The sequence below is a fragment of the Lycium barbarum genome, chromosome 2, assembly GCF_019175385.1.
Source record: "Lycium barbarum isolate Lr01 chromosome 2, ASM1917538v2, whole genome shotgun sequence".
Lineage (NCBI taxonomy): Eukaryota > Viridiplantae > Streptophyta > Magnoliopsida > Solanales > Solanaceae > Lycium > Lycium barbarum.
The window spans coordinates 34,548,250-34,609,197 of record NC_083338.1 but is presented as its reverse complement, the minus strand read 5'-3'; the positions used below and the strand labels follow the sequence as shown (position 1 = coordinate 34,609,197).

General features: G+C 35.2%; 1 protein-coding gene and 1 long non-coding RNA gene across 2 annotated transcripts in view; one reads left to right on the top strand and one right to left on the bottom strand.

The window, feature by feature from the left end:
• Nucleotides 1-21,156: 21,156 nt before the first annotated feature.
• On the bottom strand, nt 21,157-29,573 carry LOC132626413 (uncharacterized). Its single transcript, XR_009577280.1, has 2 exons — nt 28,921-29,573; nt 21,157-21,497 (listed from the first exon to the last, which is right to left on the bottom strand). It is a non-coding gene; the product is annotated as an uncharacterized LOC132626413 (long non-coding RNA).
• A 28,375-nt stretch (nt 29,574-57,948) lies between these two features.
• LOC132626412 (calmodulin-7) overlaps nt 57,949-60,948 on the top strand; it is a 3,313-nt gene continuing 313 nt past the window's right edge. The window contains exons 1-2 of the mRNA XM_060341275.1: nt 57,949-58,166; nt 60,590-60,948. The exon at nt 60,590-60,948 is cut by the window's right edge and continues 313 nt beyond it. Of these exons, the coding sequence (XP_060197258.1) occupies nt 58,091-58,166; nt 60,590-60,948 (435 nt within the window). The 5' untranslated portion in view covers nt 57,949-58,090. The remainder of the gene's footprint in view (nt 58,167-60,589) is intronic.

The window sequence follows — 60,948 nt, the reverse complement described above, 5'->3', positions numbered from 1 at the left end:
GCCCATGATATGCAACTGAATACAATAACCCACTGACATTGTCTATGAAGACTCTACGAATGTCTATAAATGGTACAAGTGTCGGGACAGGGCTCGACCTATCCGTAATCTCTAATTTCAATAAGAGTACTAGACCTGACTCAACTCTAGAGAGAAGTGGAGTATACATCTCTTGCTGAACATCTGTATCATCTAGAAAGAATGCCTTGCATCTTGAGAATCTGAACCTGCAATGTGAAAAATAACAAATGCAGCGTCCCTGACCAAGGGACGTCAGTACAAAAAGATTGTACCGAGTACAAAAGACAGATATAAAACATATACAATAAATTGAAGCTCGTAGATGAGATACAACCAATCAAGAGGAACTAAAGGCTCTAAAACATCCTATAGAACACACACTGAGTCTTACTGTACTTCTGTCTTTTCTGAACTTTCTTTAGAATCTTTCTGATGATATCTTTGGGTCACTATGTGAAGTGATGTTTTGGAATCGTTCACTGTAATACTTGGGATCACTGTGCATTAGATTCTTTCTTTACTCTCTGTAGCACATGTATGCCACACTAGACCAAACAGAATGCAACATACAATATTAATGCAATGATGTACACATGAAATGCTCTAAGGTAGTGCCTATACATTTCATAGACTGTCCATAGGACCCACTGTATTTAGGCTGGACTATGTGTTTTATCTTTAGACCGTCCATGACCATAATTGTGCATCTATGTGTTTCATAGTCCGTCCATAGTGCATATTATCTCTGAACAACGGTGCGCCTATACGTTTCATAGTCAGTCCATAGGGCATATAATCTCGGAACATGTAATGAACATGATGCAATACAGATAACTTCTCATAAGACATGTATAAACATATATATGATAAACATTCTGGGGATCTCTGCTTAATAGCTTTTGGAAGCACCTAACTTGCTTCTTATAAAACGGATTATCTGTGGAACTGGTTCATTGATGCACTTAGAACATATAGACTACTTACGTAATGAAGATTGTCATTCTCATTAGACCCAAGGGCTCTGTACAACCACATGGAACTGAATATGACATATATGTGATTACATAAGGGACATAAGAACATACTGACAAAAAACTTGATATAATATACATGAGATCATCTGAAGAAACCAACTGTATACGAGTTGAAGGCTACCTTTTTGAAATCTATGGAACTTATATTAAGGAATAACATACGACTCGACTACCTGTCGAGAAATGCGGTAAGGACGTATACACTTACATTTCTGTGATTCTCATTTGACACTCGTCAAACTCATATTCTAGCTTTCTGGCTCATCCTAACCCCGGAGAGGATTATGCTAAACTATATCATCTTGGTTTATTGTTACTTATGTTCTGATCTCGTGGACTGTTAGACTCTTATAGAGGCTCGTATATCTCTGTATTAGCATGACTCGTCCTAAAGGATGTTTTATAACTTTACAGGGGCAACCTGGATTCCGTTAATATGTTCACCTAATTTTACGCTCTATATGTGTAACTCGAACATTGATCATATGATATCGTTTACCTTAAATGACGTTCTATAGTCCCATACTTATAGCCCGTAACTTATTAACGTACTTCCTATGCTTTAAAAGTTTGTACCTTCTTAACTATTATCTAAGAACCATCACGGGATTCATCATAAGCTTTATTCATCTCTGACAACGCTATATAACCTCTTTTATTACATTTTGTATGCTATCAACGTCATCATACTTAAGGGAAACTTTAATCCTATCATAGCAACTTGAAACTCGACTCTTATGAGTAGAACACTTGAATAACAATTGATTGCGGACACATAACCAACCTTTCTTAAGAGTTTCATGAGACTCGAAACATGGAATTACTACACTCGAAAGCTCTAAGCTTCACAATTTACATAAGAATCAAATATCACATATCATGCCATAGTGGCAACTCAAGAATAGCCTCAAGTACCTTTAATTTCGATCCTCGGATGCCGATGAAGAAACCATCCTCCCTTCACAATCAAGCTACAACAAGAAAACAATACTGCTATTAACAAGGAGGGGCATAACAACTAGTCGACAAACAACAACTGCTTTATACATGATGCTACGGCGTGTATCTCCGGTTAACTCCCTTCTATTCCTCATATCATCATCAACAACACATGAATACTAACATATCAACATCTCCAACAACTTTGCACAACAAGAACAACCCAAATGTGCCATACAACATGTCCAACAACTCAACTATATCATTCAAACCCCAACTTATCTTTGTAGTAACTAAGTATCTTTAAAAATATCAAACTAGCTTATATGCAATATGCTAATACCTCCAGCTTCTAAATCATAACATGAACAACCCTTAACACACCACATAGCACCCAATAATTCAACACAACAACAATCCCAACAATCCAATTTAACAACATTCAACACTAGCTTACAACTTCTAGTTACTATTACATATAGTTTCATGAGTACACCACATCTCAGACTTGCACCAACTCATATATATCAAGAGAAAAGCATTTCTTACCTCAAAACAGTAGTAGCAACGCCTAATCAAAGCTTACATCACCTTGAAGAACCCCTCGAATGTACTACTTAAGAGAACTCAAGTTCTACAAGCGTTTGTACAACGATTATCCAAGCCTATATCCTTTCTAATCCTTGTAACATCATCAATAACACATGAACACAAGCACAACAACGTACCAACATTTTTATACAACAAAGACATGCCCAACAAGTTGTACAACATCATCAACAACTTAACTACATCATTCAACCAACAACTTCCAACTTGTAGTAACTACGTACATCCAAACACCAAACTAACTGATATACATAGATGAGAGAAGATCTTACCTTAGATGACAAAAATCAGCCTTTTTCTACCTTACTTCACCTTGAAGCAAACCCCAAATCAGCCACTAACAAAGAACACGAGCTATATAAGTATTATGGGATCATTGAAAGGAAAACCATACAAAACATTGTTGATCTTAGCTTGGATGATAGACGAACACTTTGAGAGCATTTGAGAGTGTTTTAGGTTAGGTTGGGTGAGAAATGAAGTCTAAAAACGAAGCCATCGTTTATATAGAAAAATAGAATTTTCCACTGCCTATCTGGGTCCCAAAGGGGCTGCCTGTGCAGTCCGACTAAAACGTGCATATCTCCCTACCGCGATGTCGTATCGACAAATGGTTTAATGCATTCGAAACTAGACTCGTAGACCTTCAATTTGGTGGGTGGATCACTCCGTAACTGCAAGTATATTGGGGGGAAAGCTCAGTGACATCAAACCCAAATTTCAGTAAACTTGTGAACGTAACTTGCGATAACTTTTGCCGGCTTTTGTTTTTACAACTTGCTTGACTTCAACACTAAACATACGACTATTATACTATTCAAATACCTCATAACACGACCTTCTTAGCATCTTAAGCACTCCTAGTATTACCTCCAAAGTACAGATTATAACATCGGCCCGTACCTCTAATGTACAAGTCTGTAAGTCACTCCATGGGTTGGAATTTCGCGGAATTCACTCGTTTGATTCGTTGGACCTCTAACATTTATGATACTTACTTAACATTGGTTTTAAACCATCTTTACCCTTTCTAATGTCATCAACCTTTCAAGTTCACCTTAACTTACTCGCATTGAATTCTAACACGAAAGTTCGGGACGTTTCAATAATTATAATTCTAACCCAATTCCAAAGAACCCGATTCATTCAAGACCCAACCAACACAAAACTCGTCTTAAACTATTGCTCTTAAGCAATAGAATTATTTTTCACCTCTCGTTTCCAATTAATTTACGTACCAAGAACTTTAAGAACTTATCTTAATCTTTGTTCATGTTCCTGCCCAAGCTACTAATTGAAAATAATAAATGAGGCCTAAGAGCCTTTTGTTGTTCTGACTGAATGGTTTCTATATTGTACTAGATGGCCGCAGCACGGGCCCAACACTTCGGATTATAGTGTATATATATTATATTGATAATAAACATACATAAGTTTGTACTGCTTTTATGGATATATATATATATATATATATATATATATATATATATATACTATGTTCAAAATACGATTAATATAACATTGTAGTTTGTGCTCCGTATCTAAAACTTTATTATATTCATGTGTGCTACGAAAATTTATTAATACTTTTTAAAAGAGAAGACTTGTTTAAAAGAAAACTATTTTCCTGTATTTGAGATAAAATAATAGCAATATTTAAGCATCAGTTGATACTTTCAATTTTAATTCGATTAATCTAAAGGTGTAAAATACTTATTATTTTTTTATCAAATTTTGATTTGGATAATTCTAATTCAAATTATTAAAGTAATTTTACATGTTTAAAACGAAACAAAGAAGAAATTGATTTTCTATTTAACCGAAGAAATGCTAGTCCCTCTGTTTCAATTTGTTTGAACCTATTTCCTTTTTAGTCTGTGCCAAAATGAATGACCTCTTTCTTAATTTGGAAACAAATTCACTTTATGAATGATTTCCAGCCACACAAATTTTCAAGGCTTATTTTGAACCACAAGTTTCAAAAGTCTTCCATCTTTCTTAAATGTCGTGCCCAGTCAAATGGGTTCATATAAATTGAAACGGAGGGAATATTTTTTAATTTTTGGTAAATATTCTCGGTTTAGCTCATTTTACTTGTCATGTTGTCTTTTGCATGGTTTTTTAAGGAAACATGAATTAGAATTATAATTTGACTAATTTACCTTATTCATTATTTGATCTTCATTTGATATTAATCTCTTTTCACATTTATTAGAGTAAGAATAAAAATAAAAAAGTAATTAAATTGTATCTTATTTTTTAAATATATATATTTTAAGTATATTTATTTTAGTAAACATAACAAATAAATGACATGGCGGAATAGCAAATACAACAATTAAACATTTTGAAGAAAAGTAATAATATGGGGTCCATGTTTTTTGCTGTACAATAATTTCATTTGCTCCCACTAATGAGTAATATGCATGTGGCAATGAATCCACTATAATTGACTTGATGGAGATACTTTGGGAATTACTTGAATTTTGTTTGATTTTTTAATATATGGGGTGCACGTTTTTTTTTTTTTGACGTTGCCTTTTTTTTTTTAATATGGGGTCCATTTTTTTTCATGAGTTTGGAGAGGGTGGGGTCCATTTTTTTTCCATGAGTTTGGAGAGGGTGGGGTCCATCTTTTTTTTTAATATTGCTTGGCGTTTTTAGTGTGGGGTCCAGTTTTTTTTTTTTTTAAGAGTGACTGACGACGAAGCATGGGTAAACCAATGCTTCTATATAGTAGAAATATAATAAAGTATTTGTATCTACTTTTTAAAAGAGTTGGTAATATAAAGTATAAAACGTTATTTTTTTGCCCTTAAATAAAAAAGTGGGTGGGACCACAAAAGATTTTTTTGCCCTTAAATAAAAAAGTATTTTAAGTATGTTGCTGTACAATAATTTCATTTGCTCCCACTAATGGGTTGATACGCATGTGGTAATGAATCCATCATTATTGATTTAATTGTTTGATTTTTGTACTGTATAGAAGAGCTGGTTGGCTTAGCTTTTTTTTTTTTTTACCATTGTTTGGTTTTTTAATATAGGATGCACTTTTTTTTTTTTTTAACATTGTTTGGTTTTTTAATATGAGATTCACTTTTTTTTTAATATTGCTTGATTTTGTTAATATGGGGTTAATTTTTTTTTCTCGTGAGTTTGGAGGTGGTGGGTTCCACTTTTTTATTTATTTTTTTAATACTGGTTGGTGTTTAATATGGAGTCCATATTTTTTTTAATATTAGTTGTTATTTAATATATATGGGGCCCATAATTTGTTTTTTTTTTAATTGGAACGGACGACGAAATGTTGAAATTGGAACGGACGACGAAATGTTGAGCCAACCGGCTCTTCTATATAGTACAATTTTTTTTTTATTTATGGAGGAGGCCCACGACGGACGACGAAGAGCGAGCAAAACTCACTCTTCTAAATAGTAGAAACAAAAATTTTTCGTCAGCTTGTCGTCACAGTCCAGAAAATTCTTATTTAAATCATTGTAAAGAAGGTAATTCTTTTTTAAAAAAAAACAGGAAATAGATTAATATGTAGAATATTAAAAAAAAGAAGAAGTTAGCAGCTCACATTTACCACATATGAACAAACATTATCATCACCTGTATATAGTATGTCTTGCACCTAACAACAAGAGTGCAGACTAGCTACAAATTGATCTTCGATCGGGCATTAAATTAATATCGACAACCTGCAGAACCATATTTAGAAACTCATAATATTAAAATTAAGCTTATTGTGGGACCTAACTGATCAAATCAAGTGAATCAGCTTCATCATCTGTAAACAAAATATTGACGGTACATAAATTAATTGAACATGAGAGTGAAGAAATGATTTGCATTAATTTAAAATGAATTTTGTGTTGGGTTGGATTATAGATCCTTTTGAGTTGGGTCAGAATTTCACGTGGATCAATAAATAAAGATTATTGTTTTAATTAAAATATAATTAAATTTCATATAATTGTTTCGTCAAAGGATAATTTTAAGCCTGAAAACAACGTTATCGACAATTTTGATCCAATAGATGAAAGGACGGCATTTTTGAGCGATTTCTAACATGTTAAGAGTATTTATGATCTAATAGGTAGAAGAAGTGACAAATTTGACTCAATAGGTGGAAGGACATTTTAAAACTATTTTTAATACATTTTGTTTTTTACCTTGGCTTTAACATTATATAAATGATACAAAATATGGCTTTTTGGCATTTAAACTATATGCGCAAAATACTTGTTTTCCTATGTAGATCCCACTATAACGACAAAATGAGAACATAAAGATTAAATTGCTCGAAACCGATTATTGTGCTTGGTGCAGGAGATTTTTTTTTATTTTTTCTTGTCTTATTCTCATGTTTGGTTATCTTAAATTGAGAAAACATATTCATTATGTCGTTTCTCTAACAAAAATAATTCAACCAAAAGGAAATCAGTAGCTTCTCTCGATATGGATGAGTCTAAAATGTCATTTAACTTATTTTAAATTAAATGATTTTCAATTTGTACTTTATATCGTTTATTTCAATTAATGCATGATTTTAATAATGAAATATATCATCAAAATTCTATTTTCATACCTTATCTTATATACCTTGTACAAATTATAACTTGAAACCAAAAACTATATGCTATGGTTCCCTTTTACGCGAGACATAAAAGTTACTTCATAATTGTGGACTCTTTTTAAATTTACTATTTTTTAGAATCGTCACCTAATTTATTTATGGAAATTAGGAAAACCAATTTTAAGGTGATTATTTGTGAAAAAATCTAATTTAGTACCAGAGTTTGGGTAAGGGTTCAGGTGATTCCCCGAGGAAGGTATTAGACACCCCGGTATTAAGAATCGGCAAAATGCAGTTGGCTTTCGCGTTTTAAGAGTGACTTTTGTAAATACTTGCTTAAAAGTTGTGTTTAGAAAGATGTATATAAAAGTCATGACATATAAAAAAGGCTTAATGCATATGCGGCTCCCCAAGACTTGCTCCTTCTTTTCATTTTGATACCTCAACTAAGCGTTGTTCCTATTAAACCCCTGAATTTGGCCTCAAGTGTGTTTATCAAACAAAATCTGACTTACATAGCATCTCACGTGATGTATCTTTGAAAGTTAAGCTAATATATGTATGGAATCTGACTCTAAAGGGTAAAAGTTGATATTATGATGGTCATTATGCTCAGCCGAGGCAATAGGTAAAACTTCCAGGTAACTTACAAGGTACATACTTGTTTTGGGTTTACTGTAGTAAATCAAAACTCTTAGTGACATTTGAGTTAACTAATCCAGCTGATAAAGTTACCTTCCTATGGCCCCTGAATCTAGAGTTCATAATTCCGTTGTAGCTTTTCAGCATCTTCAGAAACTTTAATTGGCATTGTGGATTATACATATATTAGCTTGACTTTGAAGGATACATCAATGTGAGCTTCTATGTAAGTCGGATTGTGTTTGATAGACACAGTTGAGGCTAACTTTAGAGATTCAATAGGAACAACACCTAATTGAGGTGCCAAAATAAAAAAAAAAAAACAAGTTTAGGGGACCGCATATGCATTAAACCAATAAAAAAATGATTTTATGAAAGTAAAGTTCTTTTCATTCTCTTCAAAAGGGGTTTGAGTCTTTTTGGAAATGCAATAAGGATTTGAATAGTTTATATCACTTTTTTCGGACCAAACACACTTAACCTTTCCCCCAAGTAGAGTTCTACTTGATTTAGTCCAAAGTATTATAATTTTATTTATCTCTATAAGTATAAAAATGTTCAAGTGTATGTGCTTTTAACATGCCACCAATTCATACCAAATTGGATAAAAACTTATTCTTTTCGCAAATGACATCCTTTTAAATAAAGTTATATGTTTTTCCCTTTTTAATATAGGTCAACCACATTTTTTATCCGAACTCAATTTAAAGTGAAGTCCCTTTTATTTATTTTATACCTTGTGTGGGCCAAAAGCCCAAAAAAAAAAAAAACTGCTCTTGAAAAACATCTTAAGCCATTTTTGTGTTTTTCTTTCAAATGACATCTCGTTTTGAAATCAACCATTTTCTTTAAATCCCCTCTTCTTTGTACGAAAACTCCCAAGTTAGCAAAAGAAGTTGATTTTTTCAAAGCGTGCTACTGTTTCCGTTTTTCTGTAAAGGAGAAAAAAATATTTCTTTTGTTATCACTTTTCTTTATTTTTCGTGGAGTGAATCCCACTTTACCCCCTAACATTTAAGGGTTCGGAAGCGATACCCCCTCACATATTGAATGAGAACAATAACCCTCCTATTTAATATTTTCCGGTGAAAATCTTTTGTTTTTAATAAGGGTGAAAATCATTTACTCCCCCCAACTATGCTTTAAAAATAAAACTCCCCCCTCAACTTTGAACAGTAGGCATTCTTCCCCCTTTATCCTTAAATGCCTATTTCATCCTTTACATTATCAACTTTTGTCTTTTTTTTTTTTTACTTCTTTAAAATCATGATATTTTTAATTTTTTTAATTTATGTATTATAACAAATAAATATTATCTTGCCGTTGAAATACTAATTGAGTATATAAGTTAATGATGTTTTATAATAGAATAAATTAGCAGAATAAACAAAAAATAATTTTATTAAGAATAATAAAAACTTTAATATTTATTTATACAAGTGAAAAATGATTCATCATAGCTTTATAAATATATTTATATGCAGGTAATGCAAAAACAATTAAAAAAGAGACAAATTTTTAAAAATGATTTATTTATACTGTAAATGAATTTTATTATACAAACAATACATAATAAGAGAGAAGTGAAACTTAAATATACACACATGCATGTACATACATATATATACTTACTGCATACAATATTGAACAATCATAAAAAATAGCATTAGATTTTGTTATAAATTCATAAAAGTATTATTCTACTTATAATGTTAATGAACTTAAATAAGAATCTATAAATACCTACATTAAAAAATAATTATTATATATTATATAAAAATGTATTACATAAATGAAGGATTGAAAAAAAACAAAGATGAAATAGTCATTGCATAGAATAAATGAGAGGAGAATGTCTATTATTCAAAGTTGAGGGGGAGGGGGGGGGGGGGGGGGGGGAGTTTGATTTTTAAAGCAAAGTTGGGGGTGAAAATCATTTTCACCCTTTTAATAAAGATATTTTTTAATAGATTTTTTCAAGTAGCTGTTATACATTATTTTCAGCGGAATAGGTGAATGGGACAATAATAAGAGATATATATTTTTGTATTTAATTCTAGAAAGAAAAAAAAATCTTTATTAAAAAACAAAAGACTCACCGGAAAATATTTGATAGGGGGGTTATCGTTTCCATTCAATATGTGAGGGGAGTATCGTTTCCCAACCCTTAAATGTTAGGGAGGTAAAGTGAGATTCACTCTTTTTTGTGAGAAAAAATATCCTTTTATTTTTTCGTTGGGTCCGAGTCAAAATGTAATGGGGTTCCTATTCCTTCTAAAGATATAGAGCCCGTTTGGATTGGCTTATAAGTTGGCTTATAAGCTGTTTTCAGCTTTTTTAAGTGTTTGGCTGGCCAGCTTAAAGTCATTTTATGCTTAAAATAAGCTCAAAAAAATAATTGGACCCATTTGACTTGGTTTATCTAAAGCAGCTTATAAGCTGAAAACAGCTTATAAGCCAAAAAAAATAAGTTGGACTACCCCAACTTATTTTTTTCAGCTTATAAGCTGCAAACAGCTTTAAGCTGTAAGCCAATCCAAACGGGCTCTATAAACATTGTTTGCCTATTTAATCTAAGTTCTAATCACGGGTTTCAATATTATCTAAGTATCTATACATACATAAGTAATTAATATAAGACAAAATAACGGGCTGGTGGGTTTACTAAGCCCACAACTAATATGTAAATCATTTTCACCCATGGTTGGACCTTCATTTCTATGTTTGGACTTCATCTATGAGGTTCCGCCCAACATAAGCGGCGTCGATGCAGGTGATAAGCCAATGGGCCCACGCGATGAGTGTTCATGCAAAGGGAAAGGGGAAAAGGAGAAATATGGTTAGAATGCATCTATATTTAATGAACTATTTAGCAAAGAGTTTTAATTAATAAAAATACATCACTTAAATTTGGTTATGCACTTAACATACATGCTGAAATTTATGAATGATACTTAAAGCAGGTATGGGCCATGACAGACCCAACAGTGATGAACACGTAGAAAAAAGGCCCAAACAGATTCACAGTTCATAGCAAATAACACCAAAACAACCCAAGATATCCAGATCATAAGCGAAGCAACATTGTAGGCTTCAAAAAAAAAAAAAAAAAAAAAAAAAATTGTAGGCTTCAGGCCCAACATATTCATATATAAGAAAGAAATGCAAGGGAAAGAGTAAACAGTCTATGCCCACACAAGTCAAATATAATGATCCATTAAACGTGATACATCTTGAATATATATGTAATACACACCTTTCATATACTATAGCACACACATAGATGTATATATGTATACCCTAGTGTATACCATGCACGCAAGACTGAAAATATACATAAGGAGGGGAGCACTCTTATTGTTACATCCCGTACTTTTGTACGTTGGATTTGTCATAAGTTAATCGGCATAAGTTCAAGGACAAGATTATTTTTGAGGTTATAGGTATTTATGCTATGTTGAAAAAGTGATGAGTAAGTGTCGTGAAGGTTAGAGGTTAAACAAATCGAAGAGTATAAGTTTCATTAACGTAATACCTCGGGCTTTCAGGCTATGGTTTGAACCGATCGACGTATGTAAGTAGACCCGAGCCCCGAAGAATTTTGGTCATATTCAAATATGCAAATAAGGAGCTCGTTGTATAAGAAAATGAGGTCCCGAAATGATTTCAGACTTAAAAGTGTGACGACGATGTTTGGAAATAATATTTGGGTGTTTCGCAAAAGAAGCTATGGACTAGTGCTATGTCAATGATTATGATACTGAGTATAGAAAGTGTGTTAAAAGTGGTTCATATTTAAGTATTGATACCAAGAAATTAATTATGTGTGTAATTGATTAAAAGTTGAAATAAAGTGAAAAAATAAGGATCTAATTATGGTATTGATTAAATAATATGGATAAGGTCATTTGCATGCATCCACGTGGAATAATGAGGCTAAGGAGGCTTATGACTTAGCACCTTTATAAGGTTAGGTGGCAGCCATATGATGGATAAGTATTAAGTAGTAAATGTTAGGTAGGGGAATTATATAGTTCTTTTTTTTTTGGGGGGGGGGGGGGGGGGGGGGGGGGGGACAGCATAAACAAAGTTTCTATACAAAGTTGCTGTAACGTTGTTTGCTAAGTGAATAGCAATGTGATCTATCTTTGACAAGATGAATAACATTTATTAAGAGCAGCCGCGTTTTTGCTATTTAAGGTAAGTAAAGATTGAGCTTTCTCTAATTGATTCTTCCATTGATTTCACGATTCTAATATCGATTCCCTCCGGTTTTAGCGGATCGAAAGTTACTTTGTAATGAAGTAAAGTGGCAGGAAGTTCGAAAGAGGGAAATCAAAGTACGCCTCATAGTCAACGACCTGCTACGAGCTCGTATGAGCATCTAAGGTATGTATTTGACAAGAACTTACGAATCGACGATCGGTAGTCGAATATGAATTGTTGTAGTTTAATAGGCTATATGGAAGTGGCGTGTATGTTTCATGGTTAAAAATTGGTGGAGTTGACGTGGTTGCTGCTGTTCTTGCTGTTTTGAACATGGGGAAAGTGGAAAAAATAGGGGAGATGTTGTCCGATTCATTATAGAACGAGCTTGCCGCTCGATATGCGTGATATACTAGTGTTTCCTTAGTATAACGGGAACGTTAACGTTCTTATAGGTTGAGGGGCTAGATGAGTTGCGTGGATTGTGTTGTTAGGCGACTCGACACAAGTATGTAAAGACTATTGCCTATCTTTGTTTTGGCATGAATCCTCAACCAAGCGAGTCCTGAATAGGAACACGAAGAAGTGCCTCCACAAAGATCTCATCTCTATATTGTTCTTGACAGATTCATAGTAGTTTCCCTTGTCGGGAGTTTAGCTTCAGACTAGCATGGTTGCTTATATAGTTAGTAGATAGAAAAGATGATTCTAGAGTTCATAGAAGTATGCCCTTGCCTTTGGGGCTATAAGTATACAGATTGCCTTCGGGGCTATAGATATACAGATTGCCTTCGGGGCTACAAATACAGATTGTCTTCGGGGCTATACAAATACAGATTGTCTTCGGGGCTATACATATATAGAGTGCCTTTGGGGCTATATAGAGTGCCTACCGGGCTATATAAAGTGCCTTCGGGGCTATACACTTGCCTTCGGGGCTATGCACTTGCCTTCGGTTCTATTTACACATGTCTAGATGCCATACATAAGGCTAAGTAGTTTGATATTATGTTGTTTAGCTGTTAGACGGCAGAGGCAGGTAGCCAAATTCTTTATTGACTCTTCAGTTTATATTGTACTTCAGTTCAGGATCAGTTTCAGTTGCCTTACATACTTGGTGCATTATTTCGTACTGACATCCTTTTGCCGGGGACGCTGTGTTGATGCCCGCAGGTTCAGATAGGCAGTCGGGATGACCGCATCAGTAATTTTTCCGAGTACTAGCTAGTGTAGTAAGCTCCATGTCATCCGGAGTTACCAGGTCCAGAGTTTTGTGTATACACCGATGATGGATAGGCCAGATGTTACACCTCGGGAAATTTTTCGTTCATGCACAGTGAATAGGCTAACGAAGGGCACGAAGTATACGATGTTTCGATAAGTAAGAATGTTACATCCGACGTTTTTGCTTATTCGAAAATTCAAGATAAATTGACTTGTAATGAATAAGGCCACAATTGGACATTTCTTGGTGTGAATGTATCGGTTATAAATACGTTGGTGTGGAATTACGGAAGGAGGCCAAGGGCAAAATTGAAATTTTGGAAACTTGCTTCATGAATTACAAAATAAAGCCAATTGGACTCAAAAAAAAAAAAAAAAGTGAGGCCCAAATTTAAGGGCCCAACCGGCCACACCATTGATCCAAGCCCATGGATTAATTAAATTCCATGTGACATTATATAATTATCCTAATCTATAGAACATTCAAGAATAAACAAGAAAAACCAAGAACAAGAAAAGAAAGAAGCCAATTCGGCTAGAGAGAAAAAGAAAGAAAGAAAAAAGAAAAAAATCCTTGGAGCTTCAATCTTGATTCAAGAATTCTAATTTTGTTGCAATCTTGCCAAGTGCAAGATTCTCTACAACTTGGTATAATTATCTTGCCAAGAGGACAACTTTAGTGGCAAGTGAAGAACTTGAAGGAAAGGTAAGAATTTTGTGCTTTTGTTATGTTGTGAGAGGTGTATGTATGATGTAGTGAGTGGAAATGAATGAAAAGTATGAAAATTTTGTGTGTTGGAATTGGATGTGTGTTGGCCGAATATATGCATATTTATTGCATAGTTATGGTGACTTGAATTCATGTTGAAATCTAGTTGTGATTATGGTAGGACTTGTATTAGAAATGAAAGTTGAATGAATTAGTGAAAGTTGGAAAAAAATAGTATGTGGCCGTGAGATGCAAGGAGTGAAATGGAAGTGAATTAAATTTTGTTAGTATGTTAATTGTGTTAATTGAGAAATGAATGAAGGAGTAATGGTTTTTTTGTTGTTATGGAAGAATGGTTATTAAGTTGTTGAAGGAAATTATTTAACTTTGTTATGGTTTATGTAAAAATGGAAATGAAAGTATCAAGAGGTAAATTATGATTATTGTTGATGAATTTGGAAGATGGAAATGTATAATTAACTTGTATGTTGAAAGTTAGGAAAAATTGGACAAGTAGTGGCTTAATGGAAAGTTGGTATGTTTTGCATATCTTGTGTATATTGTGTGGAAATGGTATGATATGCCTCCGACGTGTGTTGTAATGATTTTGATGGATGATGAATATGAGAATAATAAGTTTGGGTTGGAAATGTAAGGTTGAAACGCAAAATGTTTCGTTATGTCGAAAGGATGGCTAGTGATGCCATATCGTATGTTTAATGCATATTGTTGTTATTGATGCTATTTCTGGGTTGTTGTGATGATGAATTGAGCCGAGCTAAGTCTCGGGGATGTCTTATATACAGAGGAAATGCTGCCGAAATTTCGGTAGGCAAGTCTGTGTTAAGTTGAATTATTGAAAAGTTTGAAACTAACAAATGGTAAACTTGACCATTTCTAGATTTTGGACGAAATTGAAGTCGACGCCAAGCGAGCGTAAGGCGCTATCGAGGTATGTGAAGCATTTCCCTTTGTTCCTAGGCATGTTCTAGATGTGATAGGCTCGGCCGCGAGCCTTAAGTACGACTCCGTTCCCCGGAATTCGAGACGGAAAACCGCTCTAATTCCTTCAATTCAATTGAAGTTATTTTCTTACAAATTGCCTTTAAAGTGAGTTTTTGTACAAAACTTCCCTAAACGGAGTCGGAACACTTCCAAACGATTATGGATGACCTCATAAGGTCTATTAGCGATAAATTACATATGTTGCCTCGAGTTGGTCCGAGGCGGGCCCGTAAGGCCCGATATCTTCTGTAATACTTTAAATACTTCCGTTTTGTCCGATTTTCTCAGAAACCATCTGAACTATTATTTTGATTATGATACAACTATTTTTATGAAATTCTTACAAAATGATTTCTGAACATCTGAGAATCTGATTCTGATAATAATCTGTCGTGCCTTCCCAAGTAGGATATAGGCGCGTACTATGCATACTATCCGGATACTCTGATTTTGACTCGCCGTTTGGCACCCTTCAGTTTGATTGAGTCTGTATGTTGAGTCTGTATGTAAGGAGTTTCTCATTTATCGGTTCGTGTCTGTCTCAATGCATTCCTTCACTGCGTCCCGAGCCAGGTTCTGTTATCGTGCATATTTCTCTGCATTGTTCACCGCGTCCCTCGGCGTGCGGGCCGGGATCTGTTGTATGTATGATATTATGATCTGTGTATGGGGATGGCGGCCAGGATGGCATATGATCTGATCCGATTCTGTCTGTCCACCGCGTCCCGTACTAAGAGGGCCGGGTTCTGTTACCGCGCCCCCAGACAGGGCCGGGATCTGTATGAATGTATGCGTGTGCCATCTGTATTTATTTAAGCACATGCCTCTGTATGATTCTGTATGACTCTGTACTACTCTGCATGCATAATTCTGTCCGACATACTTCTGTCTGTCCGTCTGAATTACGACTATGTTTGTATGTCCGTATGGATTTTTATTCGGTACGCCCGTATGGACTCCGATTCTGTACGTCTGTATGGATACTGATTCTGCTCGTCTGTCCGTATTATGATTCCGTCTGTCTGTCCGAACCATGATTCTGTTTATCTGTATGAACCACGACTCTGTATGTCTGTCTGGATCATGACTCTGTCCGTCCGTCTGATTTATGGTTCTGTCCGTTATATTTCTGTGACTCCGGTTCGGACTATGTTTATATCTGCTATGTTTCTGCTTTACATACTCGGTACATTTTTCGTACTGACCCCCGTTCTTCGGGGGTTGCGCTACATGCCCGCAGGTACAGACGCACCAGGTGATACGCCGCCAGCGTAGGTTTCTGACTCTGCTATTTGAAGAGCTCCTTCGATCCGGAGCATATACTTTTGGTATATATCTTCTGTTCTTCCGTATGTTCTGTATGTATGGAAATTCTAAGTACGGCGGGGCAATGTCCCGTCATATGATTCTGTATGTCTGTAGAGGCCTGTAGATAGATGTGTGGGTTACGGGTTTCGTCGGTATGTTAGCCTTATCGGCTTATATGTAAATGTTTGTATGTTCAGGTATGTATGTATATATATGTATGTTTGCGCGCGTGCCGTATTTGTATCGACCTACTTCTGTAACTTCTGTTAAAAAAAAAATCCGTATGATTCGAAAGTCGGTCGGGTAGGTATGTACGGGTACCCAGTTAGGGTACCAGTCGCGGCCCACGGGGTTGGGTCGTGACAAAGAAATGGCATTTGATGATCCTAATTGAGATTTCAAAGACATTCGAGGCAAGAGAAGAAAGTTTGCCAAGAAAGGCAAGGTATACGTTATGTATCAGAAAGGATTTACGAGTGACAAGTTAATGGTGAATTAATGATGCCTTGGAGAAGAGTTATAATGTTCCTTAGATTGTTAATGAAGTGTTAAATAGGTGTTGAGGAGGTTCCATAAGGATTGGAGATCAAGCGAGTCGACGAGGAAGAGTTCGAAAAAGTTGGGCATTAAACGGCCCAACATACCGGTCGTATAAAACATACTGGCCGTATGTCCTGCCCAGAATGGGACTTCCACTGGACCAAATCTACGGCCAGTATAAAAGATACGGACCGTATGTTGGTCCGTAGAATTGTGTCGGGACAGATTTTAAAATTTGATATAAGGACCCAATCTCATTTAATTCATTTCATTCTTTCTCTCCACACTTCAAGAACACTCTAGAAAGCTCTCCACACTTCTTCCACAAGAACTCAAGATAAATTTATGCTCAACTTCATTAAACCAAGGAAATCAAGTGCAAGAAACTCATTAGAGTTCATCTAAGTCAAGAAATTCCATTGGAAGGGAACTAGGGTTTTGGCTCAAGTGAAGTATTTCCACTCAAGGCCCATTCCCACACTATCTAAGGTAAGTTTTATGATCATTCCATGTTGTTTAAGGTATTGAGAGGTTGAGAGACTTAGATAATGAAAGGAGATAGAAAATGGGTCACAAAGATGAGAATAATGAGATTTTGAGTAGTAGCTTGGGATGAGTCATGATTCTTGATATATTGCGATTATGATTATGTTATAAATGATATTAAGGACATGGGATAAGCATTATATATGTGAGAAAACGTACTTGGGTACTACGACCATGATTATGGATGAATTGGAGTGAAATTGTGAAATGTAGATGAATGAAGATTGTTGGTTATAATGTTGTGAATGTTATAATAGACGTTTGGGAGTTGATATATGATATAAGGAAAGTTGTATAAACAAAGGAAATGCTGCCCAATTTTCTCTAGCTTTAGTAAGCACGTTCATATAATCGATTAGCTAATGTTAATACGAACTCTCTTGAAGGTAGAAACGTGAGCATTGAAGGAGAACGATCAAGCGATAGATAGCTAAACGAAAAGGTATGTAAGGCTAGTCCCTTCTTTCTAAGGCATGACTCCCATGGCATGATTTTCCCTTACTTTCCATGACCCTCTTACATTCCGAAAGTTATGAGCCTATATTCATGAAGAGCCATATGAGATAAAGATAAGAGACACGTTATGATAATGATGATTATGATAATGATGATGTTTATTGTATACACTCACCTTATATGCTAATTCCTTCAAGGTGAGGCAGAATGCTTATGAATGTTCCATAATGGAATCGGGGGTTCACGACCTTATGCCACCCCGATAAAGTATAGTTGTCTTTGAGTTCCTATGCATGCATTATGATAAAAGTATGACAAGATTATGATAAGCCTATGAGATGTACATGATGATGATATTACACCGCGCCTATATGGCCGGGCAGACACTGCTAAAAGCGGGCAGCGTATACACCATATCTAGATGGCATGGGCAGACACCACTAATGGGCGGCATGAGATGGTACTCCGGACGCGGGCTAATGATTATCACACCGAACCTATATGGTCGGGCAACTTATATATATGCATACATGATATGATGATGATTATGAAGTAAGTCAGCATGCATTATTTCAATCATAATTGACAGTCAGTTACAGATTACTCCTTACTTGATGTCTCATTATTTCATTGATATATTATTATTGTCTATGCCTTACATACTCAGTACAATATTCGTACTGACGTTCTCTTTTTTTGGACACTGTGTTCATGCCTACAGGTAGACAGGGAGGTAATCTAGATTCATAGGAGCGATCAACAGACTTGAGAGCACTCCATCGTTCCGAAGGTGCCATTGCTTATGATTTTGTGTGTATATATATATATAGATATATATATATATATATATATTTTGGGCACGACGGAGTCCTATCCCGTCCATATGTCTAGTACTCTAGTAGAGACTCGTAGATACGCATGTATGGGTAGTATGGTCTCACGATTTCCTCATTGTATATAGATTATTTTGATAGCCGAAGGGCTTATGTATATAAAGGTAAATATGTTTCAAAATGGAAATGACTTTCCTATGATTTTGAGTATGAGAATAATGAATGACCGCAGGATGAGTACGATGGGTAATAGTATGAGTAGTGCTCGGTGGTTAGCCCCGGGTACCCGTCATGGCCCCTAGTTGGGTCATGATACCAGAGCCCTGTTCCGACCATAATACAATTGGCACTCTTTAGAGGCTTGTAGACGTATCCTATATGTCCAGTAGTGTCAGCATGGCGGTCTTGTCGGCCCGCATAGCAATACTTATGTTATGGATAACGGGATGATCCCACTTTATTTAAGTTGATTGTTGTTTACAGACAGTTTAGTGTATGGCCTTGTCGGCCCAAGTTACGATTCCACGCTTATAGATCAGCTTCAACCTAAACTATTCATTGAGACACAGGTTATACGAGCTACAGATTGGTACGCTTGGGCCTAGTAAGGCACTGGTACTGGCCACGCCTCCCCAGGTTTGGGACGTGATACTTATTCTAATCATTCAATCAAGCTCATATATCTTGAGTAGACCCAAATATACAGCAGGCACACACCTTATATATTGGGAAGTATATGAGATATACACCCCTGTATACATGGAGGTATACTTGGATCAATTGAGGTCAAGCACCAAACAAATAGAAGGGAAAAAGAAACACCTATGCATCATAGTATCACATGATTGCAAATCTAGATGAATGATCAAGGAAAGAAGAAGAAAGCAGGTGAAATGGATTATACCCCATAGAAAACATAGGCAGAGGGAACACAATGATCATAATCCAAACTAAACTAAATCAACATCACAATTCAAGGGAAACATCTAAAATAAATATCATGCTATCCTCATGCTTTTTACAGTGCCTAGACTTAAGCCAAGACATTTCAAAACTAGGCTAACCACACAGTATGGGTCATATTGAGCCTCTAAACTTAGTTGTTCAACAACTTAACACATAAACACAATCAGAGAGGGCCCCACGACCTTGAGGTTTGACAAGGAACCCCAACAGTCAAAGGTATGCTAGAATAGTAGCGGTACTCAAAGCTTTCTCCTTGATCCTTAACCCTAGGACATCACTTATTGCATCCTTAAGGGAGTGACACTTCTCTAATTGCAGAACAAGTAAAAAGGACAACTTTGGCATGCATTTTTCAAGTTATCATTTTCATATATGACTATCCTAATTCATTGTTGGACTTAGTAAAGAGAGGATGTAAAACATATAAGTTCATGCTTTGAGGTTCATGGTCTATTAAGCAGCATTCGCACAAAATTGCACACTAGACACCTAATCAACTAGATGATAACCTCAGATATGGACAACAAGTAAAACAGGACTAGACAGACATCAAGGTATTGAAAGCAGGACACTCAAATGAACCAACAACATGAACTGTTCCTTTAAAATAAAGAAACATTTGCATACATACATGCTATTTGAATAAATTTAGTTTTTTCTTTCTTATGCTCCGACAAAGGGTTGAAGATCATGCTTTAAACAATCATAAAATTCAGCTAGGTCATATGTTCATGCAGACTTAGGGTTGGCAAAGCCAACACCTCATACAATTGAAATGAAACTTCAGATAAACAAACTTAACATATATTCATTTTAATAAAGAACAATTCATTTCAAAGCATTCCAAGTTTTGAACTCAATTTCAGACATGTAAGCTGTTTCTTAACATATTCTGAAATCAACTTAAGGCAATAGGGCAAAGGATACCCCATAGAAATTAGCTAAAGCTGGCACATCATATTTTAAACTTAACAAAGCTACTGAAAAAAATTAAGAAAATTCAAAACAAACCATAGAAGCATCAACTGGCTACAAACTTCCCCACCAATTCACAATAACAGTCAGTCACAACACTTATGAACAAACAAACATCATTTGGGGCTTCAACTGAGTTGCCAACAGTTCCATGTGACTTAGAAAACTTATATGAATGCCACATGAAAAATGGCTGAAACTAACATGCACATATTTTTTCTTCACATTGATAATGCACATGACTAACATGCCAGTCAACCCATAGTAGGAAAACAGACAAATCGCATAACTTCCTACAAATGGTCACACAGACCTTCACATTCAAATCAACATAATAGTTGAAACTTAAAGATAACATGTTTATTATATCAACCTATTCCTATCATTAGCACAGAACAGTTCACCATTTATATGACCACATGAGACTCTCATATGAATAATAAACTCCTACAGATTCTATTTTTTGTTCTACGTAAAACAAAGTCGAGCGAACCCTTAGACATTCGCTCTATCAAAGCTTGTCATTTCAAAAACTTTAAAAACAAACATAAAACTTTTCCAGATAGAAATCATCATCTTTATAACGATTATGAAAACCTTCAATCAAATAGGTACTTTAAGTAAACCAATTGAAATCATCTAAAATACATACTCTTTTAAAATCCACAAATGACTCAAGTGACATCACTTTGTCGACATCTCGACAAACATACCACAAGACACTGTCTGCAGAAGTCTCTAAGAAGTAAACTGAACATTATGAGTCAGGACAGGGCCCTGACATACCCATAATCATACATATCGATACATGACTCAGCACAGCTCCAGAATGAGGTGGAACTTGCCAATCCCAGCTGACGTCCAAGGATCCTAGCTATACACACCTGCCAAACAATCTGGGGCTGCGGGCATGAACGCAGTGTCCCCAGGCAAAAGGACGTCAGTACGGACAGTGTACTGAGTATGTAAGGTGGTAACAAGTCATAATCATAATTTGACTTAGGAAAGAAGAAATCACAATCTAACTCAATACCTGCGGCCTTTGCTAGAAGAAAGATAAATGTGCACACGAAGTCTCAAAACAATCTTTAAGTAAATAATGCAATCCAAAACATATGCCGCTTCCGACATGTTAACAGAATAGTCCCTTCGGACAACCGCTTTCGGCTAGTATCACAAAATTCCCTTCGGACGGCCGTTTCCGGCATAATAATGATGGCCCCTTCGGGCAGCCGCTTCCGGCTTAATATCACCATCAGATCAACACAAACTCAATTCATAAATAACAATTTCAATTCAAAGCATAAGTCACTAATTAATTCATCACAATCCAGTTATTAGCCTTAGACTTTCATAAGAAGTTATCAAATTTGTATCTCACTAGACTTAGGAGGACATATTTCCAGGTTTGATGGTAGAATTGTTATGAAATTCTTACTACTTATATTCTACTCAATTCCGTCTTGTTGCTCTACCCAAAGAATAAATGGTCATATCAATACAAAGGGATGATACTATGGAATGTAAACATAAATCGTAAATGAAATAGTAAAATCTCGCACCCCCTTCGGAATGGTTTTGAAAATCAAACTTTATGTTTCCTTTAGTATAAAACTCATTTCCTCGAAATCATTAGTAAAACCATATACATAACTCAACTTGGCACCTTATGGGTGTTTCCTTTGGAACAGAATAGGAGTACAATATCAATAAGCCATCACAAGAAACATTTATACCTTACTCGTCTAAGAATGGAATCATATGGAGTACATATAGAATGAATAACAACAAGAATCATGCCAAAGGAAAAAGGTTTGCCTTACATACCTTGTCGCTTACGTGATTAGCTTAACTTATGCATCCAAACACTGGCCAATCCACAATCAAGGTAAAGGAAACCCCGTAGACAACTTGAAAAAGGTTCATATACTTCTCTAAGCTCGTAATTAACTTCCGTAAATTCAGGCAACATTTTCCCTGTAATCTTCGCTTCCCTCTAATTCCAATTCAATTTAACAACACAACCAGCAACCAACAACAACAACAACAACCATCTCATATAAGTCTCTTTAAACTCAAAGCATCAACTCGCAAAGATATACACCAAAACAACCCAGTATACGCTTTGTAAACGATATCTTCATACACTTTATTTTCCCACATTCAAGAACAACAACTTATAAACAACATATCAACAATCATTTTATATCAATATCCAGCTAATTCTATCCATTTAATCATACCAAAACATCCCCCAAGTCATTTGATATCCAAAAATTATAACCGAACTTTCAACGTCATTTTCTCTATTCTAACCCGTCAAATCTATCAATGGTCATGGTAAGAACATCTTAAACATACCTTATATGAGCAGCCACCACGAAACCAATATCTCCCAAGTTCAACTTTTAGCTTAAAACGACGGCAACAACTTGTACTACACTTTATCCTTCACGGGCCTCGGGATTCAGGGCCTCGAACTGGATCGATTCTCCACTTTCTCTCTCTAACTCTCCTCTCTCTCCATCTAAAATATTCTGGACCTTTTGTATGAAAATGAGGCAGATAAGGCTGAAAAGTTCCCTTAAATGGATAGAATTAGCTGGATATTGATATAAAATGATTGTTGATAAGTTGTTGTTCTTGAATTTGGAAGAATAAAGTGTATGAAGATATCGTATACAAAGCGTATACTGGGTTGTTTTGGTGTATATCTTTGCGAGTTGATGCTTTGAGTTTAAAGAGACTTATATGAGAAGGTTGTTGTTGTTGGTTGCTGATTGTGTTGTTAAATTGAATTGGAATTAGAGGGAAGCGAAGATTACAGGGAAAATGCTGCCCGAATTTACGGAAGTTAATTACGAGCTTAGAGAAGTACATGAACCTTTTTCAAGTTGTCTACGGGGTTTCTTTTACCTTGATTGTCGATTGGCCAGTGTTTGGAAGCATAAGTTAAGCTAATCACGTAAGCGACAAGGTATGTAAGGCAAAACTTTCTTTCTTTGGCATGATTCTTGCTGTTATTCATTCTATATATACTCCATATGATTTTATTCTTAGACGAGTAAGGTCCAAATGTTTCTTGTGATGGCTTATTGATATTGTACTCCTCTTCTGTTCCAAAGGGAACACCCATAAGGTGCCAAGTTGAGTTGTGTATATGGTTTTACTAATGATTTCGAGGAAATGAGTTTTATACTAAAGGAAACATAAAGTTTGATTTTGAAAACCATTCCGAAGGGGGTGCGAGATTTTACTACTTCATTTCACTTACGATTTATGTTTACATTCCATAGTATCATCCCTTTGTTCTGATATGATCACTTATTCTTTGGGTAGGGCAATAACATGAAATTGAGTAGAATATAAGTAGTAAGAATTTCATAACAATTCTACCCTTAAACATGGAAGTATGTCCTCCTAACTCTAGTGAGATACAAATTTGATGACTTCTTATGAAAGACTAAGGCTAATAACTGGACTGTGACGAATTGATTAGTGACTTATGATATAAATTGAAATTGATATTTGTGGATTGAGTTTGTGTTGATATGATTGTGATATTAAGCCGGAAGCGGTTGCCCGAAAGGGCCATCATTATTAAGCCGGAAGCGGCTGCCCAAAAGGGCCATCATTATTAAGCCGGAAGCGGCTGCCCGAAGGGGCCATCATTATTATGCCGGAAGCGGCCGTCCGAAGGGACTATTGTGATACTAGCCGGAAGCGGCTGTCCGAAGGGACCATTTTTTTAACATGTCGGAAGTGACATGTGTGTTGGATTGCATTAATTACTTAAAGATTGTTTTGAGACTTTGTGTGCCTATTTATTTTTTTATTTCTTTCCAGCGAAGGCTGCAGGTATTGAGTTAGATTGTGATTCCTTCTCTCCTAAGTCAAATTATGATTATGACTTGTTACCACCTTACATACTCAGTACATTGTCCGTACTGACGTACTTTTGCCTATCAGAGCCAGGTTGTTCTAGGGGTTATCTGCAAAGTCATGTCAGGTAGACTCTTGTTCATGGGTGTGTTGTCGACCACACTTATGAACAGGAGGCTACAGGGCATCTAGGATGGTTTCGCTTCATTCAGATCATAGATTGTGCTATAGAGCTGTGTTATAGACCTTAAATCCTTGCCACTAACTTTAAGATTTGAATTTTGATTAAGTGATTGTAAAGTGCAGCTATGATTGTGAAATTGGAATTGTTCGTAAGAAAGGTAAGTTCTCTGATGATTAATGATTGCTATGTGAGGTAAGTGCTGTAGGTTAAGGATTGCAGTAAGAAAGGTATGCTTCTTATCGAATTGAGAATGCCATTTGTGAAGAGCATTTGTATAGGTATGTATAGGGTGTTGTAATATGATTGTGGCCCTGTGAGGCATGTTGATATATTTTGATTGTTGCCCTGTGAGGCTTGTTGTGAGGCTTGTTGGTTAGCTGTGTACAGGTGGGTATTACAAATTACAGAGGAGGTTCTATCAATATATATGTGTGTGTGTGTGTGTGTGTGTGTGTGTGTGCGTGCTATGATCAGTAAGATATACATGTGTAAACTGAAGAATGAAAGGTTAATAATAGTTTTAAATTGGCTGGAAGGAGGGTTATGAGAAGGGTTCAGAATGAGTTTGAGAGTTAGGTTGAAATTACTCGTGGATATAGAAGTGAGTCGAGGGTTAAGTTAAGTTCTCTCGGGGATTAGAAATAAGGTTGATGAACTAAGATTAATGTGATTCGAATAATGTGATAAGATTACGAGAAGAGACATAAGAGGGGAAGCAATGATAAGCAAGGAGTCATTCCAGAGGTGAGTTAGTATAAAAAAAAAGAAAAAAAAAAGTAAGCTTTAACTAGTAAAGAATGAAACAACGAAGAGAAAGAAACATGATTATATGTGTTTGAGGAAAGGGAGTAACGTGATATTAGTAAGTGTTGGAATTGGATACGAGTATTAGTCTTCATTTAACATTCGAGGACTTATGTTTCTAAGAGGGGAAGGATGTTACGCTCCAGAAAATTTCATGTTACTAAGGCTGCAGACGACTTAATGTGAGCTCAAGGAGGAGCAAATATTACAAGTATAAAGGATGAAATTCTACTGTATTAGCATGAGGATAGCATGAGTATGATATTTGGAATTCGCACAATACGATTGGAATGATACGTTAAAACATATATAGCCCTCGTAATCGTAAGCTGAGGTGGGGCCCACATGTCGAGATTTTATAAAGGACATATGACAAGTTATATGGATAATATATGTGAAGTAAAACACAACTCAAGAAGGACCCTTGAGCCAAATCAAAGTGGAAGCCCTCCAAAAAGATGTTTTTAAGTTACGTTTTCGGGTGATCTGACTTCGGGAGGCCATAACCCCATCATTATTTGAGAATTTGGGAAAACTACTAAAATGAAAGTTGTAGATAATTGAAATACCTTTCCAACCATAGGTCGTGGGCCTGCATGTGACATAGGGATAAAAAGTTACGGACATTTTAAGGCAGAAAGGTCAAGCTCGGCAGTGGGCTCGGCCCAACCCGACTCAAGGTCGGTGGGAACCGACCCAAGACCCCTATATAAGGGTGAAATTCGTGGAATTTGTTGAAATTTAACCCCAAAAAGAGTTGAACCTTTTAGAGAGAGAGAAAGGAGAGTTAGAGAGAGAAAGTGGAGAATCAATCAAGTTTGAGGCCCCGAATCCCGAGGCTCGTGAAGGATAAAGTGTAGTACGAGTTGTCGTCGTCGTTTTAAGCTAAATATTGATCTTGGGGGATGATATTTTTGTGGTTGAGCTGATGCTAAGGTATGTATAAGATTCCTTTTATGCTATTAAAGTGTTTATTTAGAGTTTTAATGGATTAGAACGGAGGAAATAATGTTAAAAGCTCGTTTGGTATTTTTGGGGAGTTTATGAAGGTGGGGCCGTTTCAGTGGAGTTAAATGGATGGAAATATCTGAGTTATGATGTATATTGATTGTCGATATTGTTGTTTGATGTTGTTGCTTATAATTTAGCTGAATTGGATTTTCGGGTTTGTCCAGTTTATAAAGGAAATGCTGTCCAAATTCCGTTAGAAATAGAGATAAGTTTAAGGGGTTGATTATAAGGATATATATTGGATTGATTGTTGGTAAATTAGTATTGTTGATAGATTAGCATGACCCGAAGATGGGATATGGTTAGCTGGAAAGCGGCAAAGGTATGTAAGGCAAACCTTTCTTCTTTTGGCATGATTCTTGCTGTTATTCATTCTATATGTACTCCATATGATTCCATTCTTAGACGAGTAAGGTCTAAATGTTTCTTGTGATGGCTTATTGATATTGTACTCCTATTCTGTTCCAAAGGGAACACCCATAAGGTGCCAAGTTGAGTTATGTATATGGTTTTACTAATGATTTCGAGGAAATGAGTTTTATACTAAAGGAAACATAGAGTTTGATTTTCAAAATCATTCCGAAGGGGGTGCGAGATTTTACTACTTCATTTCGTTTACGATTTATGTCTACATTCCATAGTATCATCCCTTTGTACTGATATGATTACTTATTCTTTGGGTACAACAATAAGATGAAATTGAGTAGAATATAAGTAGTAAGAATTTGATAACAATTCTACCCTCAAACCTGAAAGTATGTCCTCCTAAGTCTAGTGAGATACAAATTTGATAACTTCTTATGAAAGTCTAAGGCTAATAACTGGATTGTGATGACTTGATTAGTGACTTATAATATGAATTGAAATTGATATTTGTGTATTGAGTTTTAGTTGATATTAAGCCGGAAGCGGCTGACTGAAGGGGCCATCGTTATTAAGACGGAAGCAGCTGCCCAAAGGGGCCATCATTATTAAGCCGGAAGCGGCTGCCCGAAGGGGCATCATTATTAAGCCGGAAGCGGCTGCCCGAAGGGGCCATCATTATTATGCCGGAAACGGCTGTCCGAAGGGACTATTGTGATACTAGCCGGAAGCGGCTGTCCGAAGGGACCATTTTATTAACATGTCGGAAGCGGCATGTGTGTTGGATTGCATTATTTACTTGATTATTTTGAGACTTTGTGTGCACATTTATGTTTCTTCCAGCGAAGGCTGCAGGTATTGTGTTAGATTATGATTTCTTCTCTCCTGAGTCGAATTATGATTATGATTTGTTACCACCTTACATACTCAGTACATTGTCCGTACTGACGTCCTTTTGCCTGGGGACGCTGCGTTCATGCCCGCAGCCCCAGATTGTTTGGCAGGTTAAGTGTATAGCTAGGATGCTTGGACGTCAGCTAGGATTGGCAAGTTCCACCTCATTCTGGAGTTGTGCTGAGTCATGTATCGATATGTATGATTATGGGTATGTCAGGGCCCTGTCCTGACTCATAATGTTCTGTTTACTTCTTAGAGACTTCTGCAGACAGTGTCCTGTGGTATGTTTGTCGAGATGTCGACAAAGTGATGTCACTTGAGTCATTTGTGGATTTTAAAAGAGTATGTATTTTAGATGATTTCAATTGGTTTAAAGTACCTATTTGATTGAAAGTTTTCATAATCGTTATAAATATAATGATTTCTATTTGGAAAAGTTTTATATTCTTAAAAGTTTTTGAAATGATAGGATTTGATAGAGCGAATGTCTAAGAGTTCGCTCGACTCTGATGAGAGTCGGGTGCCCGTCATGCCCTACCATTGTTAGGGTGTGACAAAGTGAAAGATATTGAACCTTAATTTCATCTAGGAGAGTTAGAAACCCCTTCCAATCAGTTTTAAACTTAATTTAGTATCTTCAGGTCACAAAATTCCTCTAAAAACACCTCAAAACTTATACATCATTATCTAAGTTGAAGTCACAATTCTTTTACATCAAATCAGACCCTTTCTATCCTACTATATATGTTAGCAAGCTAACACATATTGTCTTAGATTTTAGCTATCCCACTGTTATATTCAGCTTTTATATTGCAAGGATCAACTAAATTCACGATGATCAGTTAAGGGGACTCCTAAAAAGTAAGGTTTGCTAAGTCTTTATAATCAAACCATGTTAAACAAGTAACTGAATCATGATCTCTAAATTATTAAGTAAACAGAAAAGAACTCCAATCATGTTGAAAGGCAAGCATCTAATTCTATTATTGCTAAACACTATTAGTTAGACTAAGCATTTTTATACCAAGCAGGAAACAAGCAAAATATTTAAATCTAAGCTAACACATGCTTACTATAATTAAACTAATCTAAATAGAACTAAACTAAATACACACATAAATACATATAAAACACATCAAAACACATAAAACACAGAAAATAAAAATTGAAGAAAATAGAATTACCTTTCTCGTGCGCAGCATTTGATCAAGAATGAATTTGGAGACCTTTATCTTTCTCCACACTCATACTCAGCCACAAAATAAAAGAAAATTTTAAAACAAGATCCCAAAATTAGAGAAATATACAAAGTATTCCAATTCTAGTCGGATCACTTTTATCACAAACTCAAAATTCTAGCTTTTTTTGCTCGTGAAAACTTGTGTGTGTGTCAACAGTAGAAAATGGGGTTCTTTATATAGAACCCCAAAAATCTCTAACTTAAGGTTTTTAACCTATGTGGGACTTGGGGGTTTTGAAGAATTTCTGTCGAATCCTTTTGATTCAGCCAAAGCCAATAAGAAATCGTGAAGAGGATGACAAAAATCATTAAGGACTTCATCCTTATTTTGAATAGAAAAGTAAAAGAAATATGAGGGTTTACTTCCAACTTGGGTTGACATACGGTGGTGAGGATGAGAGAGGGCAAGATCACCAAAATGCCTTGACAATACTGACTAAAAGCACATACGCCTGAAAACTTATCATTTCTAGCAAGTTGTGTGACGTGAGGGCAAGAGAGAGTGCAAGCGGCTAGGGTTTGAGGTTGAAAACCTCTTCAACACAAATGACAAACATAAGGGGTGTGTTTGGTATATTGAAATGAGATTTGGGCCGGTTTGCCGGTGGCCTGGAGTGGGCTTGTAGCCCAATTCGTGTAATTCAACGAATTTAAGGGAAAAATGGGTCAATTGTGAAAATGTGGTCATGAATGAAATTCCAACATTAACTAAAATGTTTCAATTAAGGTCATAATTAATGCATAAATCAGCTAGACATTTCAATTGCAACCAAATTTAAAGGTAATTGCAATTAAAATCAACTAACTTAAAAAATTGAGACGTAATTGATCATTTATTTTATTAATCAAATTTCTCGATTTAACTGAGTAAAATATTCATCAATTGATCCTTGTTATTTTAGGTACAAGTAACGAAGTCTGTTACAACATTAGGCCTAGAAAAGAGTAGTAATAGATTAGATAAAATAATGTGATGTATGCCATGCCAAAGGGCAAAACAAACTAGAAGTGTTTTTCCTTTAAGTGATAATATAGCTTTAGATATTTTTAATAATGATTCATTGTGATTTATGGAGACTGTATAGAACCCTTCTTCTTATGGTGCTTCATATTTTTTTACTAGGGTGGATGATCGTTCACGAGCCGTGTGGATTTTTCTTTTAGTTGATAAGAAAGAAGTGTCCTAAACCTTGAAGAATTTCCTCGCCTTGGTGGATAGGCATTTTGGTAAGAGGGTAAAGATTGAAAGAAGTGGTAACAGAACTGAGTTCACATATATGAAGACTTACTTCTTCGAACATGGCACTCTCTTCTAAACATCTTGCATAGGGACACCCCAAAAAAATGGAAGAGTCGAATCAAAACACCGTCACATTCTTAATGTGGCGCGAGCATTGAGATTTCAAGTTCATCTTCTAATCAAATTCTGGGGAGAATGTGTTTTGACTGTAAGGTATTTGATCATCAATAGAACACCATCCTTGGTTTTGAATGGGAAAACCCTCTATGAAATTTTATACAGGGAGGTGCCCCAGTATGATCATTTAATGGTGATAGGGTCACTATGTTATATAAACACAAAGGGGAGAACGAGGATAAGTTTGAGAGCTAGAGCCATAGGTGTGTATTCTTGGAATACCTCTACAGAAAGAAGAGTTGGAGCTTATATGACTTAGAGAACGATGAATATTTAGTCTCAAGAGATGTGGACTTCTACGACACTAAGTTCCTCTTTGCTGTAGGATCAGGTAATCACGGATGAAACAGAGGGAGAAAGAAACCAGAACAAATTCGAAAAAGACCAGACTAATAATGTAGGTACGAACGAAGCTCGAATGGAAGAAGTACGGATACCGGACACTAAACATACGGATCAGCCAAAATTACACCAGATAGATGCCGGTCTAGATAGAGAAAACATTGGAAAAAGTAGAGATGGGAGGTGTCCAGGCCAACGAAATGTGTCACGCCTCGAACCATGGCCTAGGCGTAACACGGCACTCGGTGCCTAACTGCATGTGACCGAGCAAACCCATAGGCTAGCTGAATCAACATGTGATATTAAAACATGCTAAAATAAGGAAATAAGACTAACACATGCCGATCTACTAAAAATGTTGGTTGAAATATATTAAATGCGAAAATACTGTTTATTGTCTAAAACATCTGAAATCAATGCCAACAAGGCTAATAAATCAAAGTCTGCTAGTATCTAACTGAATAGACTATGTCTATAAAGCCTCTACGAATACTCAGAAGATAACTGTCTAAAACTGAAAAGACTGAACGCAGGATAATGCCCCGGAGGAACTGGGGCTTACTAAGCAGCTGATACTAGAAGTCCTAGCTATCTGGATCGTCAACCTGTATGTCGTTGCCCCAAGAAAATAAAAGGGACATCAACACATTTGAATTGTACTCGTATGTAAAGCAACTAAAAGAAGAAATATAAGTACTGAAACTGAAATTGAACTAAACAGGAAGGCAAGGATCTGAAGTACTCCCTATTCTGAATGAAGAATCACCTGTATAACTGTAAATATAAACTGTGGCCTAGGGCCCAAATAATGTGCACAAAAACTGTTGCCTAGGGCTAAAAAATACAGATATAGGTGTTCAACATTAAACAATTTACAAGACTGAGACTGGGCTATAGCTGATAGTATGATAACTGTTTTTTTTTATTATGGAGATTAAGCCAATAACTGATTATACACTGACCGAGACTTATGTGATGTCAATACACAAGTCTATAATGATTACGTACTGAGTTTATGATATTCAAAACGATCACCGTGAACGAATTATGAAACTATAACCCTAGGACATAGCAGCTCTACAACTATTCAAGAAACTAGGTCTAAAATATATTCTGAGGCAATTTACTGATAAATATGAAGAACAGGGTGTAGGGGGAATCATTAACATTACCTAACGTAGATAGTTAGCCTCACATATCTGTATATGCTTCAAAACTTGTAACTACTAGTATGAACTTCGAGAATAATCCCAAAACTTGTGTCTTAAACCTTGATCGTGGGTTTTCTTGAAAACCTTAGGTTAAGAACAATGATTAACTAATTAGGTTACGTAGTTATATGCTAGAATTGACTTGGAAGAGCTTGGAATTCTTACCTTGACGCCTTGCACTGTTTGGGAGAGAGGGACAGCGTTCTAGGGTTCTTGAAATTATAAAAATTGATTTTCTAAACTAAAGTACTGTATTTATACTGTTCGCAATCAGGTAAGTTGACGGAGCAACTCGACAGTTCGTCGACATGTTGACGGTGCCATTGAGCTACTCGACGGTCTGAGTGCCACAACACATTGAACGGTTTGTCTTTCTAACCGACAAATTTCAACTGTCGCACTGAATTTGTTTTTTCGACTTAACTCTCTCTTTTGGTTTCCGAGGTCCCTGAGTCATAGACGCGACTTAGTTTAAAGGTAGGAGGTGCCACAATATCTCCCCCTTGGGATCATTCGTATGGGTCATGGTAAAGAGTGACGGCTGAGACATGTGCACACTAACTGATATGAACACATAAATGCTGAACTGATAAAAGGGGGCTGAACCGAATTATCTGCTGAACTGAATAACTACTAGACTATCTGACTACTAAACTAGTTGAATACTGGAAACATGAAAACTATAGAAGGAAGGTCTGAAAGGGGAAGGTAAATTACCTTTAACGTTTTCTGCAGACTCTTCAAAGAGACGGGGATATCTGGACTTCATGTACTCTTCGGCTTCTCAAGTAGCTTCTTCAACTTTCTGACTTCTCCATAGTAACTTTACTGAGGCAACGTCTTTCGTTCTCAACTTGCGAACCTGTTGATCTAGAATTGCCACTGGAACTTCCTCATAAGTCAAACCATCATTAACTGTTATGTTATCAATCGGGACAACTAACGACGGGTCTCCCAAGCACTTTCTCAAAATGGACACATGAAACACTAGGTGTACAGTAAACAATTCATGCAGTAACTCAAGCTCATAAGCTACTTGACCAACCCTTCGTAGAATTCTGTATGGCCCGATATATCTGGGACTAAGCTTTCCTTTCTTCTCAAATCTCATAACACCCTTCATGGGTGAAACTTTAAGGAATAACCAATCATTAACTTGGAAAATTTTCTGTTGGTACGCAAGTGAATGAACTAATGATAAGTATGGGTGTATGATGTCCATGAGCAAGAAATGACGTTTGATGACCTTAGGCGAGATTTCAAAAGAATCCGACGTAAGACGAGAAAGTTGGCTAAGATAAGGCAAGGATGAGGTGAGCAATGCATGTGCATGGATATGGATGATTAAAATGAGAAGTCTAAGAAATATGGAAAGTTGTAGAATTGCAATCTGCCCAATGGCCGTAAAGTGCAAATACGGACCGTAAACTGGTATACGCTCCGTAAACTGCCAGGTCGTAAACTGGCATGCAAGACTTCAACTTTCTGCCAGTTGAGGAAATGGTAAAATACAACCTGGTTTACGGACCGTAAAGTGATTTACGGCCCGTAAACCATGGTCGTAAATCACCATGGTTGCAGTCTAAGTTTCTGGTTCTGGAAATGGTTAAAGACGACCACGAGGGACGGTCCGTAAACTGCAATACGGGCCGTAAACCATGGTTTACGACCACTGTTCACTTCAACACAGTTTTTTTTAAGTCATGAAATAAGAGGACCAAGACTTGTTTTATTTCATTTCTTCATTACACTCCTTCTCTCTAAAACATCTCTCTACATCCATTATACAAGTTTTCAAGGATTATAAGTCATCAACAACATTAAACAAGTGAATCAAGAGTAAGGAAACCATCAAGGGTGATCCAAGGTCAAGAAATCCAAATTGAGATAAACTAGGGTTTTGCTCAAAGTGGGGTATTATCAACTAAAGCTTGTTCCTACAACTTCTAAGGTAAGATTCATGATATTTAAGGTATTGGAGAATAAAAATACATGGATTGTAGAAAATATGGTAAGATGGGTTATGAATGATGAATAGTGACATTTTGAGGAATAGTTTGAATTGAATCATGAATGTTGTTGTGTTGTGATATGAACATGTAATAAATGGTATTAAGATCATGAACTAAAAACTTTAGACGAATGGACGAAGTTGGGTGTTATGACCTTGAGCATGGGTGAATTAGAAACAAATTGAGAAATCTAGATAATGTGGATAATGTGAATGACTAATGGCCATTGTTATGACATTAATGAAGGTAGAAACGCTAACATTGGAAGGGGACGTGCAAGTGTAGAATAGTCCGACAAAAAGGTATGTAAGGCTAACCCTTCTTTCATAAGGCATGATTCTTGGCCAAATTCCTAATTCCTCTATATGAGTATGTTGTCTCCAAATGATTGATATTCCGAGCTCATAAGCTCACGATCCTTGATATGTACAACGATTGTACTACGCACCTCATATGACGAGTAAGCCTATGTTATAGAAGTAACAATAATGATGATGATGATGGTAACGATAATGATGTTAATAATGATGTTAAGGGTGCCTAAGGGCTATTATACTTATGTGTGCCTATGAAGGGCTATAATGAACCCCGAGCTTATAATGCCGGGTAGAATATATGTATATGGATGTATATATATGTATGTATATGATTACGAAACGCGCGCACACCTCTGCAGACGGTACGGATAACCCTGAAGCCTTGGTAGGGCCAGGTATGAGTAACTTTGAGCCTTGGTTGGCCAAGTATGTATGAAACACCGATCCTACGAGGTCGGGTATGTTAGGTAAATGCTATGTATATGAAATGACTATGTATATAATATGAATATGAATGTGATAAGACTATGTATATGAATACGAATAAGGACATGTATACGAATACGAGCACAAGCATGGTACGTGCACTATTATGGGATACGGATGATGGTGTATGTGTACTAATACGTATGAGAAATGGAAAGTCCCTAGGTAAGGCAAGTAAGTGTCATGACGATGATATTGTTGTCTCCCCTCCTATGCTATTTCATATGTTGTTCATTATGCTTATCTATCGATGTAGATCATGCTTTACATACTCAGTACATTCTTCGTACTGACGTCCTTTTGTTTGTGGACGTTGCGTCATGCCCGCAGGTGCACAGGGAGACAGACTTGATCCATAACTGCTTATTCTGAGATCGCATAGCAGAGCTCCATTCCCTCGGAGCCAGAGCTTTTGGGTACTTATTCTTTTGCATATATGATTATGGGCATAGTGGGGTCCTGTCCCGCTCATGTGTTATGTCATACTCTTCTTAGAGGCTCGTAGTCACGTGTATATGTTTAGATATGTCTGGCCTTGTCGGCCTATGTTTTGTATATCATTTTGTCGGCCACGTTGGCCCATGTACATTTGATGTGGCCTAGATGCCAATTACGATATAACAGTAATGTCGCCCAAAGGGGCTAGTTTGATGAATGAAAGGAAATGCATATCTAATTATGTGGTCCACCTAGATGCGAGCATAAGATTAAGCTAAGGGGTGCCCGGGTGGGCTAGCACCGGGTGCTCGTCGCGGCCCCCTAGTCGGGTCGTGACACAGTAACTCAAGCTCATCAGCTACTTGACCAACCCTTCGTAGAATTCTGTATGGCCCGATATATCTGGGACTAAGCTTTCCTTTCTTCTCAAATCTCATAACACCCTTCATGGGTGAAACTTTAAGGAATAACCAATCATTAACTTGAAACTCTAAGTCTCTTCGTCTCACATCTATGTTAGATTTCTGGCGACTCTGAGCCGTTTTCATACGCTCATGAACTAACTTAACCTTCTCCATAGCCTGATAGACCAAATCTAGTCCTAGCAACTCCGCTTCACCAACTTTAAACCAACCAATCGGTGATCTACACCTTCGCCCATAAAAAGTTTCAAATGGTGCCATCCCAATATTAGCATGGTAACTGTTATTGTAAAAAGACTCAAGAAGAGATAAATGATTATCCCAATTACCTTTGAAATCAAGGACGCTTGACCTTAACATATCCTCAAGGGTCTAAATGGTGTGCTCTGCCTGACCATTTGTCTCAGGGTGAAAAGCTGTACTGAGTTTATCTTTTGTACCCAATCCTTTCTGAAAGGATTTCCAAAAATTTATTGTGACCTGGGCACCACGATTTGATATAATAGACACTGGAGTCCCATGAAGTCTGACAATTTCACGAATATACAACTTGGCATAGTCCTCCGCTAAATCTGTTGTCTTAATTGGCAAGAAGTGCGCTGACTTCGTAAGTCTGTCCACAATCACCCAAATCGAATCATGCCTCCTAGCTGAACGAGGTAGACCTGTTATGAAATCCATGTTTATCATCTCCCATATCCAAATGAGAATATTAATATTCTGAGCCAAGCCACCAGGCCTCTGGTGTTCGACTTTCACTTACTGACAATTCGGACACTTAGCTACAAAATCTGCTACGTTCTTTTTCATGTCGTTCCACCAATAAGTCTCCTTAAGATCATGATACATTTTCGTGGAACCTGGGTAAATGGAATACCTGGAATGGTGAGCTTCTGACATAATTCGCTCTCTAATCCTGTCTACATCTTAAATGCATAATCTACCTTGGTATCTCAAGGTACCGTCATCTCCCCTTTGTTCAAAAGTCGTTGTCTTATGCTTGTGAATCCCCTCTTTCAGCTGCAACAAGTAGGTATCATTAGAGTGCTTCTTCTTAACTTCAATAACTAAGGATAAAAGGGCTCTATTCTGAACAACCACACCGCCATCCTCGGAGTCCAATAGTCGAACTCCAAGACTGGCCAAACGGTGAACTTCCTTGGTCATAACTCTCTTGTCTGTATCAATGTGAGCTAAACTTCCCATGGAATGCCGACTAAGAGCATCGACCACTACAATCGCATTCCCTGGATGATAGAGAATATCCACATCATAGTCGTTAAGCAATTCGAGCCATCTTCTCTGCCTGAGATTCAGCTCCCTTTACTTGAAGATATACTGTAGATTTTTATGATCCGTGAAAATTTCCACATGTACTCCACATAAATAGTGTCGCCATATCTTCAGTGAAAAAACCACAACTGCCAATTCTAGATCATGAGTTAGATAGTTCTTTTTATGAGCCTTGAGCTGCTTGGATGCACAAGATATAACTTTCCCATGCTACGTTAGGACACATTTTAGACCAACTCCCAAGGCATCACAATAAACCACGAACCCTTCAGTTTCTTCTGGTAGTGTCAAAACTAGAGCAGAAGTCAATCTCTTCTTCAACTCTTCAAAACTCTGTTCGCATGCATCAGACTGCTGAAACTTAACCTTTTTCTGAGTCAACTTTATCAACGAAGCTGAGATAGAGGAAAATCTCTCCACGAACCGCCTGTAATAACCTGCCAGACTAAGAAACTTCTAATATCTGATGCTGAGGTGGGTTTGGGCCAATTCTTAACAACGTCAATCTTCTGAAAATCAACTTTAATGCCTTCGCCTGAAATCACATGGCCTAAGAATGCCACTGACTTTATCCAAACTCGCACTTTGAGAATTTTGCATAAAGCTCGCGATCTTTGAGTGTCTGCAATACTATTCTCAGATGTTCTACATGATCAGCCTCACTATGGGAATACACTAATATGTCATCAATAAACATAATGACGAATAAATCGAGATACAGCTTGAAGACCCTGTTAATAAGATCCATGAAGGTTGTTGGTGCGTTCGTCAATCCGAATGACATGACAAGAAATTCAAAATGGCCATAACGGGTTTTGAAAGCGGTTTTAGGAATATCAACTCCCTTAACCTTTAACTGATGGTATCCTGATCTGAGGTCAATCTTGGAGTAACACTGAGCACCCTGAAGTTGGTCAAATAGAACATCAATTCTGGGAAAGGGTACTTATTCTTAATGGTGACCTTGTTCAACTGGCGGTAGTCTATACGTATATACAAGGATCTATCTTTCTTTCACACAGACAAGATTGGTGCGCCCCAAGGTGAGACACTTGGCCTTATAAATCCCTTGTCAAGAAGATCTTTCAACTGAACTTTTAACTCTTTTAACTCTGCTGGGGCCATTCTATACGGCGGAATAGATATCAGCTTAGTGCCGGGAAGTAGGTCAATCCCAAATTCAATTTTCCTATCAGGAGAAACTCCGGGTAGATTATATGGAAAGACTTCTGAAACTCATTGACAACCGGTACTGACTGGAGAGTCGGAGTCTGGGCATCTGCATCCCTGACTCGAACGAAGTGGTAAATACACCTCTTGGCAATCATCTTTCTGGCTCTAAGTTAGGAAATAAATCTACCCTTAGGTACTGCTGAATTACCCTTCCATTCTATAAGTTCATCGGGAAAATCAAAGGTTACTATTTGGTTCTACAACCCATTGAGGCATAACAAGACTCTAACCAATCTATACCCATGATTACATCAAAGTTTATCATCTCTAATTCTACTAAGTCTGTTATGGTACTGCGGTGGTAGATTAACACTAGAAACCGCCTATAGATACGTCTAGCTATAACTGATTCCCCAACTGGTGTGGCTACTTCAAAGGGTTCATGCAACTTTTTGGGTTTTATCCCAAATTTCTTAACAATATAAGAGGTTACATAAGATAGAGTGGATCCTGGGTCCATAAGAGCAAAAACATCGAAGGTGAAGACTATTAGCATACGTGTGATAACATCACCACGAGTCTCTGTATCCTAACGTCCTGACAGTGCATAAAGATGCTTCTGACCACCACTCGTATTTCCAGACTTTTCTGCCCCACGCCCCTGCTGGGCTTAAGAATTTTGAGGAGCTGCTGAATTGGTGGACTGAGCTACATTACCTACGGTATTCTGTCTTGCTGACGGATAATCTCGCAGATAGTGACCTGGCTGATCATACCCAAAACAACCATCCATGCACGAACGACATACTCCTGAGTGCTTCTTACCACAAGTGTTGCAAGTAGGGTGTTGGAAACCACGGTCGGTCATGCTGGCCCTTGACTGTAAGACTGCTGTTCCGAAGTTTCAGCCTTTCTAATTAAACTTGGACCTCTGAGATGGAGCACTAGCTATAAAGGGAGCAGGTCCTGATGACCTATTCTTAAAGAACTGACGGTTTCCACCTCCTTGAGATCCTTCCTAATTGAAATAGCTTGCAGACTTGGCTCTTTGCAATCATCTTGTCATTCTGAGCAGCTGTATTGGCATCCCTATGCAATTCGGGTTTAAACCCAAGTACAACATTTCTAACCATGGCCCTCATATCAGGAACCATGTGAGGAGCATGTCTGGACAATGACATAAACTTAAGATAGTAGTCCTGAACATTTATATCATTATGCCTTAGATTCTCAAACTCAGTGGCCTTTGCTTCCCTGACTTTGATTGTCATGAAGTGCAATAAAAACATTTGCAAATTCATCCCAAGTAACAGGAAGTGCATCCTTTCCACGGGACTGTTCCCATATCTCATACCAAATATAGGCCACATCTTGTAGCTCGAAAGCTCCAAATTTCGTTACCTGTGTATCAGTAGCATGCATCACACGAAATACTTTCTGGAGTCCATCATTGAAATTTTGCGGTCCTCATCCTTCTTAGACCCTGTGAACACTGGCGGCCTCATCCGCAGAAACTCCTGAGTCCTAGAACTATTCGACCCACCACTAGCACTTAAGCTAAGGGCCATTTCTTATCGCTGGGCCTGGTTTGCCAAAATCTGAGTGAGCAACTGAATAGCTCCTCTAACATCCGCATCCGAAACATTGGAAGGTGTAGCTGTAGCATTAGCTGGGGCGGCCATCTTAGCCTAAATGTTCTCTTCTGTAGCTGTATCAACAGTAGCCTTCTGGCTATTAGCTGTATTCCTCTTGCTATACTTTCTTTTCGGAGCCAGTTTTGAAATACATAGTTCGTACGAGTTAGATGAATTCCTAAAAGTACTACTCTAATTATACGAACTAGAGTATGAAAGAAGTGAAACAAATCCTGAATGTCTTGGTGGTCAACTGTTTATATGTGTGGGGCACTCACACATATAAAGGCGACCCCACTAGACACGACTTCATAGACTCCCTAAGACACTTAAACCTAGTGCTCTAATACCAAGCTTTGCCTCGCCCCGAACCTTGGCCTAGGTTTAACACGGCACTTGGTGCCTAACTGCACGTGACCAAGTGAACCCATAGGATGGCTGAATCAACATGTGATATCAAAACATGCTAAAATAAGGAAATAAGACTAACACATGTTGATTTACTAAAACGTCTGGCTGAAATATATTAAATATGGAAATGTTGTTTATAGTCTAAAACATCTAAAATCAATGCCAACAAGGCTAATACATCAAAGTTTGCTAGTATCTGACTGACTGGACTATGTCTATGAAGGCTCTACGAATACTGAGAAGATAACTATCTAAAATCGGAAAGACTGAAAGCATGATAACGCCCTGGAGGAACTGGATCTTACCAAGCAGCTGATACGAGCAGTCCTAGCTAGCTGGATCGGCAACCTGTATGTCGTTTCCCCAAGAAAATAAAAGGGGCATTTGCACGTTTGAATTTTACTAGTATGTAAAGAAACTGAAAGAAGAAATATAAGTACTGAAACTGAAATTAAAATAAAAAGGAAGGAAAGGATCTGAAGTACTCCCTGTTCTGAATGAAGAATCACCTGTATAACTGTAAACATAAACTGTGGCCTAGGGCCCAAATAATGTGCACAAAAACTGTGGCCTCAGGCTCAAGCAATACGTATGCATAAACTATGGCCCAGGGCCCAAAAATACAGATACAGGTGTTTAACATTAAACAATTTACAAGACTGAGACTGGACTATAACTGATAGCATGATAACTGTTTTTGATTATGGAGCTTAAGCCACTAACTGATTATACACTGACGAGACTCATGTGATGTCAATATACTTGTCTATAATAATTACGTACTGAGTTCATGATATTCAAAACGATTACCATGAATAAATTATGAAACTATAACCCTAGGAGATAGCAGCTCTACAACTATTCAAGAAACTAGGGCTAAACTATATTCAGAGGCAATTTACTGATAAGTATGAAGAACGAGACGTAGGGGGAATCGTGAATATTCCCTAATGTATATAGTTAGCTTCACATACCCGTATACGCTCTAAAACTTATAACTACTAGTCTGAACTTCGAGAATAATCCCAAAACTTGTGTCTTAAACCTTAAACGTGGGTTTTCTTGAAAATCCTAGGTTAAGAATAATGATTAACTAATTAAGTTACATAGTTATATGCTAGAATTGACCTGGAAGAGCTTGGGAATGCTTACCTTAAAGCCTTGCACTGTTTGGGAGAGAAGGACAAGGTTCTAGGGTTCTTGAAATTATAAAAACTGATTTTCTAAACTAAAGTGTTGTATTTATATTGTTCGCGGTTAGGTAAGTTGACGGCACAGCTCGAAGGTTCGTCGACATGTCGACGGTCTGAGTGCCACAACATATTGACGGTTTGTCGACGTGTCGACTACCCGTCGATGCAACCGTACTGTTTCAGTCTGAGAGAAGTTTAGAGAGTTTACAATTGCGGTGCAACTCGACGGTACACTTTGACTGGCCGTCGATGCACATCAACGGTCCGTCTTCCTAACTATCAAATTTTAATTGTAGCACTAAGTCTGGTTTCGACTTAACTCTCCCTTTTGGTTTCCGGGGTCCTTAAGTCATAGACACGGCTTAGTTTAAAGGTACGAGGTGTTACAAAATGCCACCAAAAGAACAATTGGGTCGGGGTGAACGTCATAAGTATGAATCGATTAGATTGTGCGACTACATCACTGAAACATTTTGGAAAGAGAGTTCATCAATATGTCTGCGTGATCCTTATCAACCCTCATGTATGCTTTGTCTCTTAGCTCAGTATATATCTTATGATAGTTTTTCCCCGCAACACCAAAGATTTCTTGCAGTAATCACCATAAGAACTAACCCAAAAACCTTCTCGGAGGTAATGAAAAGGAACATTGGAGAAAAACCATACAGTAAGAGATCCAAGCATTGGAGGACAATGGAACGTGACACTAGAAACATTACTACTGGATAAGAAAACGCTCGGATGTCGATGGGTATAAAAGATCAAGTACAACTCTGATGGCATAATCGAGCGATAGAAAGCTCGGTTGGTTATTTTGGAAAATAAACAAGCAGAAGGAATTGACTACAATGAAACGCTTGCTCTGGTCACTAAGGTAGTACCTATTCGGACCTTTGGGCAGTTGCAGTTGTGCGAAATTAGGAGTTGCATCATATGGATGTCCATAATGCTTTCTTACACGGTGACATTACAGAGGAAGTTTATATGAAATTGGCATCGGGATTTTTTGTTCCTAGTTCGGGGCAAGTTTTTCGACTCCGAAAATATTTGTATGGTTTGAAATAAGCTCAACGGTGTTGGTTTGCGAAATTGTCAAGTGCTTTGATGAAATATGTGTTCAAACAGTCGAACTCGAATTATTCTCATCTCGATGCACCGGGGAGGTATGGACCTTAACATCTTAGTCTATGTGGATGACTTGATTATCTCCGAAAACGCCTATAGTGCCATTGAACGATTCAAAGTCTATCTCCCCGCATGTTTTCACATGAAGGATTTGGGTCTTCTGAAGTATTTTTTGGGAGTTAAAGTTGCGCGTGGACCAATCGGATTATTTCTCTATCAATGGAAATACGCCTTGGATATAATCTCTGAGTCCCGGATTATTGGGAGCTAAACCAATCAATACTTTCATAGAACAGAATCATGGTCTGACATTGGCCGAAAGAGCCAATTTGGGAGATCCGGAACCATACCGACGTCTGGTCGGTAGATTGATATACCTCAATTTTACGTGACCTAAGTTGTTATATTGCGTGCAAGTTCTGTCCAATTCATGCAGCAACCGAATGAAGCACACTGGAATGCGACTCTCCGTGTGGTGCGTTACTTGACGAAGAACCCAGGACAAGACATTGTGATGAAGAAAGATTGCGATATCAAGTTGTACGGATGGTCTGATTCGGATTGGGCCAGATGTCTGTTGACTCAAAAATCACTTACCGGTTGGTTTGTCTCCCTCGGAATTCACCCATATCATGCAAAACCAAAAAGCATCACATTGTCTCTCGCTCGTCAGTGGAGGTTGAATACCGATCAATGGCAATGACAGTCTGTGAATTGAAATGGTTAAAGGGAATTTAGCATAGTCTGGACGTTGATCATAAATCTCCAGTGAAAATGTATTGTAATAGTCAAGCGACATTGTATATTGCATGAAATTTGGTGCTTTATGAACAGACTAAGCACATTGAAGTGGACTGTCACTAAGTCCGGGACTCACTCAAGTCCGATATAATACTCCCCAGCCACGTGTCAACCCGTGAGCAATTGGCCGATGTGTTTACAAATGCTTTGGGAAAATCGCAGCATGAATATTACTTTGGCAAGTTGGGGATTCGAGACCCTCATGCTCCAACTTGAGGGGGTTGGTATTGAGACCAAATGTGACCAAATTAGTTTTTCTGGTCACGTTGATGAGTCGGTGAAGCCCTACGTCGGTGGAACTCTATTCTAGTCTAATTGTAATTTTTGGTCTATTTATGGTGAAATTTTAATTATGGTAATATATGATGTGTAGTTCTATTAGAATAGAGTTACCTTATTAGACTAAGATAAGGAGGACCTCACTTGTATATGAGGTGGTCATTATGATGAATACATAGAAGAAATAATTCTCCTATTATTCTTCTGTCTCTAAATTCTTGTTCCAGTCTTGATTTTAACGGTATACATGTTTTCAGGCGAGGAGATTGATCTCTTATGATCAATTACAATTTGAATAAAAGAAAATAATCTCACAAAAATTATCTACCATATTCTATTTGACGATTGCGTTATATTTTACTGATCTTTAGTGAAAAAGATCATCTAACTACAAAAATATTTATAGACGGATCATAAAATTGATCTCCCCCTTTGCAAGTCCAGCAAAAAGTTAGTATACGATGAAAGACATCAAAACAGTTGTAAAAATCTACAAAATACCAAGACCCTAGAATTTTCAAACAAATTTCTTAAATGATCACTCAACTTCGTAAAATAACTAGTAAAATCACATATCTTGTTTTTATACTCCTTTTGTCCTGAAATAGTTGTTATGATTTACTTTTTGAGAGTCAATTTGACTAATTTTTCAGAGCTAAATTAGACTAAATTAATTTAATACGTTAAATTTAGATACTCAAAAACTTTGCGAAAAGTACTATAAGTTGCAATTTTTTCATGTCAACATGGTGAAATTTTTTATATCTTAAAATATTAGTCAAAGTTTATTAATTCTTGAAAAATGAAACATGACAAATATTTCGGGACCGAGGAGATTACTCAATAGTCGACTTATATCTTGTTTTTTGGAAACTAGATGGCCTATGCCCGTGCTGCGCACGGGCCCAACACTTTAGATTATAGTGCATTTATGTGTATGTAGTTGTTTTTGAATAGTGATAATATATATATATATATATATATATATATATATATATATATATATATTATATTCAAAACACAATTAATATAACATTGTAGTTTGTGCTCCGTATCTAAAATTTTATTATATTAATGTTTGCTATGAACACAAAATCGGCAAATTTATTAATATTTTTTTAAAAGAGAAGACTTGTTTAAAAGGAAACTATTTTCATCTTTTTGAGATAAAACAATAGCAATATTTAAGCATCAGTTGATACTTTCAATTTTAATTCGATTAATTTAAAGGTGTAAAATACTTATTATTTTTTATCAAATTTTGATTTGGACAATTTTAATTCAAATTATTAAATTACTTTTACATGTTTAAAACGAAATAAAGTAGAAATTAATTTTTTATTTAAACGAAGAAATATTATTTTTTAATTTTTAGTAAATATTCTCGATTTATCTCATTTTACTTGTCATGTTGTCTTTTGCATGATTTTTTAAGGAAATGTCGATTAGAATTATCATTTGTCTAATTTACCTTATTCATTATTTGATCTGCATTTGATATATATTTTTTTACGACATTAATTTCTTTTCACATTTATTAGAGTAAGAATAAAAATAAAAAAGCAATTAAATTCTATCTTATTTTAAAATATAAATATTATAAGTATATTTATTTTAGTAAACATAACAAATAAATGACATGGCGGAATAGCAAATACAACAGTTTAATATCTAGATTAGATCTCAGGCTAATATAAAAAAAGAAATAAAATTGTATGGTTTGACTACTTAACCTAACAATTTCAGGGATTGACACACACGTGGTAATGAATTCATCATTATTGACTTAATGAGATACATTGGAAATTACATGAATGTTGTTTGATTTTTTAATAGGGGGTGCACTTTTTTTTTTGGACATTATTAATTTGGACTATATATATATATATACATATATACATATACACACACACTATGTTCAAAACACGATTAATATAACATTGTAGTTTGTACTCCGTATCTAAAACTTTATTATATTAGTGTTTACTACGAATACAAAGTCTGCACCTTTTTTTTGACATTATTTTTTTTTAATATGGGGTTCACTTTTTTTTTTTGATATTACTTGATTTTGTTAATATGGGGTCCACTTTTTTTTACCGTGAGTTTGGAGATGGTGGGATCCACTTTTTTTTTTTTATATTGCTTGATGTCGTTTAGTATGGGGTCCACCCTTTATGGGGTGCACTTTTTTTTTTGGACATTATTAGTTTGTACTATTTTTATGCATATAATATATATACATATACTATGTTCAAAACACGATTAATATAACATTGTAATTTGTGCTCCGTATCTAAAACTTTATTATATTAGTGTTTGCTACGAATATAAAGTCTGCATTTTTTTTAACATTATATTTTTTTTAATATGGGGTTCACTTTTTTTTTTTTATATTGCTTGATTTTGATAATCTGGGGTCCACTTTTTTTTCCCATGAGTTTGGAGATGGTGAGTTTCATTTTTTTTAATGCTCGGTGTTATTTAGTATGGGGCCCACAACCCCTTTTTTTTTAAGGGACAACGGACGACGAAAACCCATGCTCTATATAGTTTTTTTTTTTATATTGCTTGGTGCTGTTTAGTATGGGGCCCACCCTTTTGGACATTATTAGTTTGCATTATTTTTATGCAATATATCTATATATATATATATATACTATGTTCAAAACACGATTAATATAACATTATAGTTCGTGCTCCGTATCTAAAATTTTATTACATTAGTGTTTGCTATGAATACAAAGTCTGCACTTTTTTTTTTGACATTGTTTGTTTTTTTAATATGGGATTCACTTTTTTTTTTTTTTTATATTGCTTGATTTTGTCAATATGGGATACTATGTTCAAAACACGATTAATATAACATTGTAATTTGTGCTCCGTATCTAAAACTTTATTATATTAGTGTTTGTTACGAATACAAAGTCTGCACTCTTTTTTTTGACATTGTTTATTTTTTTAATATGGGGTTCACTTTTTTTTTTATATTGCTTGATTTTGTTAATATGGAGTCCACTTTTTTTTTCCCGTGAGTTTGGAGATGGTGGGTTCCACTTTATTTACTTTTTTTTTTTAAATATTGGTTGGTGTTTGTTTTTTAAAATATTGGTTGGTGTTTAATATGGGGACCACACTTTTTTTTAAATGCTTAATTGGTTGGTGTTTTTTTAAATTTTTTAATATTGGTTGGTGTTTAATGTGGGGACCACACTTTTTTTTTTAAAAGTATTTTAAGTATTTTGCTGTACAATAATTTCATTTGCTCCCACTAATGGGTTGATACACATGTGGCAATAAATCCATCATTATTGATTTAATTGTTTGATTTTCTAAGCACTTTTTTTTAACATTGTTTGTTTTTTAATATGGGATTCACTTTTTTTTTTTAATATTGCTTGATTTTGTTAATATGGGGTCCACTTTTTTTTTTTCCCGTGAGTTTGGATGTGGAGAGCTCCACCTTTTTTTTTTTTTAATACTGATTGGTGTTTAATATGGAGCCCAATTTTTTTTTTAATATTAGTTGTTATTTTTATGGGGCCCATATATATGACGACCAAAAAGGAGCCGGTTGGACGACGAAAAAGGTGCCCAACCGGCTCTTCTAAATAGTTAGAAAGAGACTTGGGGAGGCTCCACAAAGTTTTATCTTTTTTTATTAAAATGGCCCAAGCCCAAGATCTACCCAATCCAATACCAAATAAAATGAGTCAACCTGACCAATTGCGGGGGTGGTCTTTAATTTTTGTCCCTCAAATTGCTGGTTTTTAATCCGCGCAATTTTTTGAAGAAATTGACTGGCACCGCTGTTTTTTGGATTTCCACCTGCTTCTTATATATATATATATATATATATATATATATATATATATATATATATATATATATATATATATATATATATATATATATAGAGTATGAACATAAATCACGATGAGGTATTTCTCTATTTTTCAGAGTTTGTTATTTTTCGCTAATAATATATTATTCTAAAAAGATTAAGTGACGATTAAAATTAATAGTACTGGAAAAATTATCTTCATTATTATACTACTAATCATTTCTTATTTTCGCGATGAATAATTTTCAATTGCTGAAATATCTCGTCGGAAACGAGAAATTTGAGATGTTTTGAATGTTGTAGTTGATTAAATTTTGAAGGTATGGCAAGAGGTAGATAGGCAAGGTACTCTCTGATTCTATTAGTATATAATAATAATAATCTTTACTATATGTTTTCATTGCATATAGTAAAGATATTGCAACAATCAACGATGGAAGGGAAATGCCTGTCCAATTTGATAAATAGTCTTTTTATTCAATTATCTTCCCGTCAAGGTTCCATGCTCTGTACCTTTTAGGCTTTAGGGAGATGAAGCTAAGTGCTGGTTAACACATGTTTTTTTGTTGTTGTTTTTCATCACAATTATAACAGTGTTTAATGTTGGTCGAAACTAAGATCATATTGTTTTGGTCCTTTTTAGTGTCTATAGTAAATGTGAAAGTTTGATGAGAATGTTTTCAACAATCATATTAGATATTCATTAATGCTAACTCAAATAAATAAACGGAATACAAAGGGAGGCAACATTAGCAAGTCAATAGTTAAATCATAATTGAGGACGTGCGAGATTTAGTGTATAGACATAATTGTACTTGTAGGTGAGTGTCATAACATAATATAACAATATGTGCATATTATTAGTTCCAAATCATATCCAATGGTAGTGAGGTTCTAGAATTTCAAGACAACATGTAATGCAAGGTTATGACTTATGAAGAATCAAAAGGATAACTTAATTACACATACTTATACTTGGACATGAAGTTCACTTAAAAAAAATTAAAGATCTATCTAGTTATCATAATTTAACTATAAACATTACTGTGAGTCTGTGACTCTAAAGTTCAGTAAAACATATTATATTATTTGAAATAACACTTTGATACAACATAAATTTCGTCCCTCTCTCATCCAGTATTCTCTTCTTAAGCAAAAATAAATAAATAAATAAAATCCAGTAGTCTCTTTATGACAAATTTTCGACCATTTTAGCTATTTTTGTCAAAAAAATATTTTTCACCCCAAACTATTGGCACCAATTAGAACCATTAAAATTAACCCATTGTTTAAGCCATTCATTTTTCTTCTTTTACTCAAAACTCCATTTTTCCTTCTTTGTCCCACATTCCAAATTTTCCAAAATCTGCAACTTCTCTTTCCCATTGAAACACCTCCCAAAGAGAATTGGCAGATCAGATAATGGTAAAAAAATACATTGAATTTCACAGTAATTATCAACTACTTTTTTTCCATCTGAACTATCACCATTTATGTATTAATATATACCTAATTGAGCAGGCGATTATAATTCAGGTAGAAAAAACAAACAACTGATAGTTAATCTAGTCAGTTTAAAGGTGTTTTTTAATATATAGATAATAGTTCAGGTACGGAAAAAATCTATATATAATATAAAGCTAAGCATAGACAAGGTAATGTGACACCTCTCTATGATCAACATTCCTATTTATATTTTCTGTCACGTTTTTGACCTTTTCCTTTTATATTACCCTCAAAATATTTGTTGAAAAATAAATCACTACATTAATAAGTCTATAATTGTGTATATTCATTGCTGAATTAAAAGAAAAAGTCATTTAAAATTATTAACTCTTTCAGTTACTCTCATGTTTTAGATTATACTATCTACTTAAAAGTTTCATAGTTTTAAAAAAACTGAAATGATTTTTTACCAGAATTCCTACTATTGCTTTTATAATTTTAAAAAGTCACAAACTCTCAAGATTTACTTTGCATCAATTTAATTATATCTGATTTCATATTTTTTTAACAGTTTCAATTTTTATTTTTTTATACAGTGAGACATCTCTATAACAGCACCTGCATAACAACATCTCTCTATAACAACCAACTTTTTTCGAAACCGATTTTTTATGTTATATTTTACTTCTCTATAACAGCATTTCTCCTATAACAACGACAACCAACTTTATAACATTACGCTTTTTGTAAAATTACCCCCATATAACTGCTATTTTTTTTTTTGGTAATATAATAATTAACTATCTTTAAAAATAGAATATCTATGATTACCAATAATAAGTGTCGAGATTTTGACAAAATATTTGATCATTTAATACACTATTACAACAGAAGAATATTCTATGAATATATATATTTTCATCATTAATTGAGTTTCCTTCATTGATTAAGCTTAGAATTTGGCAATTAAAAACTAAAATTAGATTTATAAGTAAAGTTTATATATTTACTGACTAACAACATATACGTATATTTATATATAAAGTTATATGCTTAAGTTATACTACATATACCTAAAATATACTAAGAATATACTTATATATATATATATATATATATCCATACACTTAGGTTATATAACTTATATATATATATATATATATATATATATATATATATATATATATATATATATATATATATATATATATATATGTTTGAGTTATATGTATACTATATATAGTTATAACTTATACATATATGTTTAAGTTATATGTATACTATATATACTTATATATGTTTAAGTTATATGTATTATAACTTAAGTTATTTATAGCTTAAGTTTTTTCTAAGTTTATAAATTCCTATTTTATAAATTAAGTGTATTTATATTATAAGTATATTCTTAGTATATTTTAGTTATTTTTCAAGTATATAACTTTCTAGTTTTTAATTTAAGTAGATGTATATTATAAGTATATTCTTAGTATATTTTAGGTATATTCCTAAGTTAATATAAGTAAAAATATGAACACAAATAAATAAAAGAAAGCTCAATGAGCCATATATTTTATTCATTCATGGATAACATTTATTTGCAAGTTGTAGTTTTTTTTTAACTTGCAAATAATACATGAGTTGCAAAGAAATAGTAAAATAATAAAATAAAAAATGGTCAATCATTTGGTTAATATCCGTCATATCATATTCGGTCATGGAGATATCTTCAAAGTCTTCCATTTGGTCCACTCCACTTGCTATCAAATCTTCAATCTCTTCCTCTACCTTCCACCGCTTCTAAGTTTTGGTTGCGTCGCTCAGATCTAATCCAATCGCGAATGCACACTAGTACTTGCAAACTAAATCCGGATAATGAGTGTCTATGGTCTCCAATTTATTGTTTTCCTTGGCTAAATGCACTCTCCGAAGCCACGGTTGATATTTGAACCGTAAGGATTTCTCGAGCCATTCTTGAAAGTATCGGATGACTTGCCTTGTATCTCTTTCACCATGCTAAGATGTCCAAATCATCTAGTTCCTTGATATCCACATTTTATTGCATCAAATAAAGGTGATATTCATCAAAGTTTGCATTATAAGAAGGAGTTGAATGTGAATGTAAAACTTTTAAATGCGACAAACTCGACAAACCCTTTTTGGTACTTTGAGAAGTAGTAGGGCGTGGAGCAACGAGCGTAGCATTTTCTTCCAAATTAGAATAATGACTAAAAAAATTTCTAAACTCGGCATCAATAGCGAGCTCGGCTTCAATTAAAGATGGTTCAACTTCCTCTTCAACTTCTAAAAAGGTATAAATTTGATTAACCAATGCTCTGGTATAAGACATTTTTAAACAAGTATTTAAAAGAGAACCCAATATAAATAAAGTTGGGATGGGAAAAAAAATACTTCTTAAATTTTGTTGTCATATTAAAAATAGCCGCTTGATAACCGGATTTATTTTTATACTCTTATAAAACTCTAGCTATTTCCGCTAAGTAGGCTAAAATTCCGGTTACCGTGGGATAGAATTGTCTAAAAAAAGCAAGCGTTGCATTATAAAATTTTTGTAAGAGTTCAACATATTCCTTAACATCTTCCCAATCGGTAATATTTAACCAATCATCACTATTTGTATTAAAATGGTTGTGAACTTGTTGTACGAGAATCCTATAATCATATTCTTGTTGTAACATAATGTAAGTGTAGTTCCACCTAGTGTCAACTTCTACTTAAATTTTCCTAGGTCTAAGGCCATTTTCCACACAAGAATTCTTAGGTTTTTCTCTATTAGCATTACAAAAAGAAACGCAACCGCATTTCTAACTTTTTGAATAGAATCTTCAAAACACTCAAGACCATCTTTAACAATCAAGTTTAAAATATGATAACTACATCTCACATGAAAAATATTTTTTAGCGGAGGGTTTAATTCTCTTTTTAAAAGACCAATCGCCTTTGTATTATTAGAAGCATTATCTAAAGCAATACAAAGTGATTTTCTATAAATGTTAAAAAATCTCATAATAGTAGACATTGAATCCGCTAAAAATTTTCCATCGTGACGACCTTTCCCTTCATCATATAAAAAAGCTATAATTCTTTTTTGCATCACCTAATTTTCATTAGAGTCCAGAGCCTAAAGGGCACTAAAATGCACAAAAAAAAAAAAAAGGATGCTCCATGCCACAATATACCAAAAGGGATATAACGTGAAGGGGCCAACGTTATACCCAAAAAAAAATTCAATGTCAGACCAAAAATAAAAAAATAAAAAAAATTTAAAAGTATAACGTGGACTGATCCACGTTATACAATCCTTATTCATCTTACAGAATATGTTATAGAGCCCGTTTGGATTGGCTTACAGCTTAAAGCTGTTTGCAGCTTATAAGCTGAAAAAAATAAGTTGGGGTAGTCCAACTTATTTTTTTTGGCTTATAAGCTGTTTTCAGCTTATAAGCTGCTTTAGATAAACTAAGTCAAATGGGTCCAATTATTTTTTTGAGCTTATTTTAAGCATAAAATGACTTTAAGCTGGCCAGCCAAACACTCAAAAAAGCTGAAAACAGCTTATAAGCTAACTTATAAGCCAATCCAAACGGGCTCATACAGTCTGTTTGATGGACAATGATTTAAGTAATTATACAACCTATTAAGTATTGCCAATTGTTAACAAAGGACAAAACTTAAGCTATATGCCTTTGTGGATTTCTCTGTGCCATGTTATCAATTTAAACCACTAATTAAGACCATTTTGAGAACAATGGAGGATTAGTTAGAAGTCTCATAGTTTAAGTAAACAAAACATCGTTATATTTACCTTTCCTTAATGACTCCACTTGAGTAGGACGATATTGAACTATACTCCCGCCACCTAATTCACTTGTATCTGGAGCACTACTCGGTCCAGGAATATCACAGCTTTGCATAGTCCAACCAAAGTTATGTGACTGGCTACCAACTACTATCATTTTTTCTTGTTGAAGTGTACCTCTTTTAAGCCCAATATTCATTGCGGGAAGATACGTAGTACCTCGAATATCGAACTCATCGTCAGTGGGTTCTTTAACATTGGTAGAGCGTTCAGCAGTTGCATACATGTCAAGTGTCGCTATACTGATATGATTGCTAAATATATCAAGACTTCGAAGAAATAACGATAAGGAATCATCGTCTGAAATAAGAGTTTCCTCGTAAATGGGAAATCCCCCAACCGTAATTGATGTTGGATATCGTCCAGTGATAACCACTGAAAGGCTAGGATCAGTTATGGCCATTTTGCTTATAAAAACACGTTCTAGACGATTGTATTTGAGGGAGATTGGAAACCTTTATACTGCTCCTGGACGACGGTTATATCTCATCGAACCTTCTTCGTGCACAACTTCACCACCCCAATACAAGTTAACTCTTACATAATTTTCCGCCATATTATTTTCAAGGGAATAAAAATGTAAAAATGAACGGAGAATGCAAGAGAGAAGTAGAGAATTCTTGAAAAAATGGAGTCTACAAGAGAGATATGCAGAATACAAGAGAGGATTGGAGAATTCTTGAAAAAATCTCAACTGATGTATATATAAAAAAAAAGAATCACAGACCTCTGAATGTAATAATGCAGATGTTGAAAAAAATTATTTACTGTTTGATTTTACGACTGCATGCTTGATTTGACGATTGCATGGCAGGTCTGACGATTGCATGCATTCTCAGCTTTAATAAGAAAAAAATTACAAATTAATTTACTGTTTGCTGTTATGATTGCATGCTTGATTTGACGACTGCCTGACAGGTTTGACGACTGTATGGATTCTCAGCTTTAACAAAAAAAAAAAAAATTACAAGTTAATTTACTGTTTGCTTTCACGATTGCATGCTTGATTTGAAGACTGCCTGACAGATTTGACGACTGTATGGATTCTCAGCTATAACGTGCATAAAAACAATTTACAAGAATCAATTATTGCAAAACGTTGGCCAGCCAACGTTTTGCAACAAAATCAATTGTTGCAATTTTTATAAAAGTGACAATTACATATAGGATGCTTCTTCCTTCCTCGCACTTGGGAAATCAATGAGAACGATTGATGGACTTAACAAAAAAACAGGTGCTTTTCTTAAGAGAAATAATGAGTGAGATGTGTAAGTATATGTATTCATCCTCCATTGTTCTCAAAATGGTCTTAATTAGTGGTTTAAATTGAGAGAAAAGGACCAAAATCATCCATAATGTTTGGGTTTAGATCAAAATCATACATATTCTTTCACATGGTGCACTAATAGTACATTATGTTTGCCTAAGTGGTGCACTTTTAGTCACAATCCCAAATAAATTTAACGGAAAAGAACAAAAATGCCCCTGAACTTTTAGAAAAGGTATAAAAATACCCTTTATTCATCTATTTTGCTAAAATTACCCCTCAATTCAACTTTTTGGCTCATTTATTCCCCTTGACTAACGGACAACACTAATTTTTTTTTTTAAAAAAAATAAATAAATTGCACATGACATTTTATTACTGAAAAATTGATTTATTCTTTTAAAAAGAAATCTGAAACCTTGGAATTTTTTTTAAATTTGGAAAACTTTTTTTTAACGAGTAAAACCTTGACTAACGGACAACACTAATTTTTTTTTCTTTTCAAAATGTGAAAAATTGGATTTTTATAAAAATCTGAAAAAATTAATTTTTTTTATGGAAAAACTGTGTTTAAAAAAAAAACCAGAAAACTGATAGTTTTGCACATTTTACTTAAAAAAAAAATCAGTTTTTCAGATTTAAAAATTGAATTTTCTAAAAAAAAAATGGGGTTTCCACCCGTTAAATTTTTTTTTCCAAACTTAAAAAAATTCCACATGTTTTAATGAAAATCCAATTCTGTTTTTTTTTATATATATATATATATATATAAAAGGCTTACTACATTTGTTTTTTTAAAGAAATGGATGTTGAAAAATTATTTTTCCTTATTCTACAAATAACGATTTTTCAGATTTCTTTTTAAAAGAATAAATCAATTTTTCAGTAATAAAATGTCATGTGCAATTTATTTTTAAAAAAAAATAAAAAAAATTAGTGTTGTCCGTTAGTCAAGGGGAATAAATGAGCCAAAAAGTTGAATTGAGGGGTAGTTTTAGCAAAATAGATGAATAAAGGGTATTTTTATACCTTTTCTAAAAGTTCAGGGGCATTTTTGTTCTTTTCCGTTAAATTTATTTGGGATTGTGACTAAAAGTGCACCACTTATGCAAACATAATGTACTATTAGTGCACCATGTGAAAGAATATGTATGATTTTGATCCAAACCCAAACATTATGGATGATTTTGGTCCTTTTCTCCTCATTAAATTGATAACATGGTACAAAGAAATCCACAAAGGCACATAGCTTAAGTTTTGTCCTTTGTTAATAATTGGCAATACTTAATAGGTTGTATAATTACTTAAATCATTGTCCGTCAAACGGACTGTATAACATATTCTGTAAGATGAATAAGGATTGTATAACGTGGATTGATCCACGTTGTCATACAAAATTTATAATTTTGTATAACGTGGATCAGTCCACGTTATACTTTTAAATTGATTTTTTTTTCGGTCTGACATTGATTTTTTTTTTTTTTTTGGGTATAACGTTGGCCCCTCCACGTTATACCCCTTTTGGTATATAGCGGAATGGAGCACCCTTTTGGTTTATTTTGTGCATTTTAATGCCCTTTAGGCTCCGGACTCATTATAATGACATGTAATAGCAAAAAAATCTAACTTGTTAAGACTAAGACTCAAATCGGCGATAAGAGAAATATTACAATTTAAAGAATTAAATACATGGCGCAAATAAAATCTATATTTTTTTATACAAATCTATAACATCCGCTCTACAAGTACTTCTAGGAATACCCTCAAATAACGTATTATAACAACGTTGAATATAAGTAACAAAATCCCAAACCCGAAGGAAAGGAAAATGGTAGAGCATCAAAAACAACCATTTTAGCTATTTCTACACGCTCTTTTTTCTTGTCATATTTAATTTTTTTTTACCGGTTCATGGGTCTATCGTCGTTTGAATACCCCCCAGATTTGAACCCGTTCGCTCTCCCCAAACATCCTTATGTTTACTTTTCATATGATTCGTTAGTGTACCGTTCCACCATCCTTACTAGTTTGTTGCTTAAAAACAAATTCTTGTCTACATATATTGCATGTAGTTGTTTGTCTTTCCTTATTCTTAGTCATAAATCCCCAGATTTTAGCTGTTGGCTTACGAGTTCTTGGAGGTTTGTCTTGTGTATGTGATTGTGCAGGGCCTTATCTCCTATGGGATTTTTGGGGGCTTGTGTTTCATCATCATCATCAATTTCATTAAAAGTGTCGGTATAATGTTGTTGCATTGCCTCATGATCTAAAAGTGGATTATTTCCACCAACACCAATACCAAAATTAGTGTGTTTCGTTCACAAATGTTTCCTCATTAAACCCACTCCTAACAATACCACTACTACCGGCACCACGTCTAAATCTCTTCGCCATTATTAAATAGAATTAATTTAAATGACACTCAAATAAATCACAAGAAAATAAATTGCAACAATTAAATTCTAGAATTAAATTGTGTAAATTAAATAGCGAAAAATAAAGATAGAGTTGGAACGAAGGTACCAAATTGCCGGACTAATTTCCAACAAAGTGAAGGCGGCTAGAATTGCAAATCCACCAAAGCTGCTTCAGATTGTTGCAAAATCACCAATTCCACCAATAATATTATAATTGAAAAATTAATAATTTAAACTAGAATAAAACTTTATAATATTTAATTGAGAGAAATTTAAAGTGGCTAATTGTTGCAAAATAACTATAATTGAGAGAAGGGAGAAAGAGAAGAGCGAATTGGTGTGGATTAAAATGGAAATGGACAGGGGTTTATATAGGGGTGAGAATGGGTTAAAGTGTTAAAAAAAAGTTTGGGGGGAGGGGGGGGGGGTGTTGGGGGGCCAAAAGGGGAGTTTGGAACCGTTTGCCAACGACCATTTTTGCAAATGGACCGTTGGCCAACGGTCCAGCCCATATACCTAACAACTACATTTTTTTTTAACTTTGACCTGTTTAACCGATTCCGATCCCAAAAAATCGAAACCGGATCGGTATGTTTTAAACGGTTAACCGGAACCGGTAAATTAGTTCCGATTTTACCGGTCTGGTTACCAGTTTGAATCGGTTAAACCAAACCGGTTGACAAGCTTAGTCAGAAGGGGGATGAGATTTGAGTTTGAAAAAGAAAGGTCACGTCTTTTGTCCTTATAGAGACTATCCAAATGAGCAAGGGTTTCAATAACACTCTTTATCACCCTTTTTTTTTTGGTTTTTTTTTTTTTTTTGGTTTTTTGTTTTAACTCAATACTTTAGATGTTTTTTAAAATTTAAATGTTGAAATGTAGCTTCGTTACTGGGCCTGTTAGCAAATCGATCATTAGTGATATAATGTTGCAGTTTTGTAAAATAATTATTCAACTGATGAATATTTAGCTGGTTTTTGCTAATGGTGCCAATATTGCACATTATTGTTATCCCAATTTCCTTCCTTTGTGACAGGTATGGCATTTTAATTCAAATATATTTGAAATTTTCTAAAAAAATTAGTTTTTGAAACAATTACTTTGATAATTTTAATGTCGAGTATTAAAAAAAATATCATTAAGTTCAACGAGTTTATAATTAAGGTGTGAAACTCACTAAAAAGTGATAGTTGTGTTTTTGACCATCAACTGAAGTATATTTTAATTGAAATACTACTAAGAGCCCGTTTGGATTGGCTTACAGCTTAAAGCTGTTTGCAGCTTATAAGCTGAAAAAAATAAGTTGGGGTAGTCCAACTTATTTTTTTTGGCTTATAAGCTGTTTTCAGCTTATAAGCTGCTTTAGATAAACTAAGTCAAATGGGTCCAATTATTTTTTTGAGCTTATTTTAAGCATAAAATGACTTTAAGCTGACCAGCCAAACACTTAAAAAAGCTGAAAACAGCTTATAAGCCAATCCAAACGGGCTCTAAGATCATTTTAGATTTTTTCTCAAATAATTTTCATCCAAACTATTTGGCACCAATTGCAACCATTAAAATTAACCCTTTGTTCAACCCTTCATTTTTCTTCTTTTATTATTCACTCCATTTTTTTTCTTCTTTTGTCCCACAGTCCAAATTTCCCAAAATCTGCAACATCTCTTTCCCATTTCAAGACATCTCCCAAAAAGGAAAGTCAAAGAGAAATGGCAGATCAACTCACAGATGATCAGATCTCTGAATTTAAAGAAGCCTTTAGTCTCTTTGACAAAGATGGAGATGGTTAGCTCATTCATATTTTTGATTCATATTATTTAAATTAATTTTCATTTAATATTCATTTTTTTTCCAGATCCAATGCTTGGTTCTTTTTATTTTGCATATTTATGTGTTTATCTTTTTTGGGTCTTGCTTTTCTTGACTTATTTTTTTTTAATCTATGTTTGATTTGATATAACTTTCCAAAAGAATGAATGGGGTCAAAACATCTAATTTTGGCTATTAATGCAAATATGGTTTCACAGTTAGGGAAACGAATTGACAATTTGTTACTCTCTTTGTCTCAAATTATCTGTCGCGCTTTCTAATTATAGATGTCTCAAATTACTCCCTCTGTCCCATATTAGTTGTCCAAATTACTATAAAAATATCCGTCCCAAAATACTTGTCGATATAAAAAATCAAGATAGAATTAATTAAATTTTTTCTTATTTTGTCGTTAACATTAATTATTTTTTAAAGTAACCAATATTAATTAGAGTGCAATTTATTGGAGAGAGATGAGGTAGTCTTGTCAAAATACATGTTTATTTATGATTTTTTAAAGGGGTAAGTGGACAAGTAATATAGGCAATATTTGTTGTTTTAGAAGTCCAAGACAACATTATTTCTTTCCCATTTTACCCTTATAGTTAATGTTCTTAGAGACTACAAAGCCTCAATTATGGGATGGTGTTATGATTGTTCAAATACCAATGAAGGGTAAAATAGTTAAAAAGCTCCCGCTTGTAAAAAGAAAATTATGATAGATAATTTGAGACAGAGGGAGTATAATTATTAGGCAATATTGGGATCGCATGTGAAGAAAAGCTAGTTTGACGTCTCGAATTGTAATAGTGTTATATAAAGTTGGTGACTGGGGGAATATTTGATTTGATTTGATTTCATTGTGAGGAGATTTTAAACCTAGGGGGTCACATTTGAGCGTTTGGTTGGTCTTAATGGAATCCTGAGGAGTGTTTAGCTTTGACAAATTGAATTCGTATTTTGAGTTTCAATCACAATAGGAGCTGGTTGGAGTTGTTTTTGATTCAAATCAGTTGACAAGTCTTGAAAGGTTGTCCTTTTTAGGCGTTTACTATATTTTGTTGATTTTCCTGTTGATCTCATTTTACTTTGTTTTGTTTCTTGACAGATTTTTATTCTATTTTGCTTACTAATTTGTTTACGCCTGTAGATTGCATAACTTACCATACACTGCTATAATGCGAATGTGCGTGGAAATCTTTTATAGTGTACAAATTACAAATTTTTTTTTCCCGTATTTGGTATTATAAAAATGCATTTACTGAATTCTGTTCTAGTGTATGGCACAAATCACTTTGTCTGAGATTAAAAGCTGATGTTTTTTCTTCTATATATGAAGTATGGAGCAATTAGTTCATTATTCTGGTTCATATAGAAGCTCGTCAGTATATAGTTGTGTAAAACATCCTTTCTCATTAGGAATTCATGCATCACATAGAACAACACACAGTATAGGAAGAACCCCTTCATCCCCTCATATAGGTTTATGTATAAAGTCTATGGCCATCATGCATAAAACTGGAAATGTCCAGTTTCATATTGCATAGGGGTAAGGTTTAAGCCCTACCCTCTCTGTATTCCTTTTGCTTATCAATAAAATACCACCCAGGTTCTGATTTTGGAACTGGGTGGTCCCCCCCCCCCCCCCCCCCCCCCCCCGGCAAAAAAAAAAGTATATATATGTGCGAGTGTGTACACAAACATATATGCTTGTTTATCGTGAAATTACATAATCCTATTTAGTCTGGTTAGGTATATCATTTAAACAAAGTGATTCTGTTCTATTTGTGTTTTCTTTTCGGATTCTGAGGATGAGCTGGCCGATGCTAACCAGCTTCTTCCTCAGGTTAAGGCGACTGGGCAAGTTCAGTAACGAGGGATAAAGGAGAGATGCTTTCTACCGTGATTTGCATCTGAAGATAATCTGCCAACCAAACAAGTCTTGATGTCTGTATTTTCTTTAGAAAGTATAGTTATGGTTCTTCCATAGTTATGGTTCTTCCTAGGTAGACAGATTGAAGTGATTAGTGCACTTAGTTATGTGTTCACATGCTTCCTTTGAATATCATTCGTTGGTTTCAGTCTTTCTGATGGATATCTAGTTTCTATCAAATTCTGGTTGATTTATGCTCGTCGTGTGAGAACAAAAGGTCTAAGTCTCATGTTAAACTTGTTTCTCCCAAATAGACAAATAAGGAAATACGGTAAGTTTTATAAGCTGAGCCGAGGGTCTTTCAGAAACAACCTCTCTATCTTCCGAGATGGGGGTAAGGTCTGCATACACTTTACCCTCCCCAGACCCCACACTGTGGGATATCACTGGGTATGTTGTTGTTGTTGGTAAGTTTTATAAGCAGTTAGAACGATGGCTACAATAATTATCTGCAAATATGCTGCAGGTTGCATCACAACTAAGGAGCTTGGAACTGTAATGCGGTCGTTGGGGCAGAACCCAACTGAGGCCGAGCTTCAAGACATGATCAATGAAGTTGATGCTGATGGAAATGGGACAATTGATTTCCCAGAGTTCCTTAACCTGATGGCTCGCAAGATGAAGGACACTGATTCTGAGGAGGAGCTCAAGGAAGCTTTCAGAGTGTTTGACAAGGATCAGAATGGATTCATCTCCGCAGCTGAGCTTCGTCATGTCATGACAAACCTCGGTGAGAAGCTTACTGATGAAGAGGTCGATGAGATGATCCGTGAAGCTGATGTAGATGGCGATGGGCAGATCAACTACGAGGAGTTCGTCAAGGTT